Consider the following 60,948-nt stretch of genomic DNA (forward strand, 5'->3'; position numbering starts at 1 on the left):
GTTTAGAAGCCCCAGTAGAGTCCTGAAGATAGTCCTTTACCACAGGTGCAGAATCTAGGTAAGTGTGTCTGTGTGTGAAGTCTGTGAAAACAGAGTTTATGAAAAGAGAGGAAGAAGTTTGTAGCATTGCAGAACAAGGTCAATGAGTGTATGAAATGAAAGAAGGAAGCGAAGGGTCACGGTAGTTGTCATAGCAACAGAAAAGTTAGTGACACAGCATTCCAGCTAAGTCTACAAACATAAAGAAAAATAAAAATAATCTACAAATGCAGCTGACAAAGGAATGTTCATGCACTGTTGGTAAGAATATAGTTTGTTATTAGGATTATGGAGAACAGGGGAGATTTCATTCCAAAAGCTGAAACTCGAATCATCATATGATCCAGCCTGCCCACTTCTGAGTGTGTATCCACAGAACATGGAATCAGCACATCTGGTTGGCTATGCTTTGCTTGCTAATTGGCACACTGGGAGGAGGAACCTAAGGAGCAGCTTCCATTGGATTGGTGAATGGACATGTCTGTGGGAGTGCCCAGCCCAATGTGGGTGGAGCTACCCCTGGGCCTGTGGGCCCAAGTTGTGTAAGAGTATAGGCTGAGTAGCCACAGAGAGCAAAGCAGTAAGCTGAATTCCTCCATGGCTGCTGTTTCTGGTTCTGTCTCCAGAATCCGGCCTTGGCTTTTCTAGATGATGGACTGAAGCCTGTAAGCTGAATAAACCCCCTTTCTTCCACAGGTTGCTTTTGGTTGGTTTCTCACAGCAACAGAGAAGCAAATGAGAGAGCATGCAAAATATATAGCTGCATGTCCATGTTTCATTCAGAACAGCCAAGATACACGGTCAGCCTGGATGCCCATCAATAGGTAATTACCTTAAAAAGTGTGCTATATTTAATAGTGGAATATTACTCGGTCATAAAGAAGAAGGGAAGAAACCTGGGCATTTATCTCAGTGTTAGAATGCATACCTACCCTAGGTTTGATCTCCAGTAGCACAAAAGGAAAAGAGGCCAGGAAAATGAAGTCTTCATGTACAGCAACATGGATGGAATGGACCGATATTAAGCAAAATGAGCCAGACAGAAAGATGAGTACTGCATGCCCATGGGAGGCTAAAATGTGACCACTGCACACAGAATGATGTTTACTAAAATCGGGGAGGGGATGTGAGGGGATGGGAAGGGTGGTTGGATCTGCTGCTGTATATTCCAAGTATGACAGTACCACACTGAATCCATTCATGTGTAGGACTGAACGTGTTGATGAATGAAAATAAACAATCCGTCATGACAACCAACACCTTCTATTCCACAGCGGAGGAATGCAGAGAGCTAATTTCATTATCCTGTGCATGTCTACTATTCAGAACCATGGGACCGTGTCCTCACTTGGGATTTCTCTTAAACGCTTCCCATGCATATGCCTGAGCGTTGCTGGCCTCTCTGAGGGACGCTGACAGCTCAGGGAGAGAGAGACACGCTGTAGCAATTCTATTCTGTCAGGGTAGGTGTCACATGTATCCAGGCAGACGTTTCAGATGCTGTAGCACAAGCGTCCAGGCTGAACTCTAGACTGATGTGGAATAAGACAGAACTATATTCTGTAACTCCAATGAGAAACTTCTTTTACACATCATAAAGTGAAAAACGATTTGAATTTATTTTAAAAATATACTGTATAAGAGTTCATAAGTTCTGTGTGCCGGCCTGAATGTGGACCATGGAGAAGTAGATGCCTTTCTGTGCCAGCAGCTGCTGGTGCGTGCCCTGCTCCTTCACCCGGCCGTTCTCAATCACCACGATCAAGTCTGCGTTCTGGATGGTGGACAGGCGGTGCGCGATCACAATGCAGGTGCGCCCTTCCCTGGCTTTGTCCAGCGCTTCCTGGACAACCTGTCGAAAGCCCAACAAGAGCTTCGTACTGAGAACTTCAGTAACAAGTGCGATGACTATTTAAAGCTTTACCGTCTGAGTAGCATCAACCATTGTAATCCCTTTTTCTAATCTCTGTGAACCCGGCTTTAGGCATGTGTACTTTACATGACTGCATCGCTTCGTTTTGCTTTGTAATTATAACAGAAATGGGCTTCCATCATACAAATGACCCTCAGAACTGTTAAAACTTTCTAACTAATTGCCAATATCATCTTCTTAAGTTCCTCTTAAAAGCCCTTTTCAGTTTTCCATTAAAACTAATATACCAAAATTGTGATTTTTTTGCAGCGTTTTTCCTTTTGAATGGTTCTTTTATGTTTATAAATATATGTGCATTTTTATTGAGTAGATATTTAATGTTATTGGCAACCAAATAATTCTGATAGAAAAACTTAATATTAAATAATATTTAGCCATTTTGAAAACAAATTTACATTTTTATAAGGAAAACAATATATTTTTAAAGGAAAAAACATACATTTTTATAGATGATATGCCTGTTAACTTTTGAATAAATATTAAATACCATTTAACTAATGAGGAATATTTTATTCAGATAAAAAAGGTTTCTGTATACAAACTATGTTACCCAACACTAGAAGTTTTATGCTCTATTCAGGCAGGAACAAACTCATAAATTTCTATTTCTTCCTCTTCCCTAAGATTTTTATGTCTCACATTTTACTCCTTAATTTTCCATGAAAATTGTCAATTTTAATGTGTTTCTCTACATATCTCTTCTATTTTATCAGAAATATTTTCCATGTAAATCTTCTATTTTATCATAAAATGTTTTTACTTCCTTTTTAAAAAAAAGAACAACAGAACTGAACAGTGACGTTTTTAGAAATGCGCATTCTATTACTTCAAAATAATCACATCTAAGTCTAGTGTTTGCCTTCCTCACGCCGGCTTTCCTTATCACTCTTTCTGCTAGGTTAGTAAGACAGGTGGAGACAGACCTTTTCGCTCTCAGTATCCAGAGCTGAGGTGGCTTCATCCAGCAGCAGGACCCGGGGCTGTCTGATGAGGGCTCGGGCGATGGCAATCCTCTGCTTCTGGCCTCCAGAGAGCTGCGTCCCCATGTCTCCTACTCTTGTGTCGTATTTCTGCAAGTCAGTCATCAACAAAGGCAATACAGTTTTAAGACAGTTGTCTTTAAAAGGAAAAATAATTATATAGGGCTCAAGTAATATGAAGCACAGAATGGACCACACACTCGGAGGTAAGTTGTAAAACAACCAGACTCTTTTAAAATAGAGAACACCTTTCAGACAGGAATGTATAGACTCTGTGACAGATTTGACATCAGAAGAAAGATGCATGAAAGGAAAATAAATTCACTAAGATTGAAAATTCTGTTCTGTTAAGCATCCACTTAAAAGAAAAAAAATCCCAAATTATAACTTGAGGAAAATATCATAAAATTCATATCTAAAGGGGATTAGAATAAAAGACTCCATGTTCAACAGTTTTAAAAACTAGATTTTTTAAAAAAAAAATATAAAGAGACACTTTACCAAGGAGGTTATATAGCTACCACTGCATAATAAGTGACAGGGACTTCACTTTCCCTTTAGCAAATGCATATGAGGACCACCATGATATATCTTATATTCCTATCAAACTGTTGCAAATAAAAACTTCATAGCCATATTAAATGCTGGTAAGTTTTAGAACTTGCTGCGAGGGCTGTAAATGGTGGTTACATGAAGCCTTTTGGTGCAGAGTTTTGTAAAACAAACAGGCAATTATCATGTTTCAGTGATTTGCTGCTGAGTAGTTATTCCAGAAATATTAGGGGCTAGGACTATGTAAAGCATCATCAGTACTCAGGAATTTACAACCTCAAATTTAGATGAACTGTGGTAAGCTTCTCTAGGAGAAAGGTAACCCGTGGCCCAGCCATGCATGAAATGTCATTCAGCAAATAAGAGGCTCGCTGTGCTGCGTGAGAACCTGGCCATCAAGTTTACATCCTCTATGTATATACGGTCTCTACAATAGCAAGTGATGCAAAATGAGAACAGGTTAGTGATGCCAGAGCTGTGGAGACTGAAGTGGGAGGAAGGGGTATATGGATGGAAGGATGGCAGCTCGAGGGATCTTCATGTGTTAGAAATGTCCTGTATCTTCAGGGTTGGAACAAGAATGTACACCTGCACTGCAGCTGCGCAGGCTGCACAGCTGTACCGTGGCCGCGCAGGATGCACAGCTGTACCGAGGCTGCGCAGGCTGCACAGCTGTACCGAGGCTCCTCAGGATGCACAGATGTACTGAGGCTGCGCAGAATGCACAGATGTACTGAGGCTGCGCAGAATGCACAGATGTACTGAGAACCCCTCCCCCACACATACACGTCACCCCCACCCCCACACACAAGCACGAGTAAACTGGTCTGGATGCCAGCATCCTGGTTACTGTTGTATTATAGTTCTGAATGAAGTTATCATTATGTGAGATTAGATAAAGAAAACATAAAATCCCTGTATTCCACACAACTGTGTGTAAATCTATAAGATTCTCAAAATCAAAAGCATACATTTGTGGGGAAAGTAGTACATGAACCACACTAAACTGAAGTGCACACGTAGTCCAGAACACTAATGTGAGACTTGGGGTAAGGTTGTATCTCATTGGTGTCTCATTGCCTGAGGGTGATGAAACATCCTCTCATCAAGGCCAATGTCTCCTCCCAGACACGCCAGCCCCTTAGCTACAAGACTATTGCAAGAACTTTGGGAATCGCTTCAGGGATAAAAATAACCCTGTGTGGGTTTCAGCTGTGAAGTTTGGACTTAACTCACTTGGGGCAGCGTCTCGATGAAGGGGTGGATGTTGGCCTCCTTGGCCGCCCTCACAATCTCCTCGTGAGACACGGTCCGGCTGTTGTCTCCATAGGCGATGTTCTCGGCGATGCTGCAGTCGAACAGGATGGGCTCCTGGGACACGATGCCCAGCTGAGCTCGCAGCCACTGGACGTTCAGTCGCTTTGCTTCTTGACCATCTAGGAGCTTAAAAACAGAAATCCACAAACTATTAGGGTTTTAAAAGAAAAAGGAAACAATCCTAAATAGCAAGTGGCTGAATTGAGAAAAGGACCGTTGCAGTGTGTACCCGCAGCCGTACGACGCCAAGCTCCATGTCTAATGCCAACATGCTGAGGGAAGCATGGTTAGCAGACAGACTCTCATGACAAGCCTCTCTTGCTGGGGTCTAGATGGTGAAATGAAACACATTTGGCCGTGTCTTTTAATGTGTCCTTCGTTTCTATCTGCCATCCACCAGGCCATCTATCTTTAGAAAGTCTGCATCAAAATGTGACACTCAGATTTGCTGCCCCTAGAATGACCTTGACTCTCCTGCTCTCCTAGGCATACCAGGAAAAGAAAGGAGCAGCTCGGTAATGCAGCTCAGCCCTAGGTTCTGGAACCTAGAGCCCTAGGTCCCCGTTCCTCTATTCTGTGAAAGCCACCGGCTTTAAACTTCCTCCCTTACTTTTGTGTAATGTTTGTGCATGCATGAATATATATGCACATAATCATGCATGCACACATGCGTATGTCTGCACATTCGCGTGCTAGAAGTTGATGTTGGGTATCTTCCTTAACCATTTATCCGCCTTACTTTTTTGAGCCAGGGTCCTTCCCTGAACCTGAAACTCATAAATTTAGCTAGATTGGCTGGCCCCTGAGCTGCAGAGGTCTGCTTGTCTCTGCCTCCCTAGTGTAGGATTACAGACAAACACCTCTATGCCAGACCTTTTAAATTTATCTTTTTATTAAAAATTTTGTATATAATGTATTTTGATTGTCTTCCTTCCCAAGCTCCTCACAGCCTCCCAAGCTCCCTAGCTCTCATGCACGATCTCTCTCTCTCTCTCAAAACAAATTGCTAAATTTTCTTGCTTTGCTAAAAAGCAAGAAAAAAATGAAAATCAAAACCCACAGCAGGACAGAAACAAAAAGTGTATGCATGAAAAACTAAAACAAAACCAAACCAAACATGGAGTCTGTTTTGTGTTGGCCAAGTACGTCTGGACATGAGCTAGGTTCTAGAGATTGAACATGGGTCCTCGTGTTTGAACACCAAGCACTTTGCCAACTGACCCATCTCTCTAGTCCCAGCTTCTACATGTTGACCATATCAGGTAGACACAGAGGAAGCAGCTCGTTGCCATAGATCTACGATTAAAGCCAAATATGCATGAGCTGGAGTTTGAGAGTCAACGTCAGAGAGCCTAGAGCTCGAGGTGCGAGAGATGAGGCAAGCAGAGGAGCTGGGGTTAAAATGAGCAGGCGCACGCCGTTCAGAGAGCCTGTGGTTGATTTCCGGTTTACTCTTCTCTCTCTGAGAGCTGCCAGTCTTCAACTCTGCCTCTTCTCCTTTCTCACAACACCAGGTAAGAATTTAGCGGAAAACAGAAGAACCAAGTGGAAAGCGGAGAGCTATAGAGGGCGGAGCCTTTGGGAGAACCGGCACTGATGTTCGTTTTGTTCCAGGTTTGTTCCTGTGACTGTGAGTGAAGGATGCTGTCTCCTTCCTGCCTTCAGCTAGCTCAGTTTTGTTTTAAAAAGATTTCCTGACCCACAACTCTGGCAGTAGCATCCTTCTCTATTCAAAGGCATGCTAGTACCCGGAACCCCAGGTAAGACTTTGCTCACTACCTGCTAAGACTCTCCTCCGTGTCCTCTGGCACAGCTGTCTCGCTTATGAGACTTATCAAATAAGACTTATCCTTATACTGCCATTTTGTTCTTGGACTCCATTCTGAGCATCAGGTGAAATTAAGCTCAAGTTCCTAGGCTCTAGAGGGGCTAAAGACTTTCCAGATGGACAGTCAACTTCTTTCTTAATTGCTGCCTAATTCAAATAAAGAGTTTGCTTTGCGTGTACTCTTGTGCCCACTTGGGTTGTTTTGGATGTTTAGACCTAAACAGTCTCCAACAGCACCCCCCACCACCTCAGCCCCATATCCAGGCCCACCCACAACTTCGGCAGAAGATATCAGCTTTACCCAAGGCTAAACTGGTATCCAGAACACCAGACACCTGAAAACCCAGAGGCCATGCTGATACCTAAAACCCCTGAAGCTCCCTGTTCTACCTGAGGCAACCCCATTACCTGGAACCCCAGAGGCCACAACAGTTCCCAGCACCACAGATTCACAGATGCAATGCTGTCATTCAAAATCCCAAAGGTCCCACAGGCTGCCAGAACCCCAGTGGAGGTACCCTACTGCACCTGAGGGCTTTCCTGTCACCAGGACCACAGGCCACTCAGGCCAGAAGACCACAGAGGAAACAGAAACCAAGGGGAGAATCATCCATCCAACAAAGACAACCTCAGAGACTGACACCCAACCCTATAATTACCCCTAGCCACGATGCCTATAGACTGACATTAGAACACAATTAAGAGCAGCCAGGGCAATGTGGCACCACCAGGGCCCACCTGCCTTACTACAGCAAGCCCTGGATAGTCTAACTCAGTGGAAGAACAAGAAAATGTGTTGGAGAGGATGTGGAGAAAGAGGAACACTCCTTCACTGCTGGTGGGGTTGCAAATTGGTACAACCACTCTGGAAATCAGTCTGGCGGTTCCTCCGAAAACTGGGCACCTCACTTCCAGAAGATCCTGCTATACCACTCCTGGACATATACCCAGAGGATTCCCCACCATGTAATAAGGATACATGCTCTACTATGTTCATAGCAGCCCTATTTATAATTGCCAGAGGCTGGAAAGAACCCAGGTATCCCTCAACAGAAGAGTGGATGCAAAAAATGTGGTATATCTACACAATGGAGTACTATTCAGCCATTAGAAACAATGAATTCATGAAATTCTTAGGCAAATGGATGGAGCTAGAGAACATCATACTAAGTGAGGTAACCCAGACTCAAAAGGTGACTCATGGTATGCACTCACTAATAAGTGGATATTAACCTAGAAAACTGGAATACCCAAAACATAATCCACACATCAAATGAGGTACAAGAAGAAAGGAGGAGTGGCCCCTTGTTCTGGAAAGACTCAGTGAAGCAGTATTTGGCAAAACCGGAATGGGGAAGTGGGAAGGGGTGGGTGGGAGGACAGGGGGAGAGAAGGGGGCTTACGGGACTTTCGGGGAGTGGGGGGCTAGAAAAGGGGAAATCATTTCAAATGTAAATAAAAATGTATCGAATTAAAAAAAAAGAAAATGACCCTAAAATCAATTTCGTGGAGATGACAGAGGTCTTTAAAGTGAAAATAAATAAATACATTAAAGAAATTCAGGGAAAGCCAGGTGGTGGTGGCACATGCCTTGATCCCAGCACTCTGGAGGGAGAGGCAGGTGGATTTAGAGTCTGAGTCCAGTCTGGTCTACAGAGCAAGTTTCAGGACAGCCAGGGCTACAATCAAACAAGTGGAGAAAATGACTAAAATCCTTAAAGAAAGTCAAGAAAAGATGAACAGATGAATGAAATAAAACTGTTCAAGACCTGAGAATGAAAATAGAAGCAACAAGAAAACAGAAATTGAGGGGGATGGAAAATCCAGGTGAGGGAGCAGAAACTGCAGACACAAGCGTCCTCAGCAGAATACAAGAGATGGAAGAGAGAATCTCAAAACTAGAAGATACAATAGAAGAAATTGATACATTGGTCTAAAAAAATTCCTAACACCCAAAAAAATCCAGTTTTGGAAGTCTGAGACACTATGAAAAGACAAAACTTTAGAAACATAGGAATAGAAGGGTAAAAGTTCTACCTTAAAGATCCAGAAAATATTTTAAACAAAATCATTGAAGAAAAATTTCCTGACTGTAAGAAGGACATATATATAAAGGTACAAGAAGCTTATAGAGCACTAAATAAATGACCAGAAAAAGAAAGTCCCCATGCTACACAGTAATCAAAACACTAGCTATATAGAACAAAGGAAGACTATTAAAAAGAGGCAAGGGGAAAAGGTCAAGAAACGTGTAATGGCAGACCTATAAAGTTACACCCAACTTCTCACAGACAGAGGCTCTAAAGCCAGAAGGGCTGGGACTGATGTCGTGCAGACCATAAGAGGCCACAGATGCCAGTGCATACTACTATACCCAGCAAAGCTTTCAATCATTATAGATGGAGAAAACAAGGTATTCCATTATAAAGTCAAATTTAAAAAACATCCATCCACAAATCTGACCCTACAGAATGCCTGAGAGGGAAAACTCCACCCAAAGGGGGCTAACTGTACCTGTAAAACACAGGAACTAAATAATCGTACACCATCAAAGCCAGAAGAAAGGAAACACCCACACAACACACACACACACACACACACACACACATACCCCATTACTACCACCACCACAAACAACAACATCATCAACAATAACAAAATGACAGGAATTAACAATCAAAAAATTAGTAACCCTCCTATATAAAATATGACAAAAGGGCTGAGAAAGAAATTAGGGAAACAATACCCTTCACAAAAGCCATAAATTTAAAAAAAATATCTGGGGTTGTAGGGATTCACAAAAATTGAACCAACAATTAGGGAGCCTGCCTGGGTCTGACCTAGGTCCCCTGTGTTTATGTTAGGTTGTGTAGCTTGGTTTTCTTATGGGAATCCTAACAGTGTGAGCATGGGCTGTGCCTGACTCTTTACTTACTTTGCAGACCCTTTTCTTCTACTGGGTTGCCTTGTCCAGCCGCAATATGGGAGATGCCACCTAGTCTTATTAGAACTTGATACGCCATGTTTCCTGATATCCCTGGGAGGCCTGCCCTTTTCTGAAGGGAAACTGAGTAGGAGGAGTTTGGGGGTAGATAGGAGGTGTGAGGGAGGGCCTGAGAGGTGAGAAGGGAAGGGAAACTGCCTTTGGGATGTAACATATAAGAGAATCAATCAATCAATCAATCAGTCAATCATATTGAACCAGGACAAAAGGCCCACTGGTCACCAGAGATTAATCCTATATTGTATTTTAATGCAATGTTTGTGATATTCTGCCCTAATGGCCCCATACATTTATTTGATACAGGTGCCAGTTTGGAGGGTTTTGAACCTTTGCTCAACCATTGGTCTGATCACATAAAATACAACCGTGAATCGATTTACTAAGAAAGTGTGCTCACCACTGATCCGGCCATGGGGTCGTAGAAGCGCTCGAGCAGCTGGACCACTGTGCTCTTCCCGCAGCCGCTGCTGCCCACCAGGGCCAGCGTCTGGCCCTTCTTCACCTCGAGGCTCAGCCCCTGGAGCACTGGCACGTTGGCCCGGGTGGGATAGTTGAACACGACTTCATTAAATGTCACGCTTCCTTCAAACTTATCCTAAAAGTTTTTTTACAAATTTTTTTTTAATAAATTGATCTCACAATCATTGGAAATCAAAGTATTATTTTAAGGAAACTTTACCAAAACCAAGAATAGTAAAACATGAAATATTTATTTGGTATTGTGCTTGTACCAGTTCACATGGTTAGTAAGTTCACTATGACAGAAAATGAAGATGTGAGTATTGATTAGACAGAAAGTCACTACAAAGACAAGCTATCAACACTCGAGTTTCTGGTTTGTGCAAACCTAATACTGAGCCAAAGGCTCCAAGAAAAGCCACAGCAGTGTCTAAAGCTAAGTTTCTAACTGTTTCATCGTGACTGAATTACATTGCATGGACCTCCATGTAGAAATGAGACTAAACTATTAATAAAATTATTAAGTATATCTTCATTTTTCTTTTCTAAAGTTCTGTTAAATTTTTTAAATGCCAAAAAGTTGTCAAGATCCTAGCCACATAAATATCATCACAATGAAGCAAAGTATGTGATCCTGTCATTGAGATAGAAAGCAAGCCGTTAGAACGGAGCTCGGCCATCTATCCTGAAGAACACTCACAGGCCACAGCCCTTCTCCACTGTAGCTGTCAATCAGAGGTTGTCTCTCAAACAGGCTGAACAGGTACGCTGCAGACAGCTTAGCTTTTGCATAGTCTGGAGCAAATGAACTGGCGTGTCCTAGAGCCACCGCGCCAAACACGATTGCTGAAAACACCCTGGACAGAGAGGCAGAGGGGTTCAAATGAGCTCCACATTGTTCAAAGTTCAAAGTCCAAACTTTTAACTAACATTTACATAGTTCTTCTTTAATTGTCGTTTCCCCAAGCCCGCATGCATTGCTGGGAGATTTCAGTAACTACAGCAACAAGAATTTCAAGGGGGAGGCAGGACCCACCGCCTCGGACTGGTTCTCTCTGTTCACCCCCTGGCAGTGGGGCGCTCGTTCTGAGTTGGTGTGAGCCTCCAAAGGTTTTCATCTCCCTGAAATGGCTTACAACTGAACCTAATTTGTGATCTCAACTCATCTTAGTTGCTTTTTAACAGTGAAAAAACTGAAGCCCAAAGTACCTAAGAGGCTCAACTCGAGGCAGAGCTGGTGAGCATCAGCTGAGGGAACTGCATTCCACGTGTGCAGCTTTGACAGTCCTGTGCCACATGTGATAGCAACCACTGTAGTAAATAATTTTTAATAGGTATGCATCAATAGATTATTTTATCTAACGCATGCAGAATATACATTCTTAGTGGTTCATGGAGTTCTTTCTAAAATAGATTAGTCTTAGATCAAAAGAACTGAAATTGCATCTTCCTGATCACAAAGGGAGCCGCCAACAACTAAAAGCAATTTAGAAGTTTTGTAAGTGCCTGGAGACAGAAGGAAACCTTTTAAGTGAACAATAGGCTACTGATGAACTGAGAAATGAAGCCACAGTCTCCTGAAACAGATGTAGTTGGGAACACAGCCTAGCAAACATGCGGGCTGCAGAGAACTAATACCAGGAAGAAACTATATAGCAGTGAGTGCCAACATCAAAGAAGTCTTCAAGCAACCTAAAAAATGCATCCTCAGGATGGAAAGATGCAAGATAAGGGGCTAAGGTGTGGCTGAGTGGGGAAAATGGTGTGTCACACAAGCCTGAAGGAGAGAACAAGATTCTCGAAGCATCCCCTGACCGCCATACTTGTGCACATGCTGCGGCAAACACATAATTCTCTCTTTCCTCCCCCCACTCTCTCTCTCTCACACACACACACACACTATACACACTATATATTCATAATAAAAACAATTATAATGCACAAACAAAAATTAGAGTATCAGAACAAAATAAACAAAAAATTAAATCAGTACAAAAGATAAATGAAGCAGAGTTAGTCCTTCAATAAAATTAAAAGAAAATCAAAAACCTTGAACTAGATTGGCCAGGAATAAAAAAAAAAAAACACCTATATAAATAAAATCAGAGTTAAAAACTACAAGTCAATGTCATTTTTCGTAGCTACAAAAATAAGTAAATAACATTGGGATAAACTTGATCAAAGAATCAAAAGCCTTTATAAAGAAAATACTGATCTTAGAGATTGAAAAGGAAAATTTTTTCTTCTTTATAGATCAGAAGTATGTTATACAATGTTCATATTACTCAAAGTAATCTAAAGATTTAATGCAGTCAGTCCCCAACAAAATAGTAATGGTATTATTTACAGAACTATAAAAAGTTTAAAATCCTATGAAATCATACATGGAAAAATAGAATACAATCTTGAGCAAAAGGACTGAAGCTAGAAACATCATAATACTTGATTTTGAGACAAACTACTGAGCCTCAGTAACTAAGACAGCATTGTATAGGTATAAAAAAAACATTAACCAACTGAATACAACAGACATTTTGAAAATAAACCCATGTGTCTGTATCCAGTGGCTTTTCAAATAAACAAAACAAAAAACAAAACAAAACAAAAAACCCACCAACAATAGACACTAGCAAAGGCTACCCCCCAAAGTAAATAATGCAGGCAACACTGGGTGTCCACATGTGTAAGACAGACACTTGACCCTGACTCTTGACCCCTGACTCTTCCAAGTTAGGGAAAAGAGTAGATTTGCCAGACTTTAGGCAGACTTCCCATCCCATTGTCAGGGCCACGGTTTGGTTATAGAAATTCAGGGCCACAGCTTGGTTATAGAAATTGAGCCCTACCCTGATTTGGCTCCACTATCTCCAACAACTTCCTAATTACAGTCATACAGTTTTCTCTGCTTGCTTCTGTCCTAAAAATCGTTCACATACGCAGCCAACTTCATGCTTTGCAATCAATGTCACAAGCCCGGCGAACTTTAGACCACTGGGATGATGAAACTCTGCTTGGTATGGTGACAAGATCAGATTTCTGTGCCTACCAGGATAACAGCTCCAGGAAACTGAACCCATTGGCCTTCAACTTTGGATGGTTGATTTTTTTTCCTATGCCACACTTTTGCATAAGCCTATTAAAACCCTATTATAGGATTAGTACAATCTTAATATTTCCAAAGCTACTTACAGAATGACATCTCTGAAGCGCATATGCCCATTCACGATTAGGTAAGCACCGAATCGAAAACAGCCAGCATAAGAAAAATACATGAAAGCTTGTGAGATGCTGAAAGTGATGCCGTAGATGTGTGCCTTCCGCACTGAATTCCTGGAAAGCACATTCATTTATTCAGATTAATATCCATAGACATAACTCAGCTTCTCTTACCTCCTGTCTAGCTGAAAGAGCACAGCTTAGCCTGGTCGACCTGAGTTAACCTCCTGCCTTACAAGGTAATAGGTTAAGTAGGCAATTCAGTGGATTTCCGACTTACAATGGAATAGTCTCTAATGAAAGTTGTTTGGGGGAATTAAATGCAGTAAACAACACGACATCATAGTACCTAGCACATGGTGGATGTTCAAATGATAACTGATATTGTACATTATTTAACAATTCATATATTCAAACCGTAACGTGTAATAATTGTGTCAAAAATACCTAGGATAACATTGGAATTATCTGAACACGACATTTTATTACAGGTCCTGAAACAGCTATAGTCACGTGTTAAAACTCATTTCAGTTTCACAGAAGTTGGATGATTGATGTTTGTGTCGATATACACTCAAGGTTCTCCAAGCTAGATCCTGCTTGGAGGATCTAGCTTTTTGTTTTACGTTGTTTCTAATTAGAACTGTAGCTATACTCAATCAGATTTCTAAATCCATCCATAGTAATTCCCTTACTCTCAAATCTGGAGGTATTTGGCAAAGAAAATTCATTGTACTGGGGATTTGGGTGGCATCATGGTGTGTATGCACACTGTGACCAAAGTTTTATGCTGACTCAGGAGGTATCATTTGCACACTGTTACCACAGTGTTATGTTTATTTTGGCATTAACTTAAACACTATGATACAATGTTGCACTTAACATTATGAAGTCGTTTTCAGTCTTTAAATTATGATCACATTCATAATTTTTTCAGCTTTTCATTCTTTGGGGTTCTAAATCTTCCAGAAAGTAATGAGAAAATAGTACATACTTAAAATCCACCTACATACCAAAGAAAACAAAAGTCTGGACAGCTCCTTCAGAGAATGCTCACCCAGAGCCACCCAGCTGGGTTACTCTGAAATGACTGGGTTGTCATGCTCGGTGACTCTCAGCCCTCAGAGACCTAATCATACTATGTTCACAATAGAAATGAAATCGAGTCCTGGGACCTGATGAGGTAATTACTGTACAAGGGTCATTATCATGGTTCCAAGCGGAAATGTCTAATGCTTTTAAGAAACAGTAGCACAGCCCTGGGAAAGCAGTAGGTATGCAGCAACTGTATGTTTATTACCTGTAAGGTCCGTGCAATTTTTCAACATACATTGACTCAAATTTTCTTTCTTGGGTCAAGGATACAACAGTCCGAATATTTTCTATTGCCTCTGTTGCAATCTGTAACAGAAAGAACTTCATTAGAAGTGCAATTTTTTTATTTCTGAATTAAAAAATAACAGTCAGATGTGCTATAAGTGTCAAGTAAATGTGTCTCAGATTCTTTCCAATAAAATCAAAAGATAGAATATGTTCTTTAAGATTAGGTCTCTAATAAAACCGGCACTGGGATTGTGCCCAGTAGAGTAGCTAAGTCTCTGGTGCTCACGGAAGCTGACGCCTGAGGCCCAGACTGGACCGTAGGGCCCTGCCATCAGGCAGTCACTTCAGTTACAGCTCTTTAGTGGCCTTGCTTTCTCTAGGGTGGAGTCTATTAGACACAATTAAGCAATGGTTTCTAGAGGTCATTGGAAATTATGGCCATTTTCACCCTGGGTACACCCTTTCTTAAACAAGCAGTCTGCCCACAAGCAGGAGATTCCAACTGGAAATGAATTAAACTTCCTTATATTGCAATTTAAATGAAGGAAGCATGCCTGAATCTGGTTAATCAGACTTGGTTTCTTGGAGCTGAAGGAAGTACCTCTTGGAAGGCCCTGTGGAGTCAGAGAGGAAGCCATCATTTGGGGAGCAGAATGCAGATGGTTGAAGAGTAAGAGAGATATGGAGAGAGGCTTAAAGAGACTACAGCCTATGGACAGTCTGTGGGTTAGGAGACAGAGATATATGTACAGAGAGACTCAGACACAATACAGCTTGTGTACCTAAAAGACAAAGACATGTACAGAGAGACTCAGAGGCAATATAGCCTGTGGGTCTAAGAGACAGACAGCACACTATTGTCTCCACTTGAAATACATCCTTTACAGCAAATCACTTTAACCCAAGCCAACCAGAAGGTTTATTGTTTTGTTTTTAATCCTTATAGCCAAACCACCCTTTGAGTATTGACAGTGATTAGCTATTGAGTCTAAATCACGTCAACACCAGGAATGTCAGATGTTAAATTTTGTGTTTTCATTTCATCAGCTTCAATACTTGTATTTCAGCTTTCTGTTGTAAGTAGGTGAAAGATATTTTTTATGTTAGGCTTAAAAAACTCTATCTTTAAAATAGCAATAATAATCTAATAGTAGAAGCAGCCGAAATGTTGCCACATTGAAGGACACAGTTTCCTTTAGCCTGAGGACAATCCTGTAGGGTAGTGTTACTCCTGCTTTCACCGAGGAGGAAGTAAGGTGCAGAGGGGGTTCCCCACAGGGCTGAAGCCTCAGAATGAACTCAGAGCATGAGGACTGCGAGGCCACCTGATGCCAAGTCTGCTCTTAGCCAATTGCACTGGCTGCTCTGTCTATTTTGAGATTTTGCACATAGAGAAACCAGTCGTAAACAAGTTTACCATTAACCCTTGATTTTCTGGTCATGGATTAACTTTGTGGTCTAGTTCTGACATACAGGCTCCTAGCTCAGTAAATGGAATCTAGTCAAGATGATCATGATATAAATTTGTTATTTGGATCACAAAGGACAGTTTGATGGAACTATATAGTAGGCTGTGTATATATTAATGTTATATTTAGAGGATTATATTATATATATATAAATATGATTTATAGCTATAATCTTATTTTGCCATCTTCCTCCTCCTGCCCAGCAATATATTAAGCTCATATTAAGAAGATCTACTTGGAAAATTGAAATGAGACTGATATACTTTACTAATAAAAATCTGTGCCCAAGTAAAAGATCATATCCTTTGATCAAGCAATGGTGAGTAGTTCATCCAGGTTCCCACTCTCTTCTCTGAGCCCGGTTTCACTGTGCTGCTCCACAGGTAGAACTCATGTATACCCCACTGGTCTTAAATTATCTCTCATCTGCCTTCCAAGTACCTTCAAAGGATCATAAGCTACCTACCACACCAGAAACGAACCCCAATTGTACCAATGAACCAACAGCTGGTTTAGAAGACAAAATTAAACCATGATTGAATTGTTGGGGATAAAAATATATGCAATTCTTCAAACCTAACATTAGGCTGCTTCATAAGCCATTCATTCACGGATCCCCAAGATAGCAGCTTTAGGAAGTTTATGAAGAAACCTGGGCAGCATCATGAATAGCACTTCGTTTCTCCAAGACAGAATGGCCACTGGAACTGAGAGAGTTCTCACCAGCATCATATGGTATGAACAGAAGGACAAGATTGAGAACTGAATGCTTTTGTGTGTTTGAAACACTACTCAATTCTCACTGCCATACTTCTGTCAAATTTTGATAATTTCCATTGCTAGCAAAATATTAATTCTCTCAGTAGAGTCATGGTCACTATGTTGGGTCAATCCAAGATATTTTTATTTGTATAATTTGCTGAAGGAAAATGTATCTTCATTATGATCATGTTCTCAAAGGACTACAAGATGGTGGAAGACAGAACTGCTTTTTTAGGGGGATTTGTTTGTTTGTTTGTTTGGTTGGTTGGTTTTGTTGTTGCTATTATTATTTTTAGGCTGTGGTACCCAGAGTGAAGAAAATGATACCCTATAGCACCTAAAACAGTACATAAGAAAACATTCAGCATCTGGAAACAAGAATGAAGCCCAGGACCCACAACATGCAGGTTTCCAACGACCTCTGATTCCAGGACAAGGCCAGGCCTGGGAAAATGGCAAATGTTTGGGGAAACCCTGACCCCATGGAATGGCAGCCAGGGCCACTTATGGGAGGAAGTGACAGATCTCTCAGTGAACAGAACTGGTTAAGTGGAAACACATCTCACTACAATCCTAGTCTGTTTCCTTTTTTGTTTGTTTGTTTGTTTGTTTGCCTGTTTTATTTTATGATAGTGTATTGCTATGTAACCCAGAATGGCTTTGAAGTAATGGCAATTCTCCTGCCTCTGACTCTTGGGTAACGAGTGTATAAGCATGTGCCACCACACCATCTTTACTCTTACCCTCTCATGTCAGTCACACACAGGTAGACTGTCACTCAGTACCAAAGCCTGTCTCTTCATAAGGTGGAGACACCATCTTTCCCACCATACACAGTTGTTACGAAAGTGTTTGCAGTGATGCTTTTGAGAGAATTTTAAGGCTGGTGCCGTAGTAACTATGAGTTTATACTAACCATGTGCTTTGCTTCCTAATTTTTCATTAAAGGATGATGTATGCTTTACCATCTGTATGTGCCTGCCTTGCAAATCGCATGTTTATATGTAGATTCAGACATACTTAGATACCTATGGAGAGACCAGTGCCGAGCTTTGGCTTGGATTCACTTCCTGTCCACATCTCCGCATTTGCAAAAATGAAGAGTCCTTGCTCTGAAAGGACCTGGACCTCAGTTCAAATATTCAGCATGCATACAAGAAGCCTGCCAGCCCAGTGGTCAGGAGCAGAGGCAGGCAGATGCTGGGAGTTCACTGGCCAACCTTTCTAAGGAAAACGGTAAGACTGAGGTTTATCAAGGGATCATCTATCAAGGAATAGCAGAAAGCAATAAAGGACCACACTCAATGCACTTCTATGGTCTTGCACACTTGGCCTGAGTGTGTACATGAGTATGTGCAAACACACATATACATTTACACAAGTGAGGTAGCATTATCATCTACCTCATGGGGTGACCATGAAGATATTAAGAATAAGTCAATAATAACAATGTTGTCACACAATCTCAATTGTCACTACATGTTAATTAGAACTATAAAATAGGGAATTACTGCCACCTGGTGGGGCTAACTTTAACAATAAAAAATCAGCAGGGTGGGGGACAGGTACAAGGAATCTTCTGATCTTAGATAATGCACTACTCTGTACTCTGTCTTATACTTGTAAAAACAGCGACATTTATTCTATCAATGATGCTGGAATATGATGTCAAGATGAAATGCATTCAGGCAGTCTGGAAGATCTTTATAACAAGTTCTGTCTGAAAGCTAGAAATGTCACAAGAATTATCTCATTTTCAGTTCCAGGCATTATCACTAGAGTAGACCATTTCCACACAGACCGTGTCTTATCAGCTGCAGTGTGTAACGTGACAAATCAAACTAGGCGTGTGCACAAGCAACCCTTCTGTTAGCCGAGGCGTGTGCACAAGCAGCCCTTCTGTTAGCCGAGGCGTGTGCACAAGCAGCCCTTCTGTTAGCCGAGGCGTGTGCACAAGCAGCCCTTCTGTTAGCCGAGGCCTGTGCACAAGCAGCCCTTCTGTTAGCCGAGGCGTGTGCACAAGCAGCCCTTCTGTTAGCCGAGGCGTGTGCACAAGCAGCCCTTCTGTTAGCCGAGGCGTGTGCACAAGCAGCCCTTCTGTTAGCCGAGGCGTGTGCACAAGCAGCCCTTCTGTTAGCCGAGGCGTGTGCACAAGCAGCCCTTCTGTTAGCCGGCGCCCACTTAGCTCACCTTTCCAGCAGCCTCCATTTCCTTTTTATCTCTCTTGGCATTGCCAGCCAACATTTTCATTTCAACAATTCCTGCGACAGCAATGAATGGAACAACCGATAACAGCAGAAGTGTCAGTTGCCAACCGTAAATAAATGATATAATAATACCAGTTCCAAGGTTGGCTGTGTTCTGTGCAATTAAAGCCAACCTGGTTCCCGTGGCCTGCAAGAGAAAAAGAATACGGCAGCTGAGTGAACTCCCAAGGCCATGTGCTCCAGGTTTAGGCTCCTACTCAGAATGTGAAGAGTTTCACCCTCTCAACAAACCCACAGCTTGTGCCTACCCCACAAGGCTCGACATCCCCCCAGCCCATGGAATCACCTACTGTACTGATAAGCTTCGAGGACATGAACCTTTCAAAAGAGGAATCCAACCACAATGCCAGTATTTAAATAACCTCTTGAAAAAAAAAATAACCACTTGGTTCAATTGTTCAGACCAAAATTTACACTCTCCTTGAAACCAAGTTACCAAGTATTCACTTCCTACAAGACTGTCAACCACAAAACACTAAAGATGAATTAGTTGTCGTACAGTTCAAAAAATCAGGATCATTGTCATAGACATTGCTGTCAACTCTCTTGTGTGTTCCTTCCCTTCTCTTTTCCTGTGAAATCAGTGAACCTCACAGGGCGGGGACCTACGCTGGCAGGAGAACAGCCTTCTCTTGAGATAGCTATTGGCTCAGGCTTGGGCGTGTGATTTACGACCTGTTACAACAAGAGTTATGGAAAGGGCTTTCTTTGATGAATGAGGTGCAGATTTATGTCCTTTTCAGAGGTGGGAAATGAAGAAGCCTCTAGTGCTAATTGCTATTGGCTGCCAACTAGGAAATAAGGCCCGAGAAGCCAACACTGAGGAGGCATTCACCATAGAGACAGAAGGAACCTGGGTCTCTGATGCCTGTATGGAGTCAGCAGATCAGTCTACCTGAAGTCTAAACTTTCCCTTTCGGTTCAAGTCAGTTTAGTTAGTTTCATCTGGATGTTCTGGTATTCCCAATTCAAAGGATCTTTGTAAAACTGTTTTAGGGCCTTACACACTCGAGCCAAGCGCTCCACCACTGAGTTCTCCTCTCTACCCCACCCCCAGCCCCAGCTGAAAGCATCTCAGTAGATGGAGCAAAGCCATGCTTGCTGTCTTAAGGAAAGACTCGCAGAGCATCTTCTTACTCCTTGGACTTGCGCAGCATCTGTGGCGAGCCTTGTAGAAAGTGCACCAGTACTGTTTTTATGATCATCAAACCAGCTCATGTCCTGTGGAATAAAACACACCTTTACATTAGCTCACACTTAAAACCAACGAAAGTAAAGCACTCTCAAAGTGCTTCAGCGAAGAGAGATATCCAAACTTGACTGTGGGCATTGGAATTCAGGGGAGACCTTCTATACAGAGTGGTAATCCACGCACAACCCTGGGCACCCCACTGCAGATACACTAGGTCACATGTCCTGACTATTCCCCATCAGAGAAAGGGGTCCTAGTCCGAGGGAAGGAATGGGTTCATCTGCCAAGCTCATCCAAGCCTGAGTTCCTGTGTGTGCTCTATCTACCAAAACGTCACAGCTTACACTTGTCACAACTTGTACTGCGGACAGCTCTGCTCCCTAGGATGCCATTCTCATTAAGAGACAAGTCTTTTTTATGAATGGTAAATGGGGAAATTAAATGTTGAATTCTTGCTATGCTTTTATTTTGTCTACACAAGGATTTTAAAAGTGTATCTTAGATTTGATACTAATTATAAATATTGACAGGATCTTTTACTTTCATATAAAGTTATTTCTCCCACATAGCAGGAGTTTGGAAGGTCTCCCAAAGAATTCAACAATTCAGACATGCTAAAACTGTGATGCCTGCTGTGTGCCCGCTGTGAACAGGAATATGACCAATTCAAGTCAACTGGCTGTCTTTAGGATCTCTTCTTCAAAGGTGGGAGATGTTTTCACATTTCCTATGCAACCTACCCCAGAATGTGAACTTACAGAATAAGTAAAGTTTCAATAAATGAACATGTGACTTAATGTGAAAACAGGCACAAGGCAAAACATAATTCAATTCGTAGCATTTGGGAAAACCTAATTGGAAGATCGATGGTGGTCGATGACCATGAACGCTATCAATCACCTTCTTAAAGGTACTCCACAGTCTCCAAGACTGGCCAGCATCTACAGAATCCAAAGATCAGATACAAATACTGGAAATGAGTGCACATATGGAGACAGATAGTTGCAGAATAAGCCAAAGAGCTCTTAAATGTCTGCTCTCAGGAAAACCTTGAGAAGTCATTGGCTACAGTAACTTGTAGAATCCTAGTCATTCCTCGCCTGGAAGTCCTGGAGGGGACGTTGGTTGATGCCAACAACAGCAAGCAGAGTCCTAAATCTAAGCACCAGGCATCATCTGCAAAGCACTCACCTGCCTCAGCATTGCTTTAAAGGCCATGGACCTGAGCCTTGTGGTGAGGATCTCTCCAGCTTTCCCGAATGTGAAGCCCTAGGGAAGAGAAAAGCACTCAGGATCATTGTGCTTCTCATTAATGTCCTGACACAACTACATACACTCACATCTATTTTACTTTATCTGTATGTTGACCAACTAGTCAACCAACAAAAGCCAACGTGAAATGCAGGTGCTGTTGAGTCATTGTGAGGTTTGGAACTGTGACACTGAAAGTCCCAGTTTGACTTCTCTCTCCTTTCAGTAACTTTCAAGGGCAGAGTCTCAGTAACCAAGACACTGTGTTGAATTAGAATGTTTTTATGTGTGCCTAACACTTTCAATATAATAAACTCAAGAAACAAAAACCTGCAGAGTCACATTCTGGTTGCTGTGCTGTAGAAAGAAAGATGTCTTTCCTCTCGAACTCCAAATGAGCCCACGGGCACAGCCCCACCTGCTCCAGGATTAGGCAACAATTAGGTTTCACTTCCTCTCCAAGCCTCCGTGCCAGACAATTTCTCTCTCCCTAACAACTGTGCCCAAACTGGAGAGTGCCCGAGACATCCAGAGATGCCTTGCTTCTGGGGCATGAGGGATGGTTGGGATCCAGAAATGCTATGAGTGATGGTGCAGGCCGTGCAGAGAACTTGGGAGTGTGCACTGCTAAACCCTAGCCTAAGCAGGGTATAAGTGTGTGGGGTGCAGCTGCTCCACAGATTCCTTATTTAGGACAGGCCTATCCTCACCTGCCTTTGCAGGAAGGCTGCTGCAGGCTACCCCATTGCTCGTTTATGTTTAGAATTCCCCTTCCCCGTGAGCACGGGTTTGAAGTTGCATTTGCCCTCTGAGGGGCTTCTAACACGGCAATGACTTCCAGATAAGAATTCCATCTTACTGCTGCCTCTGGCTCCACAGTCAAAAAGGAGCAGCATGCTGGGTGCCCAGTCACACCCTGCTGGCACTCTGGATGGAGAAGTCTGTCATGCAACTGGATTGAACGGGAAGCTTGGTGACAGCTTAGTTAGGCAGTAAACAGGCACCAAAGTCCTGGTCTTGTTTGAGTCAGGATCTCATGGTGTAGCCCAGGCTCACCTGTGACTTGTGATCTTTCTGCCTCAGCTTCCAGAGTGCTGGGATTACAGATGTGCACCACCTGCCTAGCTTTGGCTAGCTTATTTTCTGGCCAGGTCTATAGTATATGAATGTGATTGGATGCTCTTTCTAATAGTTCATCAATTAGGAAGGAGAAAGTTCAAAGTTACTTGATACTAGGGAAAGTGACAACATAGAGAATGTTATTCGACTGTAGTTGCTGTTGTTGTTGTTTTGCTTTGGTGTTTTGTTTGGTTTTGTTTTGTTTTTCAGTTAGCAACCAATGAGCCCGAGTCTCCTTCCATGATAGTGACCACTTGCTGGAGAGACACTCATAGTTTTCATGGTCAGTTTCCCAGTCAGTGAAGGAGGGTGCATGTTGCCAAGCCTTGCCCACACTAGATCCTCAACTCCTTTCAGTGTGAGGATCTCGAAGACTGGTTAGGTCTTTCTCTACTCACAGACTTGAGTAGATGAACAATCACCTCTGCTTACCTGAAGGAAGAAAGTAAAGAAGGAGAGGACTCCCAGGCCCAAGAAGACCAGCGAGAACATGTTACACTTTTGCTGCTTCACTGCGTCATCCCCTGGGCCAAAGATCTAGAAGAGAGCATTAAAACATAGGTGTCTGGATCCACCCTGCTCCTTCCTACCCCAGGCGGTGGCTTGAGGGTCACGCCTGTGAAAACAGGTTTTGAATATGCGGCTTTTCCAGATTATGGTAAAGTACAACTAGCATACCCTTATTAAGTGTACAGTCTAGAGCATTACATGTGTGCATCTTGTCATACAGCCTCTATGCCCCTCCCCCAGTTTGCCCACATGTTTTCATGATCCCAATAGACATTTCCTTGTTCCCCCTCCTTCGTTCGTGTCTTTGGGGATTATAGGTCATAACTAGGTTGAGCACAGCAGTGGCCTGTGACATGTCTCCCCTTCCTCTGTCCCCAGTGCCAGCTCTCAACCTTCCCTTCTGGGGACTTTCACCAACCAGCCCTCTCTCCTTTGCCACCATTCCCTGTTTTAAAAACTCTCATTAGCACCTGGCACATTATAAATCTGTTTCTGCCTTCTGTGTGTTACCACAAATGAAGTTGGCTTTTGTAGGCACAACTTAGTTTATTTTGTGAACTTTCTGGATTTTAAAAAAATTGTGGCTGCAAGTTATGTAAGTCTTGAGCTGCAAGAAAGCTAAGAATTGTCTTACATTGAAATTCAATAGGATTCAGAGGGTCGTTTTAAGTTTCTCATTGTTTATGGTCTTAATGTTTATCAATGCCCAACATCACAAGACTAATACATTTTAGCATAATACATTTTAGCATGTTGGAGGAGAATTTGTTCTTACCCAGTATGTCTCTCCAGTAGTATTAGAGGGTGATTAAGGAGTATACATAACATGAACGCTGACATTTTGAATAACTTTGTACACATATCTGTCAGTAGATTCAGTGACTGAATAGTATGGATTTTCTCTCTTAGTTGCAGGCTTCTGCATTGCTAACGCACTATGTTTTGAGGCCGTACAACTGGGCAAACACTCTGAAATGCTCCCACACGGATACTTAAGTACTCTCAATCCTCAAACACTCTTTAAAATAGGTTTAAGTTATAGATGAAGCAACCACAGGGCAGCCGGAAAGGATCATTCCTGGTCTAATGTGGACGCCAGCCTGTGCCTGGAAACCTGGGCTTACGGGTAGGCTAGCCCATGGACTCACCTTCCCTCCATTCTCTCCCCTCCAGGCCTGGGGCCTTGTGAACCAAGTGCCAGTCATCCCTAAAACCAAGTAAGAGCCACCTCCTGACACAGATTTCACCCAAGTGACGACAACTAGTTAGAGAGCCTTCTCCATTGATCTTATACTTTGTTAGTTCACTAATATTGGAACAGGGTGCTTCAAAGGTGACCCATTTTTTCTCATAATGAGTTTAACTTTAAGACAGAATTACTTTGACTTAGTTTAATTTGAAGCTACTTAACCCCAGAATTGGTGGGGCCGAGCGGAGCTTCAGCTCATGGGTAGTTTCTGTTCCGGTCGCTGCGGAATGTTTTTAAACTTACTGCTATCATCTCTGACAGGATGATGGAGAAAGCCGGCTGGAGGGCCCCGTTGGCAATGGCACAGATTGTTCCCACCACAAAGTAGGGCCACTCTGTTTTATTCAGTTTTAAGACCTTCAGAAAAGACACTGGTGGCACGTTTGTATCCTGGAACATGAAAACATCAAGACAAATAGCAAACACAACCATTTGGTGTTGCAGACACAGAGAAAGCATGACTATTACCCTCAAGAAGCTTTCAAACTAGATACAATAGAGTGTCCCGTCCTACGGTTAGCGTGGGGTTGAGCACGAACCTTACACACAGGTGGGTGTCTCCATGGTGCCGACAGCTGCCATGCAGGTCTGGTCTGCATGTGTAAGGCACCAACTCTGGACATGGACAGCTCTGGGTCTGTGTGACAGTTATGGCTAGGCTCTATGAGGTAACCTGTACTTTTATCATCAAATGGGATGGCCCTGCCTCTCTAGCAGCGATCCTATCTCTCAGCATCATAAGGCAATAGACACAGAAGACATCCCCATCTTCTCAGTAGAGCAGCTTTGTTATCATTAACGAAAAGGCGTGAACTTGTCCTCCTTACTAGGCCCAGTGTTGCAAATTAATCACCACCCCTTTCTCTTATTATCATATGCTGATACCGGGACTCATTCTGGACTAGCTTTTTTTCCCCTGGACTAAAAATATTATACTTTATAAAATTATTTTTATAAAATACAAACATATTTACTATACATCAATATAAATGTTTGATTTTAAGGTTAAACATCTCAGCACAAAGATTATATTTTGTCTGTTTTCCCCCTGAAATTTTATTTCTAATCGGCATTCATTCAACTCACTGTCAAATACATTAAAAAGTTAGATTTTTTTTTTCTTTAAAGTAGCATGTGGCCCTCTGTAAGAGTCATGTAGTCTTCAGGGCCAAGGATTCCAACAGCAAAACTCTAAGGCAAAGACTTTACTGGCATGGGAAACAACTTACAAGTTCATTGGCTTCTACATCCAACCTATTCTGATGCGCTCGTGAACTTTTAAGACTTTTCTTCGTAGAATTCCTAAATACACGTGCTTTCCAGCCATTTGGGGCCACGCCTCCAGCAGCCTTTTCGTCATTTAGCGCAACTTCAAATTCTTCTGAAAGGATCTGGCTTCCTGATGTCTGAGTGACAAGATAAGACATTAAATAATGTGTGTGTGTGTGTGTGTATACATACATGCATGCACGTGTGTGTGTCCAGAGGGATAAAATCTCCAAATTCAGAATAAAAAAAGTAACTCCATTACATATATCAAGATTTTTTACAAAGTTGAATTAAAGTCAGGTTGAAGTTTGAGGTCAAAGACACGGCACTACATTGTATATCCAGTGAATTCTCAGGGACTGTGGCTCCAACCTCCATCTCTCCAAGAGAACCAACAAGGAACTGGGAGGGCACAACAGAACTCAGAAGTAGGCATGCTGAGGGAACCAAGGGAGAAAGAAGCAGGCACAGGTTCCAAGAACCACAGACCCGGTGGAAGCAGCTGAGGTGACCGCAGTGCAAGCCCTGCTCTCTTAACACGATAATATCAGCGCCCAACCTGGCTAAATTTAGCAGCACTATGGCCAAGTAGTTTATTAGTTTCATTTTATCATACCAGGCCACCATTCAGTTTGAAAACGTACACATTTTCTTGGGAAAGAAGACGCAGAGACTATGACACAGAGGTTAGAGTCAGTCGGTTGTCTCCCAGCCAGAATCCTTGTGTGTTATGAGGTCATTCTTACGGGTGAAGTGGGGCAGGGAGGGACATCGGGCTGCCCCACTTGAGACTTCCACATCGTCATACTGCCGTGCTAATAATCATGCTGACATGAAAACTAAAATGGATTTAAAATGCCATTACTGTCTTCATTTCTTTTCCAGTTGCTGTGATAAAAAAAAAAAAAAAAAAGCCAAACAGGAGCAACTTAAGGGGAAAAGGGCTTGAATTGGCTGGCAGTCCCACATTCCAGTCTCCCATTATAGCCAAAGCTTGTAGGAGCAGCTACTGCACAGTCACAATCAAGAAGCAGAAAGCCAGAGCACAGCCGCTTCTGAGCCTGGGATCCTCTGTCCAGGACAGAGTTCCACCCACAGTTAAGATGGATCTTCCTACATTGTTAGTGAAATCAAGATAATTCCCAGGCTGATATAGCTATCTCCTGAACCAGAGTCTGACAAATACAGACAATGCTCACAGCCAACCACTGAACTGAGCACAGGGTCCTCAATGGAGGAGTTAGAGAAAGGACTGAAGGAGCTGAAGGGGTTTGCAGCCCCATAGGAAGAACAAAACTATAAACCACAGTCCCCACCAGAGCTCCCTGGGACTAAACCACCAATCAAAGAGTATATATGGAGGGACTCATGGCTCCAGCCACTACATAGCAGATGATGGCCTTGTCGGACATCAATGGGAGGAGAGCCCCTTGGTCCTGTGAAGGTCGATGCCCCAGTGTAGTGGAGTGCCAGGGCAGGGAGGCAGGAGTGGGTGGGGGAGCACCCTCATATAAGCAAGGGGAGGGGGGATGACATAGGGTGTTTTCAGAGGGGAAACCGGGAAAGGGAATAACATTTGAAATGTAAATAAAGAAAATATCTAAGATTTAAAAAAAGGTAATTCCCCATAGGCATGCCCCAGAGGCCCATCTCCTTGTGGCTCTAGATTTTGTCAAGGTGACAATTAACATTACCCATTATACTTACATATATTTTAAAGCAATAAGTGATAAAGAGGTTACATAAAACTGAATTATAAAACTTTCTAAGAATCCACTCTTTGAGTAATTTGAAATTTTCAGCAATCATTTTGTTTTTTGTTTTTTTTTAAATAGTAATAGCTCAATGACATATGATCCAAATAATCAATCCATCTTTTAAAACCCATCAGTGGTTTTCCAGTATACTTAGACATTCATGTCATTTGTTTCTTTTGGGGGGATATATATGTAAAACAAATATTAAGTGTGTGTTTTATTTGACATATATTGTATATATTTATTGAGCTCAATGTGGTACTTTGTGTGTGTGTGTGTGTGTGTGTTAAAAGTATTTGTGGGAATGTGTGTGTGCCCAAGCAAACAAGTGAGTAAGGTCAGGTGACAAACTCAGACTTTGTTCCTCAGGTACTATCTACTTTTTGTCTCTTTTGTTTTTTGAAAGAGGGTCTCTCATGAGTCTGGAGTTCATCAAATAAGCTACACCAGCTAACCAGAGTTCCTAAGGATTCACCTGTCCTTCACAACAATGGGATTATATGTGTGCATGCCATCATGCCTGGCTCTTTTGTTTGCCTGAGAACAAACTTAGGTCTTCATGCTTTTAAGATAAGCAGGGACCAGATGAGCTACAGTCTCAGCTACCAGAGCACTTTTCAACTTGTGGATATGCTCACCATTGCTCTTAAGGATAATTGTCATATGGGTCACCTTAAACATTATCAGCTTTATTAGAAAGATCCAAAGTCCTCCTGTTGTGTTGGGGAAATGGCTCAGCGGTGGGATGTTTGCTTTGCCTAAAAAAGGCCCAAACTAGTTTCAGTCCTTACAACTAAAAAAGAAATGGACTCTCTCAGCTAGTTTGGAGTACGTAGCTCACTGTTGTCAGTCATATTACCCTACTGTGCTCCAGAGCAGTAGTTATTTCTCTCCGTTGCCTGTGCCTCTCTGTACCTGCCAATCCTCTTTTCCCTTACCCTCTCCAGCACTCCCCAGGCTCTACAAACCATCACCCTATTTTCCTCTTCTGTAAGAGCAACATCTTAGCTCACACAGTTTAGTGCCAGGCAGGCATTTGTTTCTTAAATGTATGTTGTAAAAGTATTGTGGGAATGTGTGTGTGCCCAAGCAAACAAGTAAGGCCAGGTGACAAACTCAGACTTTGTTCCTCAGATACTGTCTAGCTTAAAAGCTTACAGTAGGCTTGCTAATCCAAATGCAGGACTGATGCACAGCAGGCTGGGACTTGTCGGAAAACTTAGGGATATGAGGCTATTTTCAAATGTGTGCTTGTCCTAGCAGTGTTTAAATAGAAAACATAAATATTGAAACAAGCTCACTGTTCATCTCTACAGAAACTAAATTATAAGTTATTTGCTAGAGAAAATTAGTTATACAAAGCATATTTCTTATAACTACTTCTGAGTAATTGACATAACAATATTTCATGGTGTGTATCTGGAATGTCAAGGGGGAAAATCTGAGATACACATGTATAAGCCTTTTACAATGTCAAAGCTAGTACACATAGTTTAAGGTTTATGAACAGAGCTAGAGAGATGGCTCGGCAGTTTAGGGCACTGACTGCTCTTCCAGACGTCCTGATTCCCAGCAACAACATGGTGGCTTACGACCATCTGTAATGAAATCCAATGCCCTTTTCAGGTATGTCTAAAGACAGCTACAGCATCCTCACATAAAATAAATAAATAAATCTTCTAAAAAAATAAAGTTTATGAACTAGAGTCCTAGGAAAGTTTTAGGTTATATAGCCTGTAAGTTTGCTAAAATGATAGTGCACAATCTGAGACAAACTAATAATTTTCTAGAGAGGAGAGCAAGCAGTTTTTTAAAACCAATTATTCACCTCCTAAAGCTACAAATGTTGCTACTTGAGCTTTACCAGGTTTGTCTACAAAGCATTTATAAGTTGTACCCCTCCCCCAACTGCTGTAGATCTCTTTCTTCTTCCATTGGTAAGGACCTGTAGTGAACACATTCCCAAGACAATCAATAATTATTGCTCTAATGAGTACATCAACTGTGATTTTTACATTTTGCCTTTCTTCCCCCAAGCTATTCACTCTTCCCCAGGTTCCAACTTACCTGATTTTAATGCCTCATCCTAGTCACGGTTTCCCTGTATGTCATCAGCTATAATCTATTTTAATACCTTAAAGCCTACCCTATCAGCAACCCAGACAACAGAGAAAAACATCTGTGGCGTGCTTCTACCTGCATATTAACAAGTCTGAAGTAGATCCCCTCCTTCTTCATCAGTTCACTGTGACTTCCTTGTTCCACGATGACTCCATCCTCAAACCCAGCGATGACATCTGCATTCCGGACTGTAGACAGTCGGTGAGCTATCACAATGGTGGTTCGGCCTTCTCTGGCCTAAAGTGGAAAAGGACAGATCTGTGGCACACCAGGATTATGGCACTAACACACTAGCAATGAGCAGGCACAATTAAGCCTTGGGCAGATGCTGCTTGCAAGCAGTGGCGATAGAGCCACACTCCATACTTCTGTGTGCTTGGAGCACAGGTACTAACTACTCTTTTTATAAGAGACAAGACACTTCTGAGTTCAGAAGCAGACAGATGGCCAACTCTTTCAATACAAGGGCAGATTACTCTGGAAGCCTATGGTGGTATCTGATACTCAGGAAAGTTAAAGATTTGCCCTGATAAGCATCTTCACATTTGTCTGATGAGCCCTAGCTCTGAGCTGTTGGGTGCACCAGAGACTCTGGCAGAAGCATTTTAGGGAGATCATTGGGAACTGATAGCCTTCTGCAGAACTCCATATTAACATAATTCCAATGGGCTTTAAGGGTGCCTGAGTATCGTTCAAATTAGAACTCAAAAATCCTCAAAATCTCATTCTCTAGAGTAGGGTCAGTTCTGCTGCCTTTTAGACTCTGCCCCATGTGGCTTTTATAAATGCTGAAATCAAACCAGTCCTCTAAGTCATTCGGTGACCTCACATGTTGGTGTAATGGATTTAATGAACATTTAAGCCCTGAGTTATGCCTACCAAATTATTAATGTTATGTCAATAACAGTGGCTACCCTTTCTGGTACTCGTTAGCATCATTTGACCCATAATCTCTTAAGATGATTACCTGTATCACAGACTCGTCATAATTCAGCTTAATTGACCTAAGTAATTAGAATAATAATAATAACTAAAAAAGTAGAAATAATCTAAATGCTCATCATTGAAAATGGTTAACAAATGGGGTATGTCCGTACAATTGAAATCTCACTCAACCATGTAAAGGAATGAAGTTTGATGCCAATCATAACATTGGTGAAGCTTGAAAATTCTGTGCTATATGAAAAAGGCATTAACGAAGGCCAGCAAGATGGCTCAGCATGTAAGGGTGTTTGTGGTTCAAGCCTGGTGATATCATTGGATTCTGGGAACACATGTAGTGGTGGAAGGAAAGAACTGAATCCACAAAGTCATCTTCTGACCTCTGCACAAGTGCTATGTCATATGTACCATATATGTGTGTGTGTCTGTATACACATATATGATATATACATACATCATGCACATATAACAGCAAAAACAACAGCAAAGTATAATTACATTTATATGAAATGTCTAGAACCAGCAAAGTCATAGAGACAGAAGTAGCTTAGTATGTGCACAGGGCTATTGAAAGTGATGCCAGAAGTAGTCAACTAGTTTCTTTTGGGCAATGAAATATTTCTGGAATTAGTATTGATGATTGCATAACCCGATGAGTATACTAAATGCCATCAAATAATACATTTTAAAATGGAATTTTTTCTTTTGTTTTGTTTGGTGATTGTAATCCAGTTTTAATTTTATTTATTTCTGAATTTCAAGTCTTTTAATGAGGAATGGTCATAATCACCCTAAGGAGCAGGTACATTACTTTGATACAATTTAATGAATCATTAACAATTAAGTATACAAATAATGATGTCTTTATTGCCATAAAATAGGTTATTTTGAACTATTTTTAAACCAGAGCAGTGTTTAGGTAATCAGAGTTATGTGTGTGTGCACATATACATACATGTAATACATATATGTATTTATATGTGTTGCCACATATACTGAAATATAAGTATCTGTCTTTTTACTGATTTAACAAGAAAATCCACAAAGAAATAGATTAAAACTTAGAATAAAATACAATACACCCAAGAAAAGGACAGCATGCCATCACTAAAACTTGTTACATAAAAAATACCTAAATTTATAAATTTTTGAAATTAATTTCTTCACATATGTTAGCATATTTTATCAAATAAAACCCATGTGTGCAAGAGAGAGAAAAACACCCGGTTCCTCCCACAAGCCTGGATCTAGGTTCACTGAACCATGGTGGAAGCTAGTGAAGATCATTGACCTCTCTCTGTGATAATGGGACAGGCCGGGAGAAATCAATACATCCTAAGAGACAACCTCATTTGCCCCTTGGGTTTTATTTCTCAATCTAGATTCCCAATGAACTGGCAAAAGTCTGCAAAACAATTTGCTCCCCGCCCCCCACCCTGGGTGTTTACTGCCTTGTACAGACCTTATCCAGAGCGGCCTGCACCTCAGCCTCGCTTTCCGTGTCCAGGGCTGAGGTGGCCTCGTCCAGCAGAAGGATCTTGGGGTTGCGGACCAGGGCCCGGGCAATGGCGATTCTCTGTTTCTGTCCCCCACTCAGCTGTGCCCCTCTCTCACCAACCAGGGTGTCAAATTTCTAAACAGAAAACCCAGAAAAGCTCTCAAAACATATTTATCCAGTTAATTTTACAATGTTGGGGATCAAACTGAGACAGGACCTTCAATATGCTAGAAAAGGCCTCTACCACTGAGCTACATGTCAACCTTCATAAAGCATTTTAAATACAAAAGGAAAGAGCGTTTTGAAGATATAAATGACAACTGAAGCTTTGACTCTTGTAGTATATCATGAAGTGTAACAAATTAACACTGAATTGCAATAATTGCCAACACATATCCTTTATGTTTTTATATTATTTTATTTTTATGTTTTTATATTATTCTATATTACATATAGAATATAGTCTGTGTCTGTGAAGGCTGGATAGTATAGGGGAATTCGAGGGTGGGAAACAGGAGTGGGTGGGTGGTTAGGGTAACACCCTCACAGAAGTAGGGGAGGGGATGTGATGGAGGGGTTCAGGCAGGGGGACTGGGAAAGGGGATAACATTTGAAATGTAAATAAAGAAGAAGAAGAAGAAGAAGAAGAAGAAGAAGAAGAAGAAGAAGAAGAAGAAGAAGAAGAAGAAGAAGAAGAAGAAGAAGAAGAAGAAGAAGAAAGTCTGCAAGCCTTGCCTGAATAATTTAAGGAATTTGCCCAGCAAGGTTTATAAAATTGTAACCCAAAGCTTAGCCTTTGAAACAAGAACTCAGTGCCTTGCATTTCAGTTGTGATTTTACAGGAAGTTCTACCTGCGGCAGTTTCATGATGAAGTCATAGGCGTTGGCCTCTTTGACAGCTTTCTTTATCTCCTCCATCGTTACGTTCCCACGGCCATAGCGGATATTTTCAGCAATCGTGGTAGAGAACAGTACCGGCTCCTGACTCACCACACCAATGATTTCCCTCAGATACCTGACGTTGAAGTCCCGGATGTCCTGCCCGTCAATGCTAATCTGAAAGAAGGAAGGATTTCCTAGTCAATATTTGAAACAACCTGATTTCTAAGGAATGAGGGGTTTTTACTAGTATTGAATTCATTCAGAAGTTAGAAATAACAACTAAACAGTAATGAGCAGGAATAAAATAAAGCAACCACATTTTTCATCACACACACACACACACACACACACACACACACACACACACATTTTTTCAAGACTGGATTATTGGCTATCCACCATATGAAAATGTGGATACATTGGTTAATTGTCATAGTACTAAAACAATGACCCCAAGGCCTCTGTGCGCTCAGGGAAGCACTCTCTCCCAGGGCTGAGCCTCCAGTCCCAGTTTGGTTTTAGGCATGCCACTGTTTTTCATTTCCGATATTAAATTTAAGTTAAAATGTCCCCTTATCTAACTATCCCACATATATCTACATGACATTTTGGTGTTTTGCTTTGCTTAACACACCATAATCTACTTTATCATTTCTTAACTTGATATTTTAATTGTTATAAAAGCAAAGAATCATTAAATTGAAAGACATGATTTAATGTTCCTATGTTAATATCAATTGCTTTACTGTAAATGACTAGAGTTTGCAGAACATCTATTCCTTGATGAACAAAAGCTAAATAAATGACTCTTTATAAATAATTTAATAATAGACAACATCAGCATAAATATATAATACACCTGCTTCATTGTACTTTGTTAGAACTGGGGCACATTGTTCTTGTTTTATAATTAATAGATGTGAAGGAGCAGTTTATCTTTGTAATGCTGATCACATTTTAATGAAGTTTGTTGGCAATTGAATATATACATACATACATACATACATATATACCCACATACACATATACCCACATACACACACATACACACATATATACACACACTTACACATACATATATACCCACATACATATATACCCACATACACACACAAACACATATACATACACATGCTTACACACACATATATACCCACATACACACATCCATGCACACACACATAACCACATACACATATATACATATACATACTTACCCACATACATACATATCCACATCCACATCCACACACATACACATATACACATACATACACACATACCCCCCATATATACTACACATACCCCTTATATACACATGCACATACACACATACACACACATACACACACATGCATACCCACATACACACACATATTCCCCCACATACACACACATAACCCCACACACATATACACACACATACCCCCCACATATACACATACAAACACACACATGCCCACATACACACACATATACCCCCCACATACATATACACACACACACTCTCTTTTTATCCTCAACCTCTACCTTCCTTCCAACACTATCAGCTCTCCCTCCTTTCTACAAATCCTTTCCCTAGTTCATGTCTTTTTGCTGTGTGTTTTTTTTGTTGCTGTTTTGTTTTATTTTTTTCTGAGACAGGGTTTCTCTGTGTAGCCCTGGCTGTCCTGGAACTCACTCTGTAGAATAGGCTGGCCTCAAACTCAGAAATCCACCTGTCTCTGCCTCCCAAGTGCTGGGATTAAAGGCGTGTGCCACCACCGCCCGGCTGCTTTGTTTTTTTTTTAATCTACAGAGTCTAACCAAGACCATCTATGTAACTATGGATCTGAACTGTCTGTTCGAGCCCAGAGGGCTCATGGGAGTAGGGTACAGAAGTAAAGAAATGATTGCCCCTTTTCCAGTATCCACCAAAGCCAATGATTGAAGCTAACCATTTCTCAAAATATGTATTTATCCTTTCTTTTAAACCTTAATTGTTTAAGAATTTCATACTGTGTTTTGCTACACCTAGCCTCTTGTCCAACACCTCCCCCTCCACACGCTCTAACTCTGGGTCCTCATTTAAAATCTCCGTGGAATCCAGCCTGTGTTGATTCATGCTCCTGGATGTAGTCATCCACTGGTGTGTGGAAGGTCTACCAAGGCCCATAAAGAACCATAACTCTCTATTTATTCTCCAATCTTCTGCTTGTTCACGTCCTATAGTACGTAGGGTGGCTTTCATTAATGTCTTAAATACTAATCTGCTAAGTGACGTAGGAAGGCCCAGCACACTGTGAGCAGTTCCACAGAGAAACTGGTCCTGCTACAGAGTGTAGCAGGATCCAGAGGAGAGCCAGAAAGTAAACTTTCTCCCTGACTTCTGCTCCAAGCTCTGGCGTGAGTTTCCGGTCTGACTCAATGATGGGCGGTAGCCTCTAAGCATAAGCCAAATAAACCCTTGCCTCTGCCACGTGGCTTTTGGTTACAGTGTTTGTCAAGGCGGTGGAAAGAAAGCTAAGGCCATTTGTAAAGTTGTGTTTTACAGTTGTTGACTAACATCGGAAAACTCAATGTCCTTAAGTTGGGACAACTGAAGAACATAAACTGTGAGTTACTGTTGTTTACTTAGGATTTCAATAGTGTGATCGTTGTTCTCTATGTAAGAGAATATCCTTCTTTGGAAACGTATTCTGAAGCATATGTTGGTTCAGAATGCATATACAGGAAAGGAGAATAAATCAAGTGGGTCAAAATAAAAGTAATTAGTAGAGCTGGGTGAAGGGTGTGTGTGTTCCCTCCAAAAAAGAACATTCTGACTTATTCTCACACTCTAAGCACCTTCCAGAGACTGAGATTTCTCTGTGCTCTGCTGTTCTTTGTTTTAGATGATCCAAAGTTAAAGAAAATGATCATCTTGCTGTTTTAAGATTTGTGGCTTCTATTACCAGGCTGTTGAGAATAACTATATGGAATTGTTTGGGCAAATCAAACTCATTGGGAGCAACCCTCCTGGTCTTTCTAGATCCTGGTGTTTTCAAGGCTTTTACTTAAAGGCATCTGTCCACCTGCCCAAAAATACATGTTTTTGTCCAGATGCATTGCAGCACTGTGTACTCTTTCCAGAGTCAGACTACTCACACGGGGATTTATTTGTAAGGAAACAGTTTCTAAGGGCCTATTTCTGTCCAACTTCCCACGTTGGGGAACTTGGCTTTTCCCACTTACCGTACCCTCTGTGGGGTCGTAGAGCCTCTGCAGCAGCTGGACAGTTGTGCTTTTCCCACAGCCGCTGTTGCCAACCAGGGCCACCGTCTGTCCACTCTTCACCTTCAGGTTGAGGCCCTTCAAGATCTGCAGAGGAAAGAAAGGAAGAGCACACTTGACATCAAAGCTCCAAGAAAGGAATAATTCAATTCTATTTCAAATTTGGAAAAGAAGCATGAATTAAGAGTTTATCTCCAGAAAACTGGAATACCCAAAACATAATCCACACATCAAATGAGGTACAAGAAGAAAGGAGGAGTGGCCCCTGGTTCTGGAAAGACTCAGTGAAGCAGTATAGGGCAAAACCAGAACAGGGAAGTGGGAAGGGTTCGGTGGGAAAACAGGGGGAGGGATGGGGGCTGATGGGACTTTCGGGGAGTGGGGGTCCAGAAAAGGGGAAATCATTTGAAATGTAAATAAAAAATATATCGAATAAAAAAAAGAGTTTATCTCCAATAGGACAAAGTACATAAATATCAAAGGAAACAGACTCTATTGGGACAATTAGAGATCAACTTAAACTAGGAAGCTAGTGTTGCTGACAATACCTTGATATTAGCCCGAGATGGATAGGAAAAGTGAACATCGCTGAACTCCAGATTTCCTTTGATGCTGTCTGGCTTGTGTCCTCTCTCTGAAAAACTGTCAATTTTAGGGTTCTAAATAAAACAAAATTCAATGACTATTTTATCAAATAAGCAATTGTATGTTTAAGGAATAGGGTGCATTAAATTCTAAAAATAGAGCTTGAAGTAGCATAATCTCCTTCATGTGAGCAAACACACAGAGAACATGTGGAATATGTATACATGTGTGTGCATGCATATATGCATTGTATCTGCATGCATGTTAGCACACAAGTGTATATGCATGTATGTGTGTATACGTGTGTGATTTACTAAAACATTTTTCTGAAAATGCATAGGGAATACTCATTTTATTTCATGCAACACTTTATTTCCAGTCTTTGGTATAGATTCATAAATTTTATAAATGGTCAGTTTTACATGTTTAGAAGAATAACAAAAACATGTTGGATAAGTGCAGTTATTTCTGTCTTTTGTGAAACTTATTTCTTCTTAAACAGTCAATAGAATTGGTCAAGAAGATGGGTTGAATGGTGAGCACAATATTACTTAGGAGCCACGTAAACTTCCAATACATTTAGAATTCTAAATTAGATCTACTTCTATAATTTCAATTTCCAACTTTGAATTTTACTGTGTAAATGCAATGGCATGCTTTAGCATGTAAATCTTTTAATTTTCCATGTAGTCAGTTCAATTTATTCAATATAGTTGATTTAAGATTAGGGAGAAGAGCAAACCTCATAGCAAAACTCACTGTTAATTTGATCCTATACATAATCTCTCTCCCTGCCCACGATACTACATAGAAATCATAATCTGGCTATAACATATAAAGGAGGTAAACACAAAAGGAAGCATCTTTAACCTACACTACAATAATGAACTAATATAAACAGACTCAAGTGAAATCAGTGATTTCATATTGCCAAATAAGCTTGTAGAGTTTCCTGTTGTTACAGTGTATCTTACTAAATAGCTTAATACACTTGATTCAATACTCAGTTATCAACACCCCCCACGACTCCCTCAGCTTTCAGACAATGAAAGACTTACATTATCAATAATGTCAAAGATGACATAGGCCGCTCCTCTTGCATTGGCAAAAGCATCAATACAGGGGGCAGCCTGGCCCACACTGAAAGCTCCAATGAGGATAGAGAAGAAGACCTGAGTGACAGAGTGAGGGACAGAACATCGTCATCTGAGTTAGAGCTTGCTTGAAAGACGATGTATGAAGGACCGGACTTTGGATTTATTGGATACTTAGTTATTGATTGGATATTTTTCTTATTGAAAAATAATATTACATCTTTATGAAACACATTGTGATGATTGGATACATTTATAAAATTAGTGTGATAAGATCCCCAGCATCTTGCTAAAAGTAAAATTGCTCCACTAAAGAGCAAAACTTGTAAAACTAACACAGCATTTCATTATGAGTGTGTTTATTTTTATTTTATTTCCCTTTGTGTGCACCAAAAATAAGTTCTGTTTAGTCTGCCAAACTATGTGTTTCTTTCTTCCCTGTTCATATAGTATTAGTCATAAAGACGTCTGAATCCTACTTCATGAGCTCTGAAGCTAATGCCACCGGAGAAGGCTTCCTCCCGTTAGTGTTTCACTCTGTTCTTTATCACGTTCTCTAACTCTGCAAGAAATTGTACAAAATGTTCAGTAGGAAACACACATATTTTGGCCCCATATGATTTTCCTTTAAAAAGCTAATATAGACTTATGTATATGATCAGCTGAACGAAAGTTTAGCACTTCACTTTATAATTTAAAAACAGGATGTCTTCCTGCCATTCATGATGTTCTGTAACTCATTATAACCTCCACTTTCCACCCCCAGCCTCCTGTGTGCTGGGATTAAAGGTGTGCATTACCATTTCAGGTCAGTTCATCCATTTACAGAACACAAAATTATGATTATGTTCTGCGGCATACAAAACAACACAATTCACATCTGTTTCATTGGAACATAAACTGGTATATAAATCCAATACAGTTTCAGGAAACCAGATCAATAGCACATATAATTTAAGAACGATATAGTCTCCAGAACATATATCTAGGTTCTCTGAAATAACAGTGACATCTGTGTTTACAAAACCCAAATGCCTTCCATTACCTAGCTTTTATCTCAGGACCAATGAGAAAAAATTCTTAATGGAAGTAGATGTTAAAGACATTATTGCAATGAAATCATAGCCCTTTGTGTGGGGGGCTTGCCAGTTTCCCTTTATCTTGAAAGTTACTTTCTGCCCTGCGACACAGACATTCATGTATCCATGCTACAAATGTGGACAAATTCATCATGCAAAGTTAATAGCAAAGGTTAAGGCAACCTCCCTTATTTGTAAAACATCAGGAGGAAATGTGGCAGTGAAAATGTGTTGAGCTGTCACAATGCCAGTCAGAGAAGAAAGGGAACTCAGGAGACTCCGCTGTTTCTGACACCGGCAACCTTCACCCAGGCCTGGTGAGGCCACTGTAAGACACACTGTGAGACTCAAGTTCCAATAAGGACCAAATTATATTTAGAATGTTCATTTTAAAGGGTCAAGTGCAACTTTTGAAACATTTCTGTTTAAATAATTTGTGCTGACCAATCCCAACATGGGAGATGGTTATAAAATGTCACTGGTTTATAGAAAAGATTACCAGAGACCTACATACTATGACCTAAGTTTGGGGAGAGAAAAACATACATATCTGGAAAACGCATACCCCAAATCACCACCAAGTATACATGGATGCTTAGAGTGTAAGTAATTTAAATTTTAAAAGTTTTTATTTTAGTCATTAATATAATTTGAATGTATTATTTTCACAGTCGTGCTATGAGTGTATCTATATTTTCATATAGCCAAATGAACTAACACAAATTTTCTTTTCTATTTTAAAAAGCTTTATGATGTGTGAATTGAATGCTCTTTTACACAATGACCTATCTATAATTATAGATGTAAACTCTCTCCTACAGTTAAACCCAACAAGAGAATAAGGCCGAGATAGCCCTTTTAATTCCAGTCTTTTTAATTCCAATATGTGCAGTTCTAATCATAAATGTTTTCCATTTCATTTCCCTGTGTGTGTATATGTTTTTTCCCAGTGGCCAAACCACATGTTATTATCTTGTCCCCCCTCACCATTGCGACTTGACTTGCATGTTCTCAAAAGTCAACTCTACCCACAGGACAGCAAAGATTAAACCTAAAATCACAACTTTTCCTTCCAAAGGAAGAAAGGTGACAAAAGAGCGGACAGCGGACAGAGAGCTGGCTCAGGGTTAAGAGGGCATGCTGCTCTCACAGGGACCTGAGTTCGGTTCTTTGCACCTATGACAGGGGGCTCACACCTTCCGTAACTCCAGCTCCAGGGGATTCTATGCCTCTGGCTTCCACAGGAACCTTCACTTATACCCTACCCTTCCGCGAAAAACGCCAAATAATACTAAAATAAATCTTAAAAAAAATAAAGACAAGGTAGGTGGAGAAAAATTCCAGATGTCTCATACTTATTAGCAATATTACTTACTGTCATTGCATTTCCAATTGTATATTCTTTCGATATAACCAGAGTGGATCCATACCAGAAGGCCAGTGCATAGGATGCATATATTAACAAGAAGGCAATGCCCATGGAGATGTTGGCCGAGATAGCCTTTTTAATTCCAATCTTTTTGGCATTTTCTAAATGTTTCTGATACCTACCAGAAAATGAAGAGGGAAATGTTATAATGTGAATAACACTTTACAACCTGACCATAGTCACCCCCTATGCAGTATGGGGTTAAAGATGAAAGCCATGAAGGTAAGAGCGTCTTGAGGACTCCAACGTCCTAGGAATTGAGCTGGTTCAGGATTGGCGTTCAGGAGGATAGACCTAAGCCTGCTCCTTACTGGCTTGGCTCACCTCCTTTGAACTCTGTTGTACTAACTAGTGTTCCCATGGCTGTCCCAGAATTGAAGCCTCAGTCCTGGGACACAAAGAATCTTCTTGTCAGAATTAGGTAGAGAAAAAAACAAAACAAAACAAAACCCTAAACCAACCCAGGGGTCTATTCTAGACTCTTTAGTTGTTATAATCTTAACCACAGCCCATATTTTCCTCTCTTAGAAAAGAAAATTTCCCCCCATGTTGCTCTTCTGGATAAGGGACAAAAATTCCACATGTTCTTATATATAAACCATGAGCTTCTTGCTTTGGTCTTTTAAATATTAAGCTGTCATCAATTGCCAACCTACATATAAGGTATAAAGTGGGTCTCACCAGAGACACAGGCCTTTCATCATTTTTTTTTTAATTTCAGTTTCATTGTCTGAGATATGGAGGAAAGAATTCTACTAACTAATGCCTCTTCAGGGAGACAATCATGAGACTGATGGATAATTGTGAAGAGTAGTGAGAGTTGGCAAACTTGATTTTCTTGTTCCTGTTATCTTCATCACTAGAGCATCACCTCTTCTCATTACCATCTTACTTTGGAATAAAATTTTAGTATTTGAATGTTTTAAGCTTACATTGCTGGCTTCCACAAATATATATATATATATATATATATATATATATATATATATATATATATATATATATATCAAACTATTTTTTTTACATCAAGTTAAATCAATTCTATTCTTCCATGCTAGATTCAAACAGTATAGAAATTTCAATGTTGACTCTAAAATGATGGAAAGAAATCGTATGGGTTTACAAAGAAACTCTGAGGGCAGGGAATACCATATAAATTAGAGAATTTCTTTTTATCAAAACTCTCCAGCAATATCACTGCACTTTAGTTCAACCAAATGGGGGCTAGGAATTCACTGGTCGTTGTTTTTTTTTTTTTTTTTTTTTTTTTTTTTTTTTTTTTTATGTGTGCTGCCACACAGGCAGGCTTCTGTAGCCGCCTTTCCGCTTCCAGTTCTTTGGGGAACGTCCCTCTACTGTGAGTGCTACACTCGCAGAGGAGAGCGGCGTCTGAGGAGGCAGCCTGTGTGCCACGGGGCTTCCTGGGGCATGCAGCAGCAGCAAGACTGCCATGCGCCCGGTGGGCACAGTGCTCCAGTGCGAGCGGGCATGCTGTAATTACCTTCACTTGGGAAATGGAGCGGCGTGATTACACCGACATCCTGAGGTCCAACTGAGGGTTAGTATGGTCTGCCTGTGTGGACTATTGTGTACAGGAAGCAGCAGTGAGAAAGACAAAAAAAAGGAAGAAGTTAGAGAACCAGAGACATGTTGGCTTTGAAGAGGGGTGAAGAACAGAAAAAATAGAAAATGAAATGGAAGGGATCGAAGAAGCTTTGCGTTTAATACTGGAAACTCTGTAGAGAATTTTCAGAGACTGTATTTTGGAAAACTGTGGGCATCAAAAATCTCACACATAGAGAAGATGTTTATATGGGGTCATATTTCAATTATATCAGGGGTAATTATTTTAATGAGGAAATTGCTGATTAATATACATGTTTATTTATCCCCAAAATCATTAAGATATACATACTAAACTCATATAGCCCTTTATCGATTGCATCTCAATGAAGTTGCTCTGTTTGTGCTGCTGTGTGGTTTAAGCATTTACCCGTGTCCTCAAACACGTGGCCGTGGAGAAGAGCTTCTAGCACTGAGGCAGAAAGGCAGGTGGGAAGCTCTCTCTTGTTCTTATATAAAGAGACCCACACAACCCGGCAGAAAATCCTGCATTGCCACTAGGAAATCCACGTCTCTGGTTTTTCTCTTCTATATTCCAGTTTGGAACCCTCTGTGTTTCCTTTTAAGCATTTAAAAACATTTTTCTGGCGGGTAAGTCCCTAGGGGTCATCGGGCCTCTAATGGAGTTTGTAGAACACGTCAGGTCGGGAACCTCAAGTCAGAGCCTGACGAGCCATAGCCAGCAGCAGTAAGCGGTGCGTGTAGCGTGCGGGGAGGGGTTACTATTAGGAAGAGACAGAGAGTAGTGAACACACACCACAAAAGCATGAATGAAACGGTATAAAAGTGGATTCTCTGAACCACCAGACAGAGAAACTTCCTGACCTTTCCAGCTCTTTGTCCTGGCCCCCGAAAGCGATCACGGTCCTGATGGCTCCCAGAGCCTCTTCGGCCACCGCCCCTGCTTTTGCATAGGCAGCTAGTTCTTTGTCACTAAATGTGGAGAGTATCTGTGCAGAAGAGAAACAGTCATGGCGTTTGCACGGAGGGAAAGGATAAAAGGCAGCCTGCACGAAGCTTTAATGCACACTTCCCATCTAAACAATGAGTAGAGGTCGCTTTACCTCCTTAAAAGCCAGTCTCAGTGTGTACCGCCTATGTGGGCTGGGGCTGAGCTACGGGGTTCAGCAGGGAAAGGAAAACCAGACAGAAACCTGCAAGTAGTGTATTTGAATCATGTCAAGTTCTCTCTCTCTGTCTCTCTCTCATGCCTTTTATCTGTCAACTATGAATTTAGATAAAATAAAACCTTATACCTTAGAGGATTGATTATACTTTTCCTTTATCAGGTCATAATCTATTGTGTGTGTAACTTGTGCACATTCATGTTAAAGTACACTGTGTAAAAAGAATATTAATAGTGAACATTTTTATTACTACATCTTATTTCAAGTTGAGCATCTGCCTTTCTTAAAGATAGTCTCTCCCTGGCCTGGAGCTCTCGTTAGGCTAGACTAGTTCAACATCCAGCCCCAGGGACCTGCCTGCCTCAGCCTCCCCAACACTGAGTTTACAGACGTGGGGCATCAAACCCAGGGACTTTTCAAAATTTAGAATCTGGGGATCTAACTCAAATCTTCATTCTTACAAGGTAAGTCCTTTATTGGTTGAGTTATCTCCCCAGCTGTACATCACAGTTTTTTAATCATGATGAAAATGGTTCAAACTTTCAAACTTATTAATGGTAATTCTACTAGGAAATAAAATGGTTAAACAAGATGGCACAGGAAAAAAATCTAAAGAAGAGAGATACAAGTGGTTAACTAAGTGACTCTTCACACTCAGATTATTCAAGAATAGCCAGCAAAATTGGGGAACTCTGAAGCTTTGGTTCCAGTTAATCCAATTTTATATGTATGTATTGTACATGTACACAAAATTTGAAGAATGAGATGTAATTGTTATGGTGAGCAATATCCCTACCCCATTTAAATCTTTTATATTTTATGTTTGTTCAATCATTTGGAAGGCTGTTTTTTTAACTTGTGTTTTCTTAAAGAAAAATACAGCCATATATGTCGTTTCATACACTACGTAAGAAGATTTAGTCAAAGAGACAACAATGAAACTAAGAGTTGTGATTAGAACAAGAACTGAAGTGTTTGGACTCTGCAAGACATTACTTTTCATATTAAAGCTCTATGTGAATGAAACATTGCTGGCATGGCTTCCTTCCACTGCCACTGAGCTTGCTCTGAGAAGGCAGCGGACTCTGCGTACACAGAGCAGCTGTCTCTGTGGGTTAGCACACATGACCGTGCGTGGGTTTCACAGACCTTTGCCCAGACCGCTGTAGAGAGCCCCAGGATGGGGCTGATGGCCATGATCACGAGAGTCAACTTCCATCCTCTGATGAAGCCCACTATGAATCCTGCAAAAAACGTGGCTATTGCTTGAAAGAACATTCCAACCTTGTCACCAATTCCTTCACTGATTTTGGAGATGTCACTAAAAAAGATCACACCTAAATGGTTACAGGCAGGAGGTCTTCAGTCAGAAAGGCGAAGTAGACATTTAATAAATGCATAGACAAGAAAAATATGCCCCCCTCCTACTGTAAACCTTTTACAGAGTCTTAGACTCTTGGATATTTTCCTCCGAAATTACTACACAAAGGAAACTCAGGATTAGTTCATGCTTCTAAGAAGTCAATGTCACTGAAGCTGAGTTAATCCTATTACAGAAGCATTAACGTTGTATACATGAGTCAATTTGTTTAAAATAAGGAAATAGGAAAGGTATTATGACAGTAAAGGACATCATAGGTTAAAAAAAGTCCCATTCTTAATTAAACATCATTTATCCACAATATACATATATGCATATATATATATATCACATACCTATATCATTATACATATACAACATATATGTAATTATTTCTCCTGCCTGCCCTCACTCCCTCCTTCCTTTCCTCATTTCTTTTCTCTCTCCTTTCCTCTTTTTAAGACAAGGCCTTTCTATATAGCCAAGGCTTGCTTTGACTCTTTGATCATTTTCTCTGCGCGTTCCATGACTTGGCCCCCTGGAATGCTGGGCTTAGAGCTCTGGGCCATGACAGCTAGTACTTGAAGCTTTCTATGAACACTGTGCAGATGCTTAAAAAAAAAAAGAGAGAAATTCAGATCATCCCATTTAAGAATGTTCCATTGGTAAAGTGTATTCAGATACATCACAATCCCAAAAGTATACGTCATAATCCAAAAGGTCTATACATCAGAATCAACTCCTGGTTCTACATGTCTCAAATATTCTTCCTTTGTGTTCTCACTACCGGTGTGACTGTAGTGTGATCATCTATGGTGTTACTGCAGCTCACACTTTCCCATGGCCGCCATTTCTTCACAGTGAAAGCTAAAGCTTTTGGTAAGGCATGGCGGTCCTAATTGCCTTCATTTTCTCTCCTTTTCTGACCTCCTCTGCTCATGTGCCAGAACGCCAAAGGTACATCCCCTATCTTCCCCCACTGGAACAAAACACCAAGACAGCGCTGCTTGCATTGCTTGCTCATATTCCAAGCTCCTAGGAGGACACTCAGCTTGTAATAGACCCTTAATATTCACTTAGTAAGCGAAGCATCAACGTTTACTAAAGCAAGTCTCTCTGCGATTAAGGCTCATCCATTCAACCATCTTTATTTGAGGTCTAGCAGGTGCTCAGGCCTGTAGCAAGCTTCATGAAAGATAAATGGGCATAAAACATGCACTTAGTCCTCAAATAATGAAGGAGAGAGAGAGAGAGAGAGAGAGAGAGAGAGAAAGACAGACAGACAGACAGAGAGGCGGAGAAAGAGAGACAGAGACAGAGAGACAGAGACACAGAGAGAGACAGAGACAGAGAGAGAGACAGAGAGAGTAATGTAAATGAACAACATTTGAGGCATAAGCTATAGAGACTTCTAGAAATGACTATCAGATATATACTCAATTCATGTCTAATGCTTAAAGTAGTAATCTGCTACTTTAATGTTGCTTCAAAGCTCCCTTCTCTTGTCCATTTTCACACAGCACTTCATTTCCTCATCAAAGTGTGACATTAGCAACATACGTACTCTGTCAGCCGTGTGTTGAGTTCCGTGGTGCCCTGGGTGTCAAACCAGCCCATTTCTTGTCTGAGGACAGCATGAAAAAATTTTTGCCTGATTTTCTTTATTTGTCGGCCGGCTGCCAAAGTCCAGAATGAGACTTGGATATAGGCAGCCACAAGAACTCCACCACCTAGGCCTGAGTAGTAGTATGCATATCTGGAAAATAATTGGGAAGGCACTTTCATTTCTTTGTGTCATTTTGAGACAGGGTCTCCTTGTGTATCTCAGGATTGCTTTGAACTCATTCTGTAGCCCAGACTGAGCCTGGCCTTTGACCCTTCTGCCTCTGCTTCCCAAGGGCTGAGATACCAGGCATGCCATCTAGACAGCTATTTTGTGGGGAAAATTCAGAATTGGAAATCAGTTCAATTTTTTAAATAGATGATAAACATAGAGGGCATTATCACAAATATAAATCCATTTTTCTTTCTTCTTAAATGGCAGGGTGAGTTCTGTGTGACAGAAAACCTGTTTGTCTGAAACATGGTACAGTGGAAACACAAACAATTGTGATCGACTGCATAAAAACAGTGTCAGTGGTTCATTTTCTTTTTTTTTCATTTTTCAATTATATTCTAATTGTTTTTGTTTTTGTTTTTTTTTGTTGTTGTTGTTTTAGTGGTTCATTTTCAATTGGTGACAATTTTCATAACTGTTGCCTGGGCTCGAATGCTTACAGAAGTGTATCTACCACTACCACACAGCAAACAGCAGTAAACACACAAAATGTGTAAAATGGTTCTGTGGGCAAAGTTATCCACATTTGGCAGGCTTAAGCTTTTCAAATTAATTTTATGAAAACTTAATAAATTCAAATAGATTTGGAACAGAAGTCTATTTAGTGCAGCTAATTGAGAAGATGGTGAGCCAAATCTATTTTTAATCTACTTTTACAAACTATTCTCAATTAGCCTCTCTGGCCTGCTTTAGTGTGCAGAAAGCCCTGTTTAGTCAGTATTGCATTGCTGCAGTCAAAATGCAACCATATGCAATCACTCTGCTACAGGCTTTTGAGGTTTCTGTCAGGAAGGCTGGAAGAGCTGTGGATGCCATGGATGTGCTGAAATCAACCTGACAAGATGGGAATAAAGATAGTAAACAACTGTTTTATTAATTTAATCAAACGATAATTACTGTGGTTATATATTATGTGTGTGTGTGCGTGTGCATGTGTGTGTGTGCGTGCGTGTGTGTGTGTGTGTGTGTGTGTGTGTGTGTGTGTGTGTGTGTAAGAATACCTGTTGCTAGGAATCACATGCAAAGGAAAGGCCACTGGGGCTGCAGCACAAATGATAAGGGGAGGAGACGCTGGGGAAAGAAATTGGGTGTTTTGTATATTCTCACAACTTTGTAGTATGAGATCATTTTTAAATGAAATGTTAAAAGTATCAGACAATATATACAGAAACACAAATTACCTAGTCATTTCTTCTTCCAGAATTCTTCCTGGATTTAGCATTGACAATGAAAAATTCACTAAAAAAAAAAACAAAAGAAGTCATTTTAAAAATGAAGGGCCATTAATGGGAATTGCTGGATTAAAAAAAAATAATCTGTTAAGAATGTAACTGTGAATAATATGTAGGAGATGCTGCTGTTCAGTTTCTCAAGGAAAATTTTTTATTTACACCCAAGGGTATTCTTCAGTTCACTGAAACACAGTTGTGAGTGTGCAGGTCCAGCTGGGGGAGGCAGGCTGCTGTTCTACCCCATCCCCACACTGGTGGGCCTGTGGCAAAGCAGCTTCCTAAGGCAGCGTGGAATGGGTGACTGAAGGTGGAGACCCAGAGGTGTACGCCCAAGGCAGAGGTCAGAATGGAGACTATCGGATTTGATGAACCCTGCTATTTTATTAGTGATTCAAAAGACTTGCTTTTGTAATGTTTTACTCGTATCCTTGTCTTCCATGCCTCCCTATGATGTAAGTAAGGGAAAGGACAGATTTCCTCCATTGGGGAAAGAAGAAAATTCCAACTGACTAGCTCAGAAATAAGCCACAGGATCTCTGCTAACTAGTCAAGTCCCACAGTGCATCTTGCTTACTAACAGCACTGAGTATGTGTGTGTTTGGCGGCATTAATTGAAAAGGACCATACTAATTATTGTGAGCTAATGTGATAAAAAAATGTCAGTAAGACTTCCTTTGTTGTCATGTTTAAATGACAACTACTCTTTATTGAATATTTGTTCAATGCCAGGCTCTGTTCTGAACACTTCACTTGCATTCGTTTAACTTTCATAACAACAATATGAGGTAAGACTGTATCAAAATCTTTCACTTCATGGAAAAGGAAAGTGAATCAGAGAGACATAGACCTGTCTAAAGGCACACAGAAGGCAAGAGGCATAGGTGCTGTAGGCCCCGGCACGGTGGCCTTTGCTCGCCACTTACTCTCTGCCTCACTCATCTGTGTGGCGGTGACTTATTTCCACTTAAAACACTCTCTCTCTCTCTCTCTCTCTCTCTCTCTCTCTCTCTCTCTCTCTCTCTCTCTCTCACACACACACACACACACACACACACGCGCATGCACGCACACATGCACGCACACATGCATGCACCCACACACGCACGCACACACGCACGCACACACGCACGCACACACGCACACACGCACACACGCACGCACGCACGCACGCACGCACACACAAAATGAAGGGGGAAAGTAAGCATCATCTATTCACAACATTTGTGAAATAATGGGATAAACTGAAGCAGGAGAAGGCGGGTAATTCCCATTCTCTGGGGTCCTCATGGAGGAAGTGTTCTTTCTTTAGCCTTTTATCCTGGACAAATGGCCCAGGGGTCATGTTTTCTCGATGCTGTGTAGCTGTGTCCCCTTCTTATCTTTCTCCAAAGAAAGATAAAAGGTTGAAATTTATTTTAAAATTTCCAGAAGTCAGGGTCAGTTGCCAGGAGTGCGGTTCCTATTACTGTGTTTTGTTTTCCCCCTACTGATGTGAAAGGCTTCTGTTTAGCTGTCGACTCTTTGAGGAATCTCCTCATTTTCTTTCTAGTCTAATCAGTGCTGTGGGCCCTTCCCCTTCCTAGTACTCAAACGTGGAGAACAGGACTATGTCTGGATTGAGAGGCAGCTAAGTTGTCCCGAAACTGCAGAATTTGGAGAAATCACTAGGAATTTCTCCTAAACTTAGAAATTAGGTGAAATTTTAAATGTTTATCTGTTCCAATCCCTACCTTTTATATCTCTTCATGAGGATAACACAACTCAATGAACACTCTGCCCTCCGTCTCCCCCTCCCTGTGTGCCCCTGAAAATATGAATTTATAGGAATTTCAGTTTCTACCTACTTCCGTCCCAGGCCAAGAAGGACAATATAATTCTGGGAGAGGACCTCTCCTCGGGGCTGCCAAGGGGTCCAGTGTCCCTGGTGCCTGGACACCATCAGACAAACGTGTAAAGGGGCCACCAGGAAGAGTCAGGGGATTGGAAGTTTGCAAATAGCCTGGACCTAGTGTTGTCAGATGCCATTTAAAATGCCTGCCTTCTAAAGAGTCACAGCTCATCATGTAGTTTGGTCTTTACAAAGTTATTGGGAACTCTGAAAATAAAACACTTTCCAGATCTTGCCCAAACCCAAGCACACCAGTCCATCTCACTCATTTAGAATGTCTCAGTTGATTCTACTGGGACAGGACGGAGACTGCTAACCTGATCTCTTCCATAACATGAAAATGAGGAATGCTTAAAGCTGTATTTTCATTTTAGAGAGATCCTGTAAAATCCACCTCTGCTGGATGGCAAAACAAACTTAGACTGGTTGTGTTAGTTCCACGCTCTTGACTACTCCTCAAAAATCCACTGAACATTTATCACGTCCTAGAGGCCTTCCATAAGTAACTAATATGATTCCATCAGTCAATCCATGATCATCGTTCAAAAGCTATTTTAAAACAGTAACACTATATTGGTTTAACAATTTGGCCATGGTCACCCAGCTATTGAGAGCAGGATCTGATTGACAAGGAAATATTAAGGAATAGAGAAATTATCTAGATTATCACATTAGGCTCTCAAAGTAAACTGACATCTGAATTTCTAGAGCCTGCCTAGGAATTCCTTTATCATACAGAATTGTCCAACATCAAAACAAATGGTGCTTGTTTAGGTAGCATGGGTGCTATGGCCAGTTAATGTAACTTAGAGTTTAAGCACACCTTATCTTGTCTACCACGAAGCAATGCAAGAACATAGAAAGTGCAGCAATCTTCCCACAGAATTTTCTAGATCATTCTAGTCAGACAGAGTTGTTCAAAGCAATAATAACCAACTCTTTGATACTCTGCAGATGAACTGTTTCTGTGACTCTGTTCTTAAGGTTTTGGATGGAAATAATGTTTGTTCATAGTTTGTGCACAACCAAATCATTGTGAGAGAGCAATCCTGTCATGAAGTAACTCCACTCCGCTGACAAGGATGGGCTCAGTTCACAGTAAGCCATTGTCAGAGCCTCTTGTAATCTAAACCTTTCCCCCTCTAACATTCTTTCTCACTTGGCTTCCTGAAGTCTAGTTGCCCAAGATTCCACCCATTCTAAATAACACACTAAAATACAAAGCAAAACAAAGCTCTGTTTGATGAGCTACGACTTTAGTTAAGTACACAACTCCAGTGATTTTCAGATCCAAATTCTACTTCACTGAACATAGCAGTGAACACTCTAGAATTGGAGTGAGTTCATTGCTGACTTCATTTTTCTCCAAAGAGAATTTGGTATGAGACTATTACTTCCACAAACTACAGAGGAATGAATTACTCATGAGAAATTCATTTGGTTTCCCATAGCAAATTCTCCATGACTGGCAATATGGCTTGTGACCATGTGGTTTCAGAGAGCCAAGGGTCAAAACTTTATAATCGAGGGCACTGTGACAGAGTTGTTAACTCTCTTGAGTCTACCACCCCAGTAATCTCTTGCTTGGGCAGTTTCCCTAGAAAGACCTTGAATTTGACCCTTAGCACAAAGTACCTGTCTGCCTCTTTCAACTTCAAAGTCACAAAATTGCACCATTAGTTACAAGTAAAAAACAAGCAAACTGTTCCAAAGAAGCAAGCCATTGAGTTATTCTAGAAAACCAAACCAAAACAACAATAGCAACAACAACAAAACCAAAACTAAAAGAACAAGACTATGATACTTGGTCCAGAGGCCAATTCATTCATGATCAATACATTTAATTGTTTTAAGATGATTATTCTTAAAAATAAAAATACATGTAGAATGAAATGTACCATCTTGATAGTTTTAAATCTACAGTTTAATAGTGGTAAATAGTCTCATATTTTTTGTCCAACCAATCTTCTGAACTGTTTTTACACTAAAAAAGAAAAGCCTTATGCCCATTACACATTAGCGCCCCATATTCCTCTCCTCAGGTCCTTTTAAAGTACCATTCTAATTCATATTTTTATGAATTTAACTCTTTGAGATAATACACATAATAAATGATTCATACAGAATCCATCATTTGTCCCCTACTTTAACTTATCACAAGTCTTTAATGTCCTCAAGGTACATCCATCCTGCACCCTGCATCAAAACTCTTCCCCTTTAAAGGCTGAGTAATATTTCTTTGAATATTTTCACTATATAATTCTGATTTTTTTAAACCCTAAACGAAGTCAATTTTTTGTTAGTGTTTTCCACTATGTGTACCACACTTGTGTGTGGTGTGTGTGTGTGTGTGTGTGTGTATAAAACTAATACGCAACAAATGTAAATGAAGTTAATATGTAATTGTAACAGATCAATACAAAATATCTACCTCTTACACTTCCTTAAATACTTTTATTATTTTCTTTATTTATGTATCTGTTTGCTTGCTTCTTTGTTTGTTTTGAGAAAGGTCTCTCTGTATAATCCTGGCTGTCCTGGAATCAGTCATGGAGGCCAGACTGACTGCAAACTCACAGAGATCCACCTGCTTCTGCTAAAGGCATGCTCCACCATGTCAGGCTCAACAGTTTTTAAATAAAGATTTATTTGTATTTAATGTATTTAGGTGGTTTGCCTACATATGTGTGTCTATGCTTCACAAACATGTAGCGCCCCTGGAGGCCTCTGGCAAGCTGCCACGTGTGTTCAGAGGTTCAAACCCAGGTCCCGTAGAATAGCCAATGCTCTTCACTGCTGAACCATCTGTCAGCCCCTATTAATGACCTTGTCCTATTTCAATTTATCCAGCCCGTTAAAACTATCTTGCCATATTTCAACTTATCTTTACAGTATTTCTGTCGAGGTCACTGGCAAAGCATCAGGAATCAAATCCATCTGAAACAATATTTTTTTTTTCTCATAGAAAAGCATAATTATTTATCCTGGAAAAATATCATGGTCCTGATGATAGATAGCTGAGATATTAGAAAGACCTGGGTTGGAAAATCTGTCCAAACACAGGTAGCATTCTATGGACAATTTCATTTGGATTTCTGAAAGACATTATATTTATCAGCATTAATATAAACATATTTTCTGTATTAATCAAGCAACCACATTTTCTTTAAATAATGGCATTTATGCCTTGTAATGGCAACTAAGTATGTAGTTCTCAACTATGCAAATGTGTGAAGAATGATATCTAAGTGATGAGTGTACTTCACTCAGTTACATTTGTAATGAAAACTTGCCTTCCTGGACTATTTTTTTATTCTATCGCCAATGTACTGATACAGCTTCATTTTGATTTTTTTTCCAACCTAGACTGTTATTGTCTCTTGCAAGAATAAAGCCTTTGGGCTTGGGATAAGCCATGGGAATTTTTCTAGATTAAATTTAATTACTCTGAAGATAAGTGTGAAGATCTGCTCCTTACCACAATGGTGCTGGTATGACCCTTTTTGAGGTGACATGGACCCATGTGACTCTATTAGTTTAAATCTATCCTGAGGTCATTGATATCTAGTAAAGGGTCACATTCAGTTCTAGTTACTCCGGTTGGTCCAAAACATCAAAACTTAGAAAGTAGATACTTTGAAGGTGAGAGTGGGCAAAAGAGAAAAAGATAAAACCAGACAGAAGCCTATAAAAGTTACCACATCCAAGAAGTACTGCCACACTACCTGAAGTGTTTCAAAGCATTTGCTCTTGTGACCACAGAGGACAGACACCACATCAAGATACTATAATCCCACTTTATTTAGCTGCAAAGTTTGCTGTGTTTCCTTATTATTTTGAAAGCCAAACACAACAATGCATTTTTTAATGAGATTTAAATGAGCACTTAAGAAATGTCATAAAAATTTCACAATTCCCCTTGTGGTATTTAGGGTCACCTAGATGTCTAAATCAATAAACAAACAGATGACGTAAATTAAAACCAGTTCCTAATACCTTTCACCCAGTTAGATAAATATAATGTATTTTTTTTTAAAGAGGTAAAGAAACAATTACCTGGCAAGGAAAAGTTTCCAGTATTATCTACAAACCTATCTGTCATTTCTCCAAAGACTATCATCATGAGAGGAAGACCTGACCCGTGAGCTATGGCCATGACCGTGCCCAGGAGCATAAACAGTTTATCCTGCCAGTCAGAGTACCGGAACTGAAAAGAGAAAATAAAATAAGACTCCATTTAATAAATCGTCCTTTGGAGATTTTTGTTTCAAGTTAATTCTAGTATCACAGCTACAAATGTGCTTATCTTAGAGAATATATGAATTGAAATCCAGATAATTATAAGCTGAATTTTATGATTTATGTATATAAAAAGAAATCAATCTAATTCTACTTAATTAACATTCAACTTGGGCAAATTATTACAATGTAATCAAGGTAATATTTGTATCCATTTAGAAATACTATTTTAATTTTTCAGAGGCTGTGATGTATGTAGTTAGTTAAAGCAAGCGGGGGACCAACATTAAGTTTACACACACAAACATATCCCTCAGAATAGTGCATGTACAGAATACTACTTTAGTAGAATTAAAAACAGAAACAAATAGACCTTTTCAGTTTGAGGCCAGACCCCTCTGTAAGGGTGAAATTAGCCTGTAAAGTCAGTTCAGTAACAAAGAGCTCAAAAAATCTGTCTGTGGACTTTACAAAAGTCTTGATCATAAATACCCAAGACACAACTCACATATCAAATCATTCCCAAGAAGAAGGAAGGAGAGGGCCCTGGTCCCGGAAAGGCTTGATGCAGCATTGTAAGGGATTGCCAGGACAGAGAAGTGGGAGTGGGGTGATTGGGGAACCAGCAGGGGGAAGAAGGCTTATGGGACTTATGGGGAGGGGGGAACCGGGAAAGGGAAATCATTTGGAATGTAAACAAAGAATATAGAAAATAATAAAAAAAAAAAAGAAAAAACCCAGAATCTTGAATGATGAGAGAAAATTAACTGGAAAAGAATAGGGAATATGAGCTAGAAAATATCCTCCAGAGTGAGGTAACTCAGACCCAAAAGAACATGCCTGGTATGAACTCACTGATAAGTAGATACTAGCTACAGAACTCAAAAAGGTCAAAAAGCTAACTAAAGTGCCCAAGTAAGGACGCTTCAGTCTCTCTTGGGAGGGAGAAGAAAGCAATAACAGGTGTGGAGGGAGGGAGGGATAAGGGAGGAAAGTGGAATGGGCAAGAGAGTTGAGTGGGAGGAGAGGGGAACCAGATTTGGTATTGGGTGCAGGAAAAGGACTGAAGCCCTGAGGGCCAGCAGAAAGAATAGAAACAGGCAACCTCAGGAGATAGGAGGTTGGGGGAGGGGACCCTCCAGAATGCACCAGGGACCTAAGAGGTGAGAGACAAAGGGAGGGGGACCTTAGAGGAAATGCCTGACAGTAGGGAGAGGGAACTTACAGAGCCCACCTCCAGCAGGAAGACAGGGCAACAAATGAGGGAGAGGGGGGGCTATCCCACAGTCACCACTCTGACCCATAATTGTTCCTGTCTAAAAGAATTACAGGGATGGAAATGGAGAGAAGCTTGAGGAAAAGAAGGACCAGAAACAGGCCCAAAGTAGGATCCAGCTCAAGGGGAGGTCCTGAGGCCTGACACTACTACCAAGGCTATGGAGTGCTCACAAAAGGGGACCTAGAGTGACCATACTCCAGAAATCCCAACAAGCAGCTGAAAGAATCAGATGCAGATATTTTCACCCAACCAATGGACAGAAGTTGCTGGCCCCTGTTGTTGAATTAGGGAAGACTGAAAGAAGCTGAGGAGGAGGGCGGCCCTATAGGAGGACCAGCAATCTCAATCTGGACACCCAAGATCTCTCAAACACTAGACCACCAGACAGACAGCATACAGCATCTGATGTGAGGGCCCAACACACATACAGTAGAGGGCTACCAGGTCTGTGGTCATTCAAAGATGATGCACCTAACCCTCAAAAGACTGGAGGCCCCCAGGGAGTTTAGAGGTCAGGTGGGGTCAGGGGGTGGGGACATCCATGTGGAGACAGGGGTGGGGGAGGAGGTATGGAATATGGAATAGTTAGGGGGTATTGGGGGGATAAAATATGGAGTGGAAAGAAAGAAAGAAAGAAAGAAAGAAAGAAAGAAAGAAAGAAAGAAAGAAAGAAAGAAAGAAAGAAAGAAAGAAAGAAAGAAAGAAAAAAGAAAGAAAGAAAGATAGAAAGAAAGAAAGAAAGAAAGAAAGAAAGAAAGAAAGAAAGAAAGACAGACAGACAAGGAAAGTCAGGATTTTAGACTTGCAAAGAAAGACGGGTTAGTAACACACAGAGACACAGAGCACAGCAGAATTCCCAAGGATCACATTGTAGGTAAGCAGAAACTATCAAAACTTTTGGGTTTGGTATTCAGCAGGGCGGGTACCAATTATCACAGCAAAGTATACACCTTCTACCTACTAAGCAAATACCTCTTCAGAAGATAGCGATTCACTGTCCTTTTAATCTTCTCCGATTTACACCTTGTGCTCAATGTTTTTGATGGGCTCCTCTGTGGATTTCTCTTGTTCTTTCTCCTGTCTTCTAGACTACAGCTTGGTTGTTACATTTTCCCTTTCATCTTCCTCTCCATCACTCACATTCCTCCTCTCCTTTTAAACTTTATACTCTGTTCACTTCCCCCCTCCTCCAAATCTCCATTTTGGAGACAAGAGACGGTTATTTGAAGAGTATGCAGTGAGTCAGGATGGCGGGGTGGGTGGCATCTTTGACTGACTCACACTGCCCAGTGAGGCTGAGGCTGGAGCACCCAGCAGGCACTGGGTGTGTGTGCAAACTGTTCTCCAAGGGCTTTAGAGTTCATCTGGGGCGAAGGGCAGCAGGGGCAGATTCCACTCAAACACACAGGGCAAAGCAAGAAGACGAAAAGAAAGAACTGGTGAGAGCCAGGAAGAACTCAGAACAAACCAAAGGCGGCGACAAACATGAAGATGGAATGGAAAGAGATGCTAATCGGTACAAGGGACCCGTGTCCTTAAGGTCTGCTATTCGTGGCATCTAAGTGAAGGGAGTCAGGACATTTGGGTCTTTCAACATCTGTTCAGGACACATAGTCAGACTTTCCTGTGGTGTTCTTTTTTAGTGGACATTCTATGACACTGAAGAAGGTTTTAGTGCTTTCCATGTTGGTCAAATTAAATTTAAGTATCTAAGGTCAAATTTGACATTAGGAGACATTCCTATATAAATCTAGATTAGGTTTTATCGGCCATTTTCAACAAAACAAGACATCTCTAATCCTACTGCGCCAGCTTTATTCTGAGGTTTTTCCACATAGACATCTACTCAGATCAAAGATGGTGATTAAATTTAAATTCAGTTCCAACTAGAATTATTAAATGCAAACAAAAATATCAATTATTCTACTTTCTAGTATATCTTTTTCTATTTTCTGTAGGAAACAGATTCTAAACTGACATTAGAAATTCTTTTTCCAGGCTGGCGAGACGGCTCAGGAAGGAAAAGTGTCTGTCCCTCAAGACAGACCACCTGAGTCCAATGCCTAGAACCAAAAGGTTTAAAAGAAGAGAACAGATTCCCAGAAATTGTCACTTGACTCCCATCACCTGGACTCACATGCAGCGGGCACACACCATGGTGGGCTCTTGGTCCAGTGTCTATTGTAAGTCGACACAGCCTGAGTAAACACACGCACTAAAAAAATCTGAACAAGGGAGGGGGGATCCGGGAAAGGGGAAATCATTTGGAATGTAAACAAAGAATATAGAAAATAAAAATATTTTTAAAAAATCTGAACAAAAATGTACTCTTGCTGAAACTTTTCTAAGCAGACAGGAAGAGCAGAGGACGAGTGTGAGCAGGGGCTTGGGCCGTCGAGAGGACCAAGTTGTGTGCCAGGTGTTTTGATGTCCTTCCCTGCATTTGCTTTCTAACTTGGTGACTTCCACTGATAGGCACTTAATGCTTCCTTTCTTCCTCTTTTTGTCAAGGACTGTCTGCTTGAAACACATCGCATTTTTCAAAGCAGGTAAACACTTTCCTCACCCGCCTCTCAAGAGACACATTACAAATGAAAATAGATATGATTTCTTAAAAAAACAAAAACAAAAGCAAAAAACAAACAAACCAAAACACCACCATGTTGGCTTGCCTTGTACCCCTGGAAAAACACCAGGAATGGCCTGAGACAGAATCAGAACCCGTGATCATCATGTCAAAGTTCATTAATTTCTGAGTAAGCTAGTTGTATGTGTGGGGTTTTATTTGTTTGTTTTAAATGTTGTTTTCAACATTTAAACTTTTTTTTTCTGTGCAGGGGTTGGGGTGGGATTACAGAGTTTTATGAACTGAGATGTTTGCCTGAAGCCAGTGGGTTTCCATGGTTTTTCCGAAATGCTTCAATTCGTTTTATCTCCCTATGTAGTAGTGAGCTCAGCCAGCTTACCGCCCCCCCCCATCATGTCTTGTGACTTAAAGCCATTGGTTATACAATTAGCCAAACCCAGGTGCAGCAGAGGGAATAAGTGCTGCTTAAGACAGCTGGACTTAAAGTACCTGCCAGCTGGCTATTGACGCAAGTCTCCAAATTTGAATGAAAGGTAAGATTATTGGCACTTCGTATTTCACAACTTACCAGTGTCAACGGGCCAATTAAATTCACTTTCTTCTTCTTTTCTCTGCCTTGGTTGCTGTAAAATATAATTGCTCAGATTTAAAACTGCTGTGAACAATCAACTGAGCATAATCCTTGGTAGCTACAGTTTTGAATCACAATATTTTTAAAAGCAAAAAGACTACCATTGTCAAAATTATCTGGCTTCCCACACACACTGCAAGGCAGCCTTCCTGTACAAAGGTAACTGTCCAAGGTACTACAAGGACGCTCGGACACAGGACAAGCCTTACAGGGTTAGTCCACAGTGAGAAGATGCATATAGTATTAATGTTTAGCAAATCATTTAAATTATTCTTTTTCTAAGAAAAGTACAAGTTGCTCTGCAGGGAACTTGTTAGGGAAGTGATTTTAGGAAATACTGTTTGTCTGAATTCAAGGTAGATCTAAGATCTGGTTACCTCTCCCCATCTTTCTTGCTACATTCCCATTAGAATAGACCTACTTAACTTCCATTTATATTTGCTTTGGTGCACTGGAAACTGTAGCCAATATAAACATTTAAGAACTCACTCAGGCAATAACAATGACCCCACTTCTTCTCAGAGTGAAATCGAAACCTTTATATTGGTTGCTGAGTCCACATTCTCTATGGGTATTTTTATGACAGCATGCTCAGACGGCAGACCTGGCTTCTCTGCTACTTTGTGAATACAACAGATACAGTCCCAACATCAGGATCTCTTAGCTTTAAATTATTGCTGCCAGAAGATGCTCTCCAAATACCCACGGCTCTCTCTGCTCATTTCTACCCCTTTCTCAGTAATTGACTTCAAAATAAGACCTATCCTAACCGCCCTCCTTAAAATTGATAGATCCGTCTTCTCCTGATTTTCTCAATCTTCATTCATTTCTTCACACTTGGTACCTTCAACAGATGGACATTTGCCTCTGAATACGTACAAGAGAGTGTGCCTCAGGCTATGCATACGCTATGTTCAGCACAAGCGTATTAGCCCAACTCAATTTGTTCTGCCTAACAGAAGTGGCTTAGCTTTCCTTGAATGTACTGTCCTTGCTATTATTATATAAAAATTAGTCTCATATTTCATTTTGTAATCTTACAATATCAAGTTAGTCTTAGCTTTTTGTATTTCGGATTTTGAGCTGCTTCCTTCTCTCCAACCACAGGCTGTAAGCTTTCCCTGAGAACTTCCCTGGCCGTGAGTGTCACTACACCTTTTCCAGGGACTGCTCCTTCTAATACTAGTCAGTATACTCAGCCAGTATAATACATAAATAGCCTTCTTCGTGAAAATGCCATCTATTAATAGATTCACAGTCGTCCCCAGCCTAAATTGCCAGATGACAAAACCACATTTTTTTCTATTAGAAATAACACCATCCATAAGTTTTTTATAACTCTATGTGGACAAACCTATATTTTCTGTGAATAAATGCCATGATTCTAAGAATGAAGGGGCGATGCCACCGTCCAAACAAATTAACAGAAGCAATGCTTCAGTTTAAGATTCAGATAGGCATATTTTTCAGTTGGCTAATCAGGACCCTTGCAGCTTGAGAGCCGACTACAGAAGCTGATAAATTTTGTCCCTCTAGAAGACAGCTCCATGACACATGTCAGTTTGTTCCGGGTGGCCTAGCATGAACTCAGAGACTGTAATAGCCTCATAAACTATTTGAAGCTGAGGGTAAAAATGATTCACTATCCGCACAACGAAAGAGGAAACAGGCCCACACTTGACTGGGCCCTTCTGCCTGAGAAAAGGCCTGTATGTGTGCTTCGCTGTGACTGAGGAAGAACCAGTGTCAGGGAGGAAGAAAGACTCACTGGCAGAGGAAGCGTCGAGGTTCACACTCTTGCAACTGGGACAAAAAACTGATTTAGAAGCAGAAGTTAGTGAAGAATGAGGTTGCCTTCCATGTCACCCCCTAGAGAGGAGAAATGGGGAAAACAGTCTACAGATGGGAAGAGGGGGAAGACTGGGGCAAAGAAGAGAAATTCGGGAAGCAGGGGAGGTCTTGCTTTGCTACCCTAGTCAAAAGCACAGCCATCAACAACAGGTGTCTGAAGTTCTACCAACTCAAGTAGCCAGAGAACGGCTAAAAAGAGTGAAATGTTTACTTTATAAAAACACAGTGAATGTTACACAGCGCCAATATTCATCAAATCACCGGTGTCCCGGGGTGGGGAGTGCTTTTGAAGACAGCCTCTTCTCTCTGAACCTGTTCCAAACTTGAGACATTCCTCAAAAACACTTAAGACTTCATCCCAAACGCCGGAGGAGGCATCAACCGACTGTCTCAACTTCTTTCCAGGACTCTGCTATATTGGAAAAGCCAGTGGCTCTGCAGTCCTGTATACCTGATGCTGCCTAGTTCAAAGTCGCCGTCCAGGCGCCGCGCTGTTCCGTTTCTCGCTGCCTCAAGATCCATCTCAGCCTGGGGGAGAAACCACAGCCTCAGGTCCGAGTGCACCCAGAGAGGGGGACTTCCAGGCTCCAGGAGCCTCCGACCCGACGTGCAGAGGCGGCGCGGAGCCGGGCACACTGATGGCAGCCGCTCCCCGGCAGGTCCCACCGCAGCTGCCCTCCCTCCGTCCCGTTCTCCCGCCGCGTCCTTCCTCACCTGAACTTCATGCGCGTGTTGGCCACAGCTGGTGGCGTGCAGACCTGGACTTTGCTCGCCGCGGCTCGTCCCCGCCTCCCACACGCGCCGGGAGCCAGCGACGCCTCCCGCTGCGGCGGGGGCGAGGGCCCGGGCCCGCAGGAGAGCTCCCGCAAGCCCCGCTGGCTCTGCAGGCCCCAGCGCCACCAGCGCGTCGCCCTCG

General features: G+C 41.2%; 1 protein-coding gene across 4 annotated transcripts; it reads right to left on the bottom strand.

Annotated features, from left to right (window-relative positions):
* Window positions 1–1,634: 1,634 nt before the first annotated feature.
* Window positions 1,635–60,554, bottom strand: LOC127678298 (phosphatidylcholine translocator ABCB4). Of its 4 annotated transcripts, XM_052173142.1 has the most exons (27): window positions 60,484–60,554; window positions 58,119–58,173; window positions 53,502–53,652; window positions 47,507–47,564; window positions 46,053–46,244; window positions 44,278–44,449; window positions 42,827–42,951; window positions 40,325–40,496; window positions 37,835–37,948; window positions 36,740–36,850; window positions 36,153–36,278; window positions 32,910–33,113; window positions 32,022–32,192; window positions 29,693–29,854; window positions 25,700–25,876; window positions 24,714–24,860; window positions 23,144–23,248; window positions 21,533–21,610; window positions 20,287–20,370; window positions 19,073–19,276; window positions 14,629–14,729; window positions 13,302–13,442; window positions 10,813–10,969; window positions 10,051–10,248; window positions 4,741–4,947; window positions 2,896–3,042; window positions 1,635–1,891 (listed from the first exon to the last, which is right to left on the bottom strand). In XM_052173142.1, the coding sequence occupies exons 1-27, from the start codon at window positions 60,552–60,554 to the stop codon at window positions 1,685–1,687; spliced, it is 3,837 nt and encodes a 1,278-aa protein (XP_052029102.1). In that variant the 3' UTR covers window positions 1,635–1,684. The 4 variants fall into 4 exon arrangements, with proteins under 4 accessions (XP_052029102.1, XP_052029104.1, XP_052029103.1 ...); XM_052173144.1 differs by lacking the exon at window positions 46,053–46,244; XM_052173143.1 differs by lacking the exons at window positions 58,119–58,173; window positions 60,484–60,554 and adding an exon at window positions 57,101–57,180.
* Between the last annotated feature and the right edge of the window lie 394 nt (window positions 60,555–60,948).

Source organism: Apodemus sylvaticus, chromosome 2 (assembly GCF_947179515.1).
Source record: "Apodemus sylvaticus chromosome 2, mApoSyl1.1, whole genome shotgun sequence".
NCBI lineage: Eukaryota > Metazoa > Chordata > Mammalia > Rodentia > Muridae > Apodemus > Apodemus sylvaticus.

Bases quoted from the DNA above. Each gene is read 5' to 3' on its own strand.
- LOC127678298 (XM_052173142.1), bottom strand. From the start codon at position 60,554: ATGGATCTTGAGGCAGCGAGAAACGGAACAGCGCGGCGCCTGGACGGC. The intron at 20,371-21,532 runs GTGAGTGCTTTG...TTTATTCCACAG, and splicing joins TTAAAGCAATGCTGAGGCAG to GACATGAGCTGGTTTGATGA. The intron at 10,970-13,301 runs GTAAGTAGCTTT...CTCTCTGTCCAG, and splicing joins CGCTTCAGAGATGTCATTCT to GGTGTTTTCAGCAATCGTGT.